This window comes from Felis catus, chromosome C2 (genome assembly GCF_018350175.1).
Source record: "Felis catus isolate Fca126 chromosome C2, F.catus_Fca126_mat1.0, whole genome shotgun sequence".
In the NCBI taxonomy this organism is placed as follows: domain Eukaryota; kingdom Metazoa; phylum Chordata; class Mammalia; order Carnivora; family Felidae; genus Felis; species Felis catus.
In genome coordinates this window covers 81,378,628-81,450,716 of record NC_058376.1, presented here as the reverse complement: position 1 = coordinate 81,450,716, position 72,089 = coordinate 81,378,628, and the positions used below count along the sequence as shown (strand labels likewise).

Here is a 72,089-nt window from a genome sequence, read left to right as displayed (position 1 = left end):
CATGTGATCTTTCTGAAGCCTCTACTGAGGTGTCATCTTTGTAAAGTATTTTCACTCTGGCTAGTTTAAAGTTGAACATTTCCTACCCTGTATGATATTCAGTAGTTATTAGCTCACAGCCTTGTCTTGTACATACAGTTTAATATTTGGCCAGATTCAAGAGGGTCCATATGTACATGTCTGGAGTAGCTTCTTGGTACTGCTCCTTTATCTTTGTTACTTTGCCCACAAATTCCAGATAACTAAGTAGCCTCAGCCTCTGCTTCCTATCTTGTTAAATCAAGGAGAATTCTGTGTTCTCTTTAGGTTAGCCTTCCTTAAACCACCATTCAGAAATTGACTCCAGACAGAAAGTCAGGGACTATGAGGCTCACCTCATTTTTTCCCCTCTCTCAAGGATCATGGTACTATATTACCTATTATGTAACATCTGAAAACAAGTTATTTCATGTATTTTATCCACTTTTATTACTATAGTGGGAAGACTGGTTGAATATCAATTTCTCTCATGGCTAAAACCATAAGATTTTGCCTCTTGGCTGAATTTATATTCTTGATTTGGGGAGGTGATAGAAATGTTCTAAGTTACGATTTTAGTGGTTGATACATAACCATATACTTGTCAGAACACATTGACCCTTTGGTACACAATTGTGTACGAAAAATTGGTAAACTTTATTGTATGTAAATTATACCTCAATAGCGCTCATAAAAAGGCTAAATAAAGACTTTTGAGATCAAGTGATATTTTAGATTTTTCAGGCACACAAATAAGTGTAGAGAATAGTATAGGAAATGCTCTTATGGTTATCACTCAGATTACAAAATAAGATAATACAGATAGAACCAGAAGCCCCCTGTGTATACCTCCCTCCCTTGCAGAGTTAACCACTATGCTGAACTCTGTGTTTATTATCCTAATGCTTGTTTTTATCATCTTACTACATGGATATGTATCATCTTACTTTATATGTGTATATCTTGAAAACTATCTTGTTTTTCCTACTTTTAAATTTGACATAAATGTTTCATCCATCTAGCTATTTTTAAATGCTATGATAATAAATAGGCATATGCACAAACATAATTATACTTTTATAACTTCTAGCCTTAGGTCTGAAGTTTATGCTTGGGTCTGAAATACACAAAGTTTACCAGACTATACATTTTGAAACAACTGCCATTCTTTAGGAGAGAAAGCCAAGGAAATCACTACCATTTATTCCTCTGCCCAGAGTGGGGAGAAAAAAATTAGTGAACACTCACTCTTGGCAAGTGGCATGAAAGGCAATTTGCAATCCTGGCCATGTTCCAACAGCTGTAGTAAAGACTCATGCGCCCAGGGGTGACAAGGGGTTGGCTGCTCCCATTGCCCTGAGTCAGCAGGCCTGCTGGTGCCTGGTGTCAGCAGTTTCCGGTCAGAGAGTGACTTGCTGGACACCCTCCTACTTTCTGCTAAATGGAAGTAAGTGTCTCAGAAACTTTGATTCCAGCCCGCAGATCCAGGCTGGACCATTAACTCTGTAAATACTATTAATCCCTTAATAAGGGTCAGAAGTATCTGTAATTCCCTCCCCAAGTGACTCTATTTTATGAGGTCTAGCCCCCATGCACTACCCATTCTCCAAGGCACAGGCTCAAAAGGCATCTCCTTCCTCATACCAGGTCTGATTCCCCTAATTCAGAATGATGGCTGCTACTTTCAGCTTTTATCTGTCCCTCTTTTATCATTTTCTACATGTGCCGTATTTCTTTCAGTACCTGTCTTGTTTCCTCTTTTAAAGCCGGACACCTACATATGCCAGTTTCTCTTTGTATCCTATCCATTCACTTGCCTCTGCCTCTTACCCTCACTCTCAGTGCCTAGTAAAAGATCTAATAACACAGTACCTGGTTATTGAGTAAATGAATGATTGACTGTAACAGATACTCCTATTTTGTTTCAGTTTATCATACCAAACTTAAAACAACAGAAACCCTTTGCTCACAAAACGACTCTGTTTACAGCATAACATTTGTATTCTCTAGTTTAATCTATAATTCCACACTTTTGGTTCATGTAACTCCTCAAGAGAAGCCAATCACTGCAATCACCAGCAAGACCACAGCTCCTAAACACAGCCAGATCCTCCAGAATAAGTTTTATTTTCTCATAACCTTTGCTTATTCTAAGTAGAGTTTCATTTTCTTTTTCATTGTTCTTTCTAGCTATAACAAGCCCCTCCTTTGTCCATTTCTTGATTTCCCAACAGGTCAGTTTTGATCACTAGCAGGGTGGTTAAATTTCCTGAAATGCCACACAGCTGAGCCAAAAATTCTCAACAGAAACAAGAGGGACATCAAACAGAAGAGCCTGTTTTCAAAGTTCCCAGACCACATGAAATTTGGAAGCATTAAATAACCTCTTTGTCGGTTAAGGAAAATTTTAATCAGGGAAAGTGATGAAAAGCATGTCTACATTAGCACACATGCACACATTACCACACATACACATGCACTCACTTTTGCATATTTACTTTTCTTTTTGCTTCAAGCCAAACACAATACATTTCTTTATCATTTGCTGGAATCTGTTTCTTCAGTTGGAATGTGTGGAATTCCCATTAATAAGTAAATAAGGGAGGAAGAGCATTGACTTGTTTATAATTTATTTTATGAAAGGTATTTTTGTTAAAATATTTTAAAAACCATATTTAATAAATAAAAATTCAGGAAACTCTATCCCTTTCTTCCTCTCTCAGTTCTTGTTCTCAGAGACAGCCACCCACACCCATTTTGCCTTTTTGTTCTAGTATTTCTTCTAGTATCTACCTCTATTTCTAAATATTATGCTTATATTGTTGTTTCTTACTTTCTCAGTTTTAGACATTATCCATTTCTTGTTACAGAAGTTGAGATCTTAGTACCCTTTGCTTGTACGTCCATCCTTTTCTTCTTCCCCATCCTCTCAGTATGCAGGCATATCACAATTTTCAGTATATTAATATGCAGTATTTACCTTACTATAATGATGTCAGTATTGTTCACCTCTGAGTCAAGTACTGTAATATATTGTGAATGGCTTTTATATTGTCCTGTTTTTTTTTTCCAGCTTTACTGAGGCGTAACTGCCAAACGTTGTATGTGTTTAAGATGCACTATGTGATGTTATATGTATTCATTGTAAAATGATTACCACAGTCAAGCTAATTTAGTATATTCAGCACCTCATAAAGTTTACCTATCTTTTGTGTGATGAAAACAACTGAGATTTATCCTCTTAGAAAATTTCAAGTATATAGTACATTAATATTAACTATAGTCATCATGCTCTACGTTAGGTCTCCAGAACTTTTTAAAAAAATTTTTTTTAACGTTTATTTATTTTTGAGACAGAGACAGAGCATGAACGGGGGAGGGGCAGAGAGAGAGGGAGACACAGAATCTGAAGCAGGCTCCAGGCTCCGAGCCATCAGCCCAGAGCCCGACGCGGGGCTCGAACTCACGGTCCGCGAGATCATGACCTGAGTTGAAGTCAGACATTTAACTGACTGAGCCACCCAGGCGCCCCTCCAGAACTTTTTTTAAATTTAATTTTATTTATTTTGAGAGAGAGAGAGAGCACTAGCAGGGGAAGGGCAGAGAAAAAGAGAGAGAATCTCAAGCAGGCTCCATGCTGTCAGTGCAGAGCCCGGTGTGGGACTTCCTCTCACAAACCATGAGATCATTGACCTGAACTAAAATTGAGAGTTGGATGCTTAAGTGACTGAGCCACCCAGGCAATGCTCCAGAACTTATTAATCTTGTAAGTGAATGTTTGTACCCTTTGATCACCATCTCCCCTTTCCCCCATCCCCAGCCCCTGGTAACCACCATTCCACTCTCCATTACTACATTACTATGAGCTTAACATTTTAAGATTCCACACAGGAATGATACCATGCGGTATGTCTTTTTGTGTCTAGCTTATTTCATTTAGCATAATGTCATTCAGGTTCGTCCATGTTGTCACAAATGGCAGGATTTCCTTCTTTCTCAAGGCCGAATCATATTCCATTATGGGATGCCTGGGTGGCTCAGTTGGTGAAGCATCTGACTCTTAAATTTTTTTTTTTTCAACGTTTATTTATTTTTGGGACAGAGAGAGACAGAGCATGAACGGGGGAGGGGCAGAGAGAGAGGGAGACACAGAATCGGAAACAGGCTCCAGGCTCTGAGCCATCAGCCCAGAGCCCGACGCGGGGCTCGAACTCACGGACCGCGAGATCGTGACCTGGCTGAAGTCGGACGCTTAACCGACTGCGCCACCCAGGCGCCCCGATGAAGCATCTGACTCTTGATCTCATCTCAGGGTCATTCATGAGTTCAAGTTGTTCCACATTGGGCTCCATGCTGGGTATGAGGCCTACTTAATATATCTGCCCCTTCCCTGCTGGTTCTTTCTCTCTCAAACTAAATAAATATACTTAAATATTTTAAATATATGTGTGTGTGTGTGTGTGTGTGTACATGTATACACCACGTTTTAAAAAATCTTTCATGTGTTGGACATTTAGATTATTTCTGTATTTTGGCTACTATTAATAATGTTTCAGTGAACATGGAAGCGCAGATATCTCTTTGAGATAGTGATTTCATGTCCTTTGGATATATACCCAAAGATAGCATTGCTGGATCAGATGGTAGTTCTGTTTTTACTTGTTTTGAGAAACTTTTATACTGTTTTCCATAGTGGCTGCACCAATTTACATTATTAACAGCAGTGTACAAGTGTTCCCTTTTCTCAACATCCTCACCAAAACTTGTTATTTCTGGACTTTTCCATAACAGCTCTCCTGACAGAAGAGAGGTGATATCTCATTGTGATTTGCATGCTGCTGCTGCTTAGTGTGATGTTAAGTATGTTTTCATATACATATTGACCATTTAAACATCATCTTTGGAAAAAACACCTTTTCAGATCTTTTGCCCATTTTTTAATTGGGTTATTTGACTTTTTTGCAATTAAGTTGTATAAGTTCTTTATATATTTTGATTATTAACCCCTTATTGGATATATAGTTTGCAAATATTTTAACCTATTCTGTAGATTGTCTTTTCATTTTGTTGATTGTTTCCTTTGCTATGCATAAACTTTTTAGTTTGATGTCTTCCCACTTGTTGATTTTTGCTTTTGTTGCTTGTGCTTTTGGTGTCAAATCGAAAAATCGTTGCCAAGACCAATGTCATAAATCCTTCCACCCCCCACCCCCAGCAGTGATATGGTCTCAGGTCTTATGTTTAATTAAGCCTTTAATTCATTTTGAGTTGGTTTTGGTGTATGGTGTAAACTGAGGGTCCAATTTCATTTTTCTGCATGTGCATATCCAGTTTTCCCAGCACCATTTTTTGAAGAGACCATTCTTTCTCCGTTGTGCATTCTTGGCACTATTCTTAGTTGACTTGGTATTGTTGTGTATTCTTGGCACCAAGATTAGTTGACTGTATATGTGTGGGCTTATTTCTGGACTTTTTGTTCTGTTCCATTGGCACATATTTCTGGTTTTATACCAGTACCATATTGTTTTGGTTACTGTCATTTTGTAATATGTTTTAAATCAAGAAGTATGATGCTTCCAGCTTTGTTCTTGGTCAAGATTGTTTTAGCTATTTGGGATCCTTTGTGGTTTCATATGAAGCTTAGGTTTTGTTTTTTCTATTTCAATAGAAAATGCCATTAGAATCTTGGTGTAGAAATTGCTTGAAATCTGTCGACCACTTGGTAGTAATTTGGGTAGTATGGACATTTTAACAATATTAATTCTTTTGATCCATGAACACATGATATCTTTACATTTGTGTCTTTTTCAATTTCTTTCATCACTGTGTTACAGTTTTCAGTATACAAAGCATTCACATCCCGGGGCACCTGGGTGGCGCAGTCGGTTAAGCGTCCGACTTCAGCCAGGTCACGATCTCGCGGTCCGTGAGTTCGAGCCCCGCGTCGGGCTCTGGGCTGATGGCTCAGAGCCTGGAGCCTGTTTCCGATTCTGTGTCTCCCTCTCTCTCTGTCCCTCCCCCGTTCATGCTCTGTCTCTCTCTGTCCCAAAAATAAATAAACGTTGAAAAAAAAAAAAAACAAAACCAAAAACAAAGCATTCACATCCCTGGATAAACTTGTTTTTTTAATGTTTTTTATTAAATATAATTTATTGTCAAATTGGTTTCCATGCAACACCCAGTGCTCATCCCAACAGGTGCCCTCCTCAATGCCCATCACCCACTTTCCCCTCTCCCCCACCCCCATCAACCCTCAGTTCTCAGCATTTAAGAGTCTCTTATGGTTTGCCAAACTTGTGTTTTTTTAATGTTTATTTATTTTTGAGAGAGACAGAGAGACAGAGTGTGAGCAGGAGAGGGACAGAGAGAGGGAGACACAGAATCCAAAGAAATCTCTAGGCTCCAAGCTGTCAGCACAGAGTCCCACATGGGGCTTGAACTCACAAACTGTGAGATTATGATCTGAGCCTAAGTCAGATGCTTAACCGGCTGAGCCACCCAGGCACCCCATGGATAAACTTGTTTTCAAGGATTTATTGATTTTGATGCTATTATGAATAGGATGCTTTTCTTTTCTTTCTTTCTTTCTTTTTTTTTTTTTTTGTTTTACATACTTCCTTATTAGTGGATAGAAACACAACAGAGTTTTGTATGTTGATTTTATATCCTGCAACTTTACTGAATTCATTTATTAGTTGTAACACATTTTTGGTGAAGTCTTGAGAATTTTCTGTAGAATGCCACATCACCTGCAAACATTAGATGGTATACTTCTTCCTTTCTGATTTGGACACATTTATTTCTTTTTCTTGCCTAATTTTTTTGGTTAGGATGTCTAGTATATTAAATAGGAACAGAGAGAGTGGGTACCCTTGTCTTGCATTTTTGCATCTATTGAAATGATCATGATTTCTTTTGCTAGGTTTTCAAATGTGACTTTATTTTTTTTAATTTTTTTTTAATGTTTATTTATTTTTGAGAAAATGTGAGAGACAGAGTGCAAGCAGTGGAGGGGCAGACAGAGGGAGACACAGAATCCGAACTGGGCTCCAGGCTCTGAGCTATCAGCCCAGAGCCCGACGCGAGGCTCAAACTCACAAACCATGAGATCATAACCTGAGCCAAAGTCGGACACTCAACCAACTGAGCCACTCAGGTGCCCCCAAATTGTGACTTTAAAAAAATTAAGATATAATTGACACATAATATTGTGTGAATTTAAGATGTACAATGCATTCATTTGATACATTTATATATTGCAATGTGATAACCACCATAGCATTAGCTAATCCCTTTATCATGTCACATAATTATTTCTTTTTTGTGGTGAGAAGAATTAAGATCTGCTCTCTTAGAAACTTTGAAGTTTATGATACAGTATTGCTATCTATAATCACTATGCTATACATTAGCTCTCCAGAACTTATTTATCCAATAGTTGCAAGTTTGTACCCTTAAACAATATATCCCCAAGTTTCCCCACCCTTCAACCCTGGTAACCACTGGTCTACTGTTTGTTTTTAGGAGTTTAGCTCTTTTAGATTCTACATGTAAATGATACTATGCAATATTTGTATTTCTCTGATTTATCTCACTTAGCATAGTGTTTTCAAGTTTCATCCATGTTGTTGCAAATGGCAGGATGTCCTTCTTTTTCATGGCTGAATAACATTCCATTGTATATTTTTACGTGATATTCTGTTTATCATTCATCTGTTGACACAAGCTTAGGTTGTTTCCATATGTTGCACATTGTGAATACTGTTTTAATATACATGGGAGTGCATATATCGCTTTAATATCCTGTTTTGTTTCCTTTGAGTATATACCCAGAAGTAGGATTGCTGGATCAGGTGGTAGTTCTATTTTTAATTTTTTGAGAAAACTCCGTATTGTTTTCCATAGTGGCTAAACCAATTTACATTCCCACCAATAGTAAATGAGGGTTCCCTTTTCTCCACATCCTTGCCAGAATTTCTTATCTGTTATCTTCTTGATGATAACCATTCCAACAGATAAGAGATGATCTCTCACTGTGGTTTGCATTTCCCTGATGAATACTTGAGCATCTTTTCATGTATAGTTGGCCTTTTAGATGTCTTCCTTTTGGGAAAATGTCTATTAATCCCCCCGTCTATTTTAAAATTAGATTTTTTTGTTTGTTATTGAGTTATAGGAGTTCTTTCTATATTTTGGATGTTATCCCCTTATCACATAGGTGGTTTCCACATATCTTCCCCTACCACAATGTGCCTTTTCATTTTTTTATTGTTTCCTTTGCTGTGCAGAAGCTTTTTACTTTGATGTAGTCCCATTTGTTGATTTTTGCTTTTGTTGCTTGTGCTTTTAGAGTACTATCCAAAAAATTATTGCCCAGACTAGTGTTTTCTTCTAGGAATTTCATGGTATCAGGTCTTATAGTTAAGTCTTTATTTTGAGTTAATTTGTTTCAGTGGTGTAAGATTGAGTTCCAATCTTTCCAAGTTTTTGAATGTTAGCTATCCTGTTTTACCAGCATCATTTGTTGGAGAAGCTATTCTTTCCCCAATGGGTGTTCTTGTCAAATATCAACGAACCATATATGCTGGGGTTTATTCTGAGATCAAGACATGAGCTGAGATCAAGAGTTGAATGTTTAACCAACTGAGCCAACCAAGCGCCCCTAATTACTGTAGCTTTGTAGCATATTTTGAAATCAAGAAGTATGATACCCTCCACTTTGTTCTTCTTTCTTATTGTTGCTTTGGCTATTTAAGTCTTTTATGGTTCCATACAAATTTGAGGATTGTTTTTTATATTTCTGTGAAAAATGCCATTGGAATTTTGGCAGAGATTGTGTTGAATCTATAGTTAGCTTCAGATAGTATATTTTTTTTTATTTTTTTTTAAATTTTTTTTCAACGTTTTTATTTATTTTTGGGACAGAGAGAGACAGAGCATGAACGGGGGAGGGGCAGAGAGAGAGAGGGAGACACAGAATCGGAAACAGGCTCCAGGCTCTGAGCCATCAGCCCAGAGCCCGACGCGGGGCTCGAACTCACAGACCGCGAGATCGTGACCTGGCTGAAGTCGGACGCTTAACCGACTGCGCCACCCAGGCGCCCCTCAGATAGTATATTTTATCAGTGTTAATTTTTCCAATTTGTGAACATGGGACATTTTTTCATTTATTTGTATCTTCTTCAGTTTCTTTCCTCAAGGTCTTGTAGTTTTCATTGTACTCATCTTTCAATTATTTGGTTAAATGTATTCCCAAGTATTTTATTTTCTTTTTGATGCTATTATGAATGAGACAGTTTTCCTATTTCTTTTCCAGATAGTTTATTGTTATTGTTAGTGTATAGAAATACAACTGATATTTATATGTTGATTTTATATCCTGCAACTTCACTGAATTCCTTGATTACTTCCAGTAGTTTTTTGGTTGAGTCTTTGGGATTTTTTAAAATTTGTTTGTTTGTTTGTTTGTTTGTTTGTTTAAGTAATCTCTACACCTAATGTGGGGCTTGAACTCATGACTCTGAGACCCAACTGAGCCAGCCAGGGACCCCTAGGATTTCTATACATAAAATCGTGTCATCTACAAATAACAACACTTTTATGTTTTTGGTTTTTATTTAAATACCTTTTATTTCTTTTATTTGCCTAACTGTTCTGGCTAGGACTAACAATATGATGTTGAGTACAAGTGATGACAGTGGGCATCTTTGTTTTGTTCCTGATCTTAGAAGGGAAACTTTCAATTTTTCATTTTTAGTGTAATATTAACTGTAGATTTGTTGTATGTGGCCTTTATTATGCTGAAGTATATTCCTTTTATACCCAATTTGTTGATTTTTTTATCATGAAAAGATGTTTCATCAAATGCCTTTTCTGCATTTATTGGATAGTTTTATGATTGTTTAAAATGTTTATTTTTGAGAGAGAAAGAGAGAGACAGAGAGCGTGAGCAGGGGAGGGGCAGAGAGAGAGGGAGACAGAGAATCCAAAGCAGGCTCCAGGCTCTGAGCTGTCAACACAGAGCCCCAAGCAGGGCTCGAACTCGCAAACTGCAAGATCATGACCTGAGCCAAAGTCTGATGCCTAACTCACTGAGCCAGCCAGACACACCTGATAATCATATGATTTTTATCATTCATCCTATTACTTTGGTGTATCATATTTATTGATGTGCATATGTTGAGCCATTTTTGCATCCCAGGGATAAATCTCATTTCATCATAGTGTATAATCATTTCAGTGTATTGTTGAATTCTGTTTGCTAATATTTTGTTGAGAATTTTTGCATCTCTATTCATTAGGAATACTTCCTGTAGAAAATTTCCTTTTCTTCTAGTGTCCTTATCTGGCTTTGCTGTTAAAGTAATTGTGGCTTCATGAAGTCAGTTTGGCAGTGTTTCCTCCTCTTCAGTTTTTTGGAGGGGTTTGAGAAAGATTAACTGTAATTCTTGAAATGTTTGTTATAATTCACCAGCGAAACCATATGTTCCTGGGCTTTTCTTTTGGGGGGAGGTTTTTGTTTCCTGATCCAGTCTCTTTATTCATTATTGGTCTGTTCAGGTTTTCTATTTATTCATGGTTCAGTCTTGGTAGGTTGTATGTTTCTAGGAATGTATTCATTTCTTCTAGGCTATCCAATTTGTTGGCCTAGTAGTTTCTTATCCTTTGGATTTATGTGGTATCAGTTGTAGTGTCTCATCTTTCATTTCTGATTTCATTTATTTAAGTCTTCACTCTCTTTTTTTTTTTTTCCCTTAGTCTAGGTAAAGGTTTGCCAATTTTATCTTTTCCAAAAGCCATCCTCTTGGTTTTATCAATCTTTTCTATTGTTGTCGTGGTCCCTATTTCGTTTATTTCTGCTCTGGCCTTTGTTATTTCCTTCCTTTGGCTTACTTTGGGTTAGTTTGTTCTTCTTTTCTAATTCTTTGAGATGTAAAGTTACATTATATATTTGAGATGTTTCTTCTTTCTTAATGTAGGTGTTTATTGCTAAAAATTCCATCTTAGAACTAATTTTTCTGCATCCCATATCCCATTTTGATATATTGTGTTTCCATTTTTGTTTTGAGATATTTTTAATTTTTTTGTGATTTCTTATTTGACCCTGGGCTGTTCAGGAGTGTGCTGTTTAATTTCTGCTTAAAAAAAATTATTTTAGAGAGATAGTGTGTGAGTGGGGGAGAGGGGCAGAGGGAGAGAATTTTTTTTTAATTTAGATTAAAGTTACTTAATATACAGTGTAGTTTGGTTTCAGAAGTAGAATTTAGTGATTCATCACTTACATATAATACCCAGTGCTACCCAACAAGTGCCCTCCTTAATAGCCATCACTCATGTAACCCATTCCCCAGCCCACCTCCCTCTATCAACGCTGTTTGTTCTCTATTTTTAACAGCCTCTTATGGTTTGCCTCCCTCTGTGTTTTTACCTTATTTTATTTCTCCTTCCCTTCCCCTATGTTCATCTGTTTTGTTTCTTAAATTCCACATATGAGTGAAATCATATGATACTTGTCTTTCTCTGATTGAATTATTTCACTTAGCATAATATACTCTAGTTCCATTCAGGTTGTTACAAATGGCAAGATTTCACTCTTATTAATCACCCAGTAATATTCCATTGTGTGTGTGTGCGTGTGTGTGTGTGTGTGTGTGTGTGTGTGTGTGTGTATATATATATATATTCCATTGTGTGTGTGTGTGTGTGTGTGTGTGTGTGTATATATATCTCACGTCTTTTTTTTTTTAATTTTTTTTTCAATGTTTATTTTTTTGGGGACAGAGAGAGAGAGACAGAGCATGAACAGGGGAGGGGCAGAGAGAGAGGGAGACACAGAATCGGAAACAGGCTCCAGGCTCTGAGCCATCAGCCCAGAGCCTGACGCGGGGCTCGAACTCACGGACCGCGAGATCGTGACCTGGCTGAAGTCGGACGCTCAACCGACTGCGCCACCCAGGCGCCCCTACCACATCTTCTTTATCCATTCATCAGTCAATGGACATTTGAGCTCTTCTCATAATTTGACTGTTGTTGATAGTGCTGCTATAAATGTTGGGGTACATGTGCTCCTTAAAATCAGCATTTTGGTATTCTCTAAAGAACTCTCTAAAAAATACCTAGTAGTGCAATTGCTGAGTTATAGGGTAGTTCTACTTTTAACCTTTTGAGGAACCTCCATACTGTTTTCCAGAGTGGCTGTACCAGTTTGCATTCTCCCCAACAGAGCAAAAGTGTTCCCCTTTCTTCACATCCTCCCAGCATCTGTTGCTTCCTGAGTTGTTAATTCTAGCCATTTTGGCAGGTATAGGTGGTAGAGAGAGAATCTTAAGCAGGCTCCATGCTCAGCATGGAGCCCCGTGCGGGGCTCATTTCCCCGACCCTGGGATCATGACCTGAGCTAAAATCAAGAGTCAGATGCTCAACCAACTGAGCCACTCAGGGGACCCTAATTTTTACATATTTTTAAAATGTCCACTTTTCCTCCAGTTACTGATTTTTAGTTTCATATCAGTTGTGTTTAGAAAGACACTTGATATGCATTTAAGTCTTTTAAAATTCGTCAAGACTTGGGGTGCCTGGCTAGCTCAGTTAGTAGAACATGCAACTCTTGAATCTCAGCATTGTAAGTTTGAGCCCCACACTGAGTGTAGAGATTACTTAAAATCTTTAGGGGTGCCTGGGTTGCTGAGTCAGTTGAGCATCCAACTCTTGGTTTCAGCTCAGGTCATGATCTCACAGTTCATGAGTTCAACCCCTGCGTTGGGCTCAGTGCTGCTGGTATGAAGCCTGCTTGGGATTCTTTCTGTCTCCCTCTCTCTGCCCCTTCCCTGCTCTCCCCCTCTTTTCTCAAAATAAACAAATAGACTTAAAATAAAAATAATAAAATCTGTAAATAAATTAATAAATAAGTAAGCAAAATTTGTCAGGATGTGTTTTGTGTCCAGGGGGCCTAGGTGACTCAGTCAGTTAAGCATCTGACTCTTGATTTCAGCCTACATCATGATCTCATGGTTTCATGAGTTTGAGCTGCACATAGGCTCTGCACTGACAGTGCTGAGCCTGCTTGAGATTCTCCCACTGTCTCTGCCCCTCCCCCATTTGCGCTCGCGCTCTCTCTCTCTCTCTCTCTCTCTCTCAAAATAAATAAACTTAAAAAAAAAGATTTGTTTTGTTTCCTAGCATATGATCTGTACTGGAGAATATTTCATGTGTACTTTAGAGGAATATATATTCTGGGGCACCTGGTGGCTCCGTTGGTTAAGTGTCCAACTTCAGCCCCAGTCATGATGTCACAGTTTGTGAGTTTGAGCCCTGTGCAGGACTCTGTGCTGACAGCTCAGAGCCTGGAGCCTGCTTCAGATTCTGTGTCTCCCTCTCTCTCTCTCTCTGCCCCTCCCCCACTTGTATTCCGTATCTCTCTCTCAAAAATAAACATTAAAAAAAAGGAAGAATATATATTCTGGTGCTATTGCATGGAATGTTCTGTTATATTCATTTGGTTTAAAGTATGGTTCAAGTCCAATGTTTCTTTATTGATTTTCTGTCTGGATGATCTATGCATTGTTAAACATAGATAATTGAACTCCCCTACTATTATTGTATTTATTCTCCCTTCAATTCTATTAATATGTCCTTAATTTAGGTGCTCCGATGTTAGGTGCATATATATGCAATTGTTACATCCTCTTGATGAATGGGTGAATGGCTTTCTTATCTCTTGCAAATTTTGGTTTTTATCATGAAGGTGAAAATCATTTTATCTTTTCATTTTCTAAGGTCTTCGTGTGCATATAATTAAACTTCCTCCAACTATTTGGGAAAATAACAAATCTGTTAAAACTCAATATTTTTCTGAATGTAAAAAACATAATTTCATTTTTCCTATAGAGACTTCTCTCCAATGTAGACTTGGGCATCTCTAGACAGGGCACAACTGTCATACTGGGCTTCCCTTGGCTGCTTTTCTGGCTGGGATTCTCAGTCTCTTGGATCCTATTCCTTCTGCTTTCCTGAGTTATGCCTAATTTTGCCGAAGTACACCTTCTAGGAGAATCCTTAAAAATCCTGTAGGAAAAATGTATTTTTTAAAGAAGGAAAGTCTTTGCATGCTTGAATATATTTTTATTCAATTCTCATATTTAAGTTTGAGTATAGAATTTTAGGTTGAAAATAATTTTTCCTCAGAATAGTAAAGGTATTTCTTCACTCTTTTCTAGCATCCAGTGTCACTTTTGCAAAGACCCATGTTATTCTGATTCTGTTATCTGGTTGTTTGGGGTTTTTTGGCTTTTCAATTATTTTTAAATAATCTCTACACCCAACATGGGTCAAACTCAAGACCCCATGATCAAAAGTCACATGCTCTGGCGGGGGGGGGGGGGGCGGGCAAACCATAAGAGACTTTTAAATACAGAGAACAAACTGAGGGTGGAAAGGAGTGGGCAAAATTGGTGATGGGCAATGAGGAGGGCACTTGTTGGGATGAGCACTGGGTGTTTTATGTAAGAGATGAATCATGGGAACCTACTCCCAAAGCCAAGAACACACCGTATACACTGTATGTTAGCTAACTTGTCAATAAATTATTAAAAAAAAAAAATCACGTGCTCTACCAGTTAAGCAGTGAGGCACCCCTGTTATCTGGTTCGTTGAATGAGACCTGTGTTTTCTCTATTTCTGTCTCTATCCCTTCCCCCTCTGCTTCTCTCCTTCCATCTCCTGCCTCACTCCAAGCTTTTTATGATATTTTCTTTAGTATTCTTTAACTTTCATGACATGGATTTGTATGTGGGGTACTTAGCAGACATTTTCAATATAGAGAAGTATCTGTACTCAATCTTAAGCAATTTTCTCCCCTCCATATTCTTTGGTCTTTCTTTCTGCAAATTCTATTTTTCCCCATCTCCTAGAATGCTCTTAATTTCTTTTGCTCATACTTTCTACCTTTTGGTTTTTGTATTATACTTTCTGGGGATTTTCTTCGTCTTTACCTTTCACCCTTTTATTGAACTGTTTACTATTCCACCTGTCATGTTTTTTATATAATTTTTTTAAATTTTATTTATTTTGAGAGACAGAGAAAGAGTGCATGTGTGAGCAGGGGAGGGGCAGAGAGGGAGAGAGAGAGAGAGAGAGAGAGAGAGAGAGAGAGAATCCCAAGCAGACTCCACACTGCCAGTGCTGAGCCTGACGTGAGGTTCAAGTCCACAAACCGTGAGATGGTGACCTGAGCTGAAATCTAGAGCTGGATGCTCAACCAGCTGAGCTACCCAGGTGCCCCCAACCCATCATGTTTTTAATTTTGAAGAGTTTTGTCTTGTTGTCTAATTGTTCTTGGTTTTAGGTATAATATTCTTATTCATATATGTAATACTTTAATACAACATTAACATGTTAAAGATAATTTTAAAATATTTTCTTCCGTCCCCTGTGTGGTTCATCTTTTATGTAAATCCTCGCTTTTAGTTTAAATTTTTTCTTCTTAATGTTTGTTTATATTTGAGAGAGAGAGACAGAGTGTGAGTGGGGGAGGGTCAGAGAGAAAGGGAGACACAGAATCCAAAGCAGGCTCCAGATGCTGGAGCCCCTCCAGGTGCCCCTGATGCGGGGCTCAAACTCACAAACCGTGAGATCATGACCTGAGCTAAAGTCAGACGCTTACCAGACTGAGCCACCCAGGTGCCCCTAGTTTAACTTCTTAATTGAGTTATAACTTACTGAAATGTATATAGAATTTGATTATACAGCTTGACGAATTTTGCGTATGAATACACTCCTGTAATGATACCCAGATCAAGATATAGAATATTCTAGTAACACAAAATCCTCCCTCATGATTCTTCCCAGGCAATATAACCCCCTAAGAAGTAATCACTCTTTTGATTTCTATCAACAACAGTTTGTTTTATTTGTTCTGGAACCTCTTCATATCAAAAGAATCATCCAGTATGTGCTCTTCTGTGTCTGGGTTATTTCATTCAACAACATTAAGCCTGTTTGAATCATCCACATAATCAATGTAGTAGTTGTTAATTTTTTTATTGCTGTATAGCATTCCAAGTATTCCATTGTATAACCAGTATGGTTTATTTTTGTATAACTATATTAGTTTATTTATTAACTCTTGAAAGGCTTTTGAGTTGTTTCCAGTTTGGGTCTATTATGAATAAATCTACTATGAATATTCCTGTACATTTTTTTAAAAGTAGGTTTAATGCCCAGTGTAGCGCCCAATGTGGACCCTAACCTCACAACCCTGAGATCAAGATCTGAGCTGAGATCAAGAGTCAGATGCTTCACCAACTGAGCCACCCAGGCATCCCTCTTGTACATGTTTATTATAGATGTAAGCATACAGTTCTCAGAGGTATATGTTCAGGAGTGAAATTCTTAGGTCATCAGGTTTAAAAATATTTAGCTTTAAAATACATTGCCAAATAGTTTTTCAAAGTGGCTGTACCAATGTAAACTTCTGCCTGCAATATATGAAAGTTCCAGTTGTTCTACATACTCATCAACACTTGTTAATGTCAACTTAAAAATGTTAGGAATTCTAGGGGCGCCTGGGTGACTCAGTCAGTTAAGCATCTGACTTCAGCTCAGGTCATGATCTCGCAGTTTGTGAGTTTGAGCCCCACGTCAAGCTCTGTGCTGACAGCTCAGAGCCTGGAGCCTGCTTCAGATTCTGCATCTCCCTTTCTCTGCCCCTCCCCCGCTCATGCTCTGTCTCTCTCTCTCTCTCTCTCAAATATAAATAACCATTAAAAAAATTTTTTTTTAAAGTTAGGAATTCTTGTGAGTATATAGTAATATTTCATTGAAGCTTTAATATGAATTTCCCTGCTAAGCTTATTAGCTATTTGCATATCTTTTTTTGTTACATGAAATTTCTGTTCAAGGTTTTGTCCATTTTTTAGAAAATTGTGTTGTATATTATCTATTCTGAGTAATAAATTGCCTCAAGACATACTGGCTTAAAACCCCAGTGAACATTTATTATCTTGGTTTCTGTGGGTCAGGAATTCTGGAGTAGCTTAGATGGATGCTTCTGGCTAGGGTTTCTTAGAAGTTGCGGTCAAGAGGTTAACTAGGACTGGGCACCTAGGTGGCACAGCCAGTTGAGCATCCAACTTCGGCTCAGGTCATGATCTCATGGTTCATGAGTTTGAGCCCTACATTGGGCTCACTGCTGTCGGTGCAGAGCCCACTTCAGATCCTCTGTCCCCCTCTCTCTTTGCCCCTCCCCCACTCATGCGCTCGCTGTCTCTCTCTCTCTCTCTCAAAAATAAACATTTTTTAAAAAGCCAAAGAGGTTAACTAGGGCTGCAGTCATCTCCAGGCTTGAGTAGGTATGGAGGATCCACTTCCAAGATGGCTTACTTACATGGCTGGCAAGTTGGTGCTGGCGGTTGGCAGGAGACCACAGTTCCTTGGCATGTGGACTCTTCATGGCATGGCTTGAATTTTCTCACAACATTGTTGCTGACCTTGCCCAGAGCAAGTGACCCAGGTGAGAGCAAGGCAGAAGCTTCCATGTCTTTTTTGACCTATCATTTGAGGCTACATTTTGTCATGTCTGTAACACTCCTGCTTGCAGCATTCTTTCTAGTTCAATATGGAAGAGGACAAACTAAACAAGGGTGTTTTGCTTCCTGATGCAAAGACCAAAGGGAACTGTTTGGGGAGCTGGCTTCCACAGGTTGTCTGCCCTTTCTACATATTCTGGTTAGAAGTTCTCTATCAGATGTGGCAACTCGTCACAGTGACTTGCCTTTTCACTCTCTTAATACTGCCTTTTGGTGACTAGAATTTAACAGTTTTATTAAGATAAAATCTGTCCACTTAAACTGCAATTCAATACCTTTAGTATATTCACAAAGTTATACAGCCATCACCACAATCAGTTTTAGAATTTTTTTCATCATCCTCAAAGGACACCTATTACCAGATTCCTTCTGCAAACTCCCAGCCCTAGACAACCACTGATCTGCTTTTTCTGTATATAAAATTGCCTGTCCTGCATATTTCATGTAAATTAAATCGTACAACATATGTTCTTTTTTTGACTGGCTTATTTCACTTAGCAAAATGTATAGTAAGTTTATACATATGTAGCATATGATAGTATTTTATTCTTTTTTATTGTCAAAAATATTCTGTTATATGAACAATAATATCACATTTATCCATTCAAGAGTTGAAGGGTCATTTGGGTTGTTGGATAGTGCTACTATCAACATTCATGTATAAGTTTTTGTATAAATCTATGTTTTCAGTTACCTTGGGTAAATAGACGTGGAATTGTTGGGTTTTGTATAACTCTATCTTTTTGTTTTAAGACCTTATTTTTTAAATGTTTATTTATATACTTTGAGAAAGAGATAGAGAGATCATAAATGGGGCAGGGGCAGAGAGGGAGAAGGAGAATCCCAAGCAGGCTCCACGCTGTCAGCCCAGAGCCTGATGCAGGGCTTGAACACACAAATCATAAGATCATGCATGACCTGAGCTGAAATCAAGAGTGGAATGCTCAACCTACTGAGCCATCCAGGTGCCCCAAGACCTTCTTCTTCTTCTTCTTTTTTTTTTTTTAAGAGCAGTTTTAGGTTCACAGCAAAATCGAGAGGAAAGTACCAAGATTTCCTGTATACACGATGTCTTCACACATGCATAGCCTCTCCCATTATTAACATCCCTTACCTACCAGAGTAGTATATTTGTTACAATTGATAAATCTATATTGAGACATTATTATCACCCAAAGTCCTTAGTTTACATTAGGGTTCACTGGTGGTGTTATACACTCTGTACGTTTAGAAAAATGTATAAAGTCATGTATTCATTATCTGTCATATAGCATACTTCCTCTGTCCTAAAACTCCTCTGTACTCAGCCTATTCATCCCTCTCCCCCATCCCCAAATCCTGACAATCACTGACATTTTTACTGTCTCCACAGTTTACCTTTCCCAGAATGTCATATAGTTGACATAGTGCAGTATCTAGCCTTTTCAAATTGGCTTCTTTCACTTAGAAATATCCATTTAAGTTTCTTTCATATCTTTTCAAGGCTTGATACCTTGGCTATTTTAGTGCTAAGTAATATTCCATTTTCTGCATGTACCCTGGTTTATCCATTCACCCAATGAGGAACGTCTTGGTTGATTCTAAGTTTTGGCAATTATGAATAAAGCTGCCATAAACATCTGTGTGCAGGCTTTTGTATGGACATAAGTTTTCACCTTCTTTGGATAAAGACCAAGGATTGTGATTGCTAGATCATATGGTAAGAATATGTCTACTTTTCTAAGAAGCTGCCAAACTGTTTTACAAAGTGGCTGTTCCATTTTTCATTATCACCAGCAGTGAAGGATACTTGCTGTTGCTTCACATTCTCATCAGTTTTTGATATTGTCAGTGTTCTGGATTTTGCACAGTCTAGTAGGTAATCTCATTTTTGTTTCGATTTGCATATCCTGATGACATATGATGTGGAAATCTTTTCATATGCCTTTTTTTCATACACCCACTTACCTGCTGTTTATCTCTTTGGTGAAAGTGTCTGCTGAAGTCTTTGGCTCATGTTTTAATTGGGTTGTTAATTTTTGTATTGCTGAGTTTTACTAGTTCTTTGCAGGGGTACTTGGCTGGTTCAGTCAGCTGAGCGTCTGACTCTTGGTTCCGGGTCAGGTCATGATCTCATGGTTCTTGAGTGTGAGCCCTGCATTGGGCTCTGCGCTGACAGCGCTGGGCTTGCTAGGACTTTCCCTCTCCCTCTCCTTGCCCTTGCTCTCTCTCTCTCTCTCTAAAAATAAATAAATAATTTTTAAAAAGGAGTTCTTTGTATACTTTGAATAGCAGTCCTTTATCATATGTCTTTTACAAATATTTTCTCCCAGTCTGTAGCTTGTCTTCTCATTCTCTTGACATTGTCTTTAATCAAGTAGAAGCTTTTAAATATAATGAAATCTACCTTATCAGTTTTGTCATGGATTGCTCCTGGGGTGTTAATTCTAAATAATCATCACCATATCTAAGATCATCTAGATTTTCTCCTATGTTATCTTCTAGGGTTTTATAGTTTTGTATTCTATTTTTATTTTTTTATTTTATTTTTTAAATTTACATCCAAAGTAGTTAGCATATAGTGCAACAATGATTTCAGGAGTAGATTCCTTAATGCCCTTTACCCATGTAGCCTGTCCCCTTTCCCACAATCCCTCCAGTAACCTTGTTTGTTCTCCATATTTAAGAGTCTTTTATGTTTTGTCCCCCACCCTGTTTTACTTCCCTTATGTTCATCTGTTCTGTGTCTTAAAGTCCTCATACGAGTGAAGTCATGATATTTGTCTTTCTCTGACTAATTTCGCTTAGCATAATACCCTCTAGTTCCATCCACATAGTTGCAAATGGCAAGATTTCATTCTTTTTGATTGCCAAGTAATACTCCATTGTGTGTGTGTGTATCTATATCTATGTCTATATCTCTCTATATATATCTATATCATGTATCTATATATATATATGGATATATATGGATATTTATATATTTTATCCATTCATCCATCAATGGACATTTGGGCTCTTTCTATATTTTGGCTATTGTTGATAGTGCTGCTATAAACATTGGGGTGCATGTGTCCCTTCGAAATAGCATACCTGTATCCCTTGGATAAATAAGTAGTAGTGCAATTGCTGGGTTGTAGGGTAGATCTATTTTTAATTTTTTGAGGAAACTCCATACTGTTTTCCAGAGTGGCTGCACCAGCTTGCATTCCCACCAACAATGCTAAAGAGATCCTCTTTCTCCGCATCCTCGCCAACATCTGTTGCTGCCTGAGTTGTTAATGTTAGCCATTCTGACAGGTGTGAGGTGGTATCTCATTGTGGTTTTGATTTGTGTTTCCGATGATGAGTGATGAGCATTTTTTCATGTGTCGGTTGGCCATCTGAATGTCTTCTTTGGAGAAGTGTCTATTCATGTCTTTTGCCCATTTCTTCACTGAATTATTTGTTTTTTTGGGTGTTGTTTGATAAGTTCTTTATAGATTTTGGATACTAACCCTTTATCTGATACGTCATTTGCAAATATCTTCTCCCATTATGTTGGTTGCCTTCTAATTTTGCTGATTGTTTCCTTCACTGTGCAGAAGATTTTTATTTTGATGAGGTTCCAATAGTTCATTTTTGCTTTTGTTTCCCTTGCCTCTGGAGACATGTTGAGTAAGAAGTTGCTGCGGCCAAGGTCAAAGAGGTTTTTGCCTGCTTTCTCCTCAAGGATTTTGATGGCTTCCTGTCTTATATTTAGGTCTTTCATCCATTTTGAGTTAATTTTTGTGTATGGTGTAAGAAAGAGATCCAGGTTCATTCTTCTCCATGTCGCTGTCCAGTTTTCCCAGCACCACTTGCTGAAGAGACTGTCTTATTCCATTGGATATTCTTTCCTGCTTTGTCAAAGATTAGTTGGCCATATGTTTGTGGGTCCATTTCTGGGTTCTCTATTCTGTTCCATTGTTCTGAGTGTCTGTTCTTGTGCCAGTATCATACTGTCTTAATGATTACAGCTTTGTAGTATAGCTTGAAGTCTGGGATTGTGATGCCACCTGCTTTGGTTTTCTTTTTCAGGATTGCTTAGGCTATTCCGGATCTTTTCTGGTTCCATACAAATTTTAGGATTATTTGTTCTAGCTCTTTGAAGAATGCTGGTGTTATTTTAATAGGGATTGCATTGAATATGTTGATTGCTTTGGGTAGTATCGACATTTTAACAATATTTGTTCTTATCCAGGAGCATGGAATCTTTTTCCATTTTTTGGTGTCTTCAATTTCTTTCATAAACTTTCTGTAGTTTTCAGTGTATAGATTTTTCACGTCTTTGGTGAGATTAACTCCCAGGTGTTTTATGGTTTTTGGTGCAATTGTAAATGGCATCGATTCTTTGATTTCTCTTTCTGTTGCTTCATTGTTGGTGTATAGGAATGCAACCGATTTCTGTGCATTGATTTTATATCCTACAACTTTGTTGAATTCATGAATCAGTTCTAGCAGTTTTTTGGTGGAATCTTTAGGGTTTTCCATATAGAGTATCATGTCATCTGTGAAGAGTGAAAGTTTGACATCCTCCTGGACTATTTGGATGCCTTTTATTTCTTTGTGTTGTCTGATTGCTGAGGCTAAGACTTCCAATACTATGTCGAATAACAGTGGCGAGAGTGGACATCCCTGTCTTGTTCCTGACCTTAGGGGGAAAGCTCTCAGTTTTTCCCTATTGAGGATGATATTGGCGTTGGGTCTTTCGTATATGGTTTTTATGATCTCAAGGTATGATCCGTCTATCCCTATGTTCTTGAGCGTTTTTATCAAGAAAGGATGCTGTATTTTGTCAAATGCTTTCTCTGCAACTATTTTTTTTTTTTAACGTTTATTTATTTTTGGGACAGAGAGAGACAGACCATGAACGGGGGAGGGGCAGAGAGAGAGGGAGACACAGAATCGGAAACAGGCTCCAGGCTCTGAGCCATCAGCCCAGAGCCTGACGCGGGGCTCGAACTCACGGACTGCGAGATCGTGACCTGGCTGAAGTCGGAGGCTTAACCAACTGCGCCACCCAGGTGACCCTCTCTGCAACTATTGAGAGGATCATTTGGTTCTTGTCCTTTTATTGATGTGATGAATCACACTGATTGTTTTGCGGATATTGAACCAGCCTTGCGTCTCAGGTATAAATCCCTCTTGGTCGTGGTGAATAATTTTTTTAATGTATTGTTGGCTAATATCTTGTTGAGGATTTTTGCATCCATGTTCATCAGGGAAATTTGTCTATAGTTCTCTTTTTTAGTGGGGTCTCTGGTTTTGGAATCAAGGTAATGCTGGCTTCATAGAAAGAGTTTGGAAGTTTTCCTTCCATTTCTATTTTTTGGAACAGCTTCAAGAGACTAGGTGTTAACTCTTCCTTAAATGTTTGGTAGAATTCCCCTGGAAAGTCATCTGACCCTGGATTCTTGTTTTTTGGGAGATTTTTTTTTTAAGGTTTTCTTTTAATGCTTATTTATTTTTTTTATTTTATTTTTATTTTTTTTTTATATTTTATTTATTTTTATTTTTTTATATGAAATTTATTGACAAATTGGTTTCCATACAACACCCAGTGCTCATCCCAAAAGGTGCCCTCCTCAATACCCATCACCCACCCTCTCCTCCCTCCCACCCCCCATCAACCCTCAGTTTGTTCTCAGTTTTTAACAGTCTCTTATGCTTTGGCTCTCTCCCACTCTAACCTCTTTTTTTTTTTTTTTCCTTCCCCTCCCCCATGGGTTCCTGTTAAGTTTCTCAGGATCCACATAAGAGTGAAACCATATGGTATCTGTCTTTCTCTGTATGGCTTATTTCACTTAGCATCACACTCTCCAGTTCCATCCATGTTGCTACAAAAGGCCATATTTCATTTTTTCTCATTGCCACGTAATATTCCATTGTGTATATAAACCACAATTTCTTTATCCATTCATCAGTTGATGGACATTTAGGCTCTTTCCATAATTTGGCTATTGTTGAGAATGCTGCTATGAACATTGGGGTACAAGTGGCCCTATGCATCAGTACTCCTGTATCCCTTGGATAAATTCCTAGCAGTGCTATTGCTAGGTCATAGGGTAGGTCTATTTTTAATTTTCTGAGGAACCTCCACACTGCTTTCCAGAGCGGCTGCACCAATTTGCATTCCCACCAACACAGTGCAAGAGGGTTCCCGTTTCTCCACATCCTCTCCAGCGTCTATAGTCTCCTGATTTGTTCATTTTGACCACTCTGACTGGCGTGAGGTGATACCTGAGTGTGGTTTTGATTTGTATTTCCCTGATAAGGAGCGACGCTGAACATCTTTTCATGTGCCTGTTGGCCATCCGGGTGTCTTCTTTAGAGAAGTGTCTATTCATGTTTTCTGCCCATTTCTTCACTGGGTTATTTGTTTTTCGGGTGTGGAGTTTGGGAGATTTTTTATTACTAATTCGATTTCCTTACTGGTTATGCGTCTGTTCAAATCTATTTCTTCCTGTTTTGGTTTTGGTAGTGTATGTTTCTAGGAATTTGTCCATTTCTTCCAGATTGCCCATTTTGTTGGCATATAATTGCTCATAATATTCTCTTATTATTGTTTTTATTTCTACTATATTAGTTGTCATCTCTCCTCTTTCATTCTTGACTTTATTTATTTGGGTCCTTTCCTTTTTCTTTTTGATCAAACTGGCTAGTGGTTTATCAACTTTGTTAATTCTTTCAAAGAACCAGCTTCTGGTTTCATTGATCTGTTCTACTGTTTTTTTTGGTTTCAATAGGATTAATTTCGGCTCTAATCTTTGTTATTTCCTGTCTTCTGCTGGTTTGGGGTTTTATTTGCTGTTCTTTTTCCAGCTCTTTAAGGCGTAAGGTTAGGTTGTGTATCTGACATCTTTCTTCTTTAGGAAGGCCTGGATTGCTATATAATTTACTCTTATGAGCGCCTTTGCTGCATCCCAGAGGTTTTGGATTGTGGTGTTATCATTTTCATTGGCTTCCATATACTTTTTAATTTCCTCTTTAACTTCTTGGTTAGCCCATTCATTCTTTAGTAGGATGTTCTTCAGTCTCCAAGTATTTGTTACCTTTCCAAATTTTTTCCTGCGGTTGATTTCGAGTTTCATAGTGTTGCGGTCTGAAAAAATATGCACGATATGATCTCGATCTTTTTGTATTTGTTGAGGGCTGATTTGTGTCCCAGTATGTGATCTTTTCTGAAGAACATTCCATGTGCACAGGAGAAGAATGTATAATCCACTGCTTTAGGATGAAATGTTCTGAATATATCTGTTAGGTCCGTCTGGTCCAGTGTGTCATCCAAAGTCATTATTTCCTTATTGATTTTGTTTAGATGATCTGTCCATTGCTGTAAGTGGGGTGTTGAAGTCCCCTACTCTTACGGTATTATTATCAATGAGTTTCTTTTATTGAGTTATATATTTGGGTGCTTCCACAATTTGAGCATAAGTATTTACAATTGTTAAGTTTTCTTGGTGGATAGACCCCTCAATTGTGATAGAATGCCCTTCTGCATCTCTTAATACAGTCTTTATTAAAGTCTAGATTGTCTGATATAAGTATGGCTACTCCGGCTTTCTTTTGTTGACCATTAGCATGATAGATGGTTCTCCATCCCCTTACTTTCAATCTGAAAGTGTCTTTAGGTCTAAAGTGGGTCTTTTGTAAACAGCATATAGATAGATCTTATTTTCTTATCCATTCTGTTACCCTATGTCTTTTGATTGGAGCACTGAGTCCATTGACGTTTACAGTGAGTACTGAAAGATATGAATTTATTGCCATTATGTTGCTTGTAGAGTTGAAGTTTCTGGTGGTGTTTTCTGGTCCTTTCTAGTCTTTGTTGCTTTTGGTATGTATGTATGTATGTATGTATGTATGTATGTATGTATGTGTATGTATGTATGTATGTTTTCATCTTTTCTCCCTTCAGAGAGTCTCCCTTAAAATTTCTTGCAGGCCTGGTTTAGTGGTCACAAACTCCTTTAAGTTTTGTTTGTCTGGGAAACTTTTTTTATCTCTCCATTTTGAATGACAGCCTTGCTGGATAAAGAATTGTTGGCTGCATATTTTTCTGATTCAGCACATTGAATATATCCTGCCACTCCTTTCTGTCCTGCCAAGTTTCTGTGGATAGGTCTGCTGCAAATCTGATCTGTCTTCCCTTGTAGGTTAAGGACTTTTTCCCCTGTTGCTTTCATGATTCTCTCCTTGCCTGAGTATTTTGTGAATTTGACTACAATATGCCTTGTTGATGGTCGGGTTTTGTTGAATCTAATGGGAGTCCTCTGTGCTTCCTGGATTTTGATGTCTGTGTCTTTCCCCAGGTTAGGAAAGTTTTCTGCTATGATTTGCTCACATAACCCTTCTACCCCTATTTCTCTCTTTTCCTCTTCTGGGACCCCTAAGATTCTGATGTTGTTCCTTTTTAATGAGTCACTGATTTCTCTAATTCTTAAATCGTGCTCTTTTGCCTTCATCTCCCTCTTTTTTTTCTACTTCATTATTCTCTATGTTTGTCCTCTATATCGCTGATTCTCTGTTCTGCCTCATCCATCCTTGCCGTTGCGGCATCCATTCATGTTTGCAGCTCAGTTATAGCATTTTTTATTTCATCCTGACTAGTTTTTACTTCTTTTATCTCCACCGACTTGAGCATTTCTTAAGCTCAGAGATTCTTTCCTCAGCTATGTCCTATGAATAAGTTCATTAAAGAAATTCATTTCTGTTGGTGTTTTTGATCTCTAGCATTTTTTCCTTAAAAAAAAATTTTTTTTTTTTAATTTTTAAAAATTTACATCCAAGTGCAATAATGACTTCAGGAGTAGAATCCAGTGACTCAGCCCCTACATATAACACCCAGTGCTCATCCCAACAAGTGTCTCCCTTAATGCCCCTTGCCCATTTAGCCCATCCCCCACCCACAACCCCTCCAGCAACCCTCACTTTGTTCTCTATATTTAAGAGTCTCATGTTTTGTCCCACTTCCTGTTTTTATATTATTTTTGCTTGCTTTCCCTTATGTATGTTTTTTATCTTAAACTCCACATATGAGTGAAGTCATATATTTGTCTTTTCCTGACTAATTTCACTTAGCAGAATACTCTAGTTCCATCCATGTTGTTACAAATGGCAAGATTTCATTCCTTTTGATTGCCTAGTAATACTCCATTGTGTATATATACCACATCTTTATTCATTCATCTGTGAATGGACATTTCAGTCTTTTCTATAATTTGGCTATTTAATGCCAATAACGCTGCTATAAACATTGGGGTGCATGTGCACCTTTGAAACAGCACAGCTATATCCTTTGGATTAATACCTAGTAGTGCAATTGCTGGGTAATAGGGCAGTTGTTTTTTGAGGAACCTCCATACTGTTTTCCAGAGTGACTGCACCAGTTTGCATTCTCACCAGCAGTGCAAAGGGGTTCCTCTTTCTTTGCATCCTTGTTAACTTCTGTTGTTGCCTGAGTTAATTTTAGCCATTCTGACTGGTGTGAGGTTGTATCTCACTGTTTTTTAAAATAATTTTAACTTTTAAATTTTTTTTTAATTTTTTTTAAATTTACACCTAAATTAGGCGCCTGGGTGGCGCAGTCGGTTAAGCGTCCGACTTCAGCCAGGTCACAATCTCGCACTCCGTGAGTTCGAGCCCCGCGTCAGGCTCTGGGCTGATGGCTCAGAGCCTGGAGCCTGTTTCCGATTCTGTGTTTCCCTCTCTCTCTGCCCCTCCCCCGTTCATGCTCTGTCTCTCTCTGTCCCAAAAATAAATAAACATTGAAAAAAAATTAAAAAAAAAATTTACACCTAAATTAGCATAAAGTGCAGCAAAGATTTCAGGAGTAGATTCCTTTGTGCCCCTTACCCATTTAGCCCATCCCCCTCCTGTAACCCTGTTTGTTCTCCATATTTATGACTCTCTTCTGTTTTGTCCCCCTCCCTGTTTTTATATTATTTTTGTTTCCCTTCCCTTATGTTCATCTGTTTTGTTTCTTAAAGTCCTCATATGAGTGAAGTCACAAGATTTTTGTCTTTCTCTAATTTCACTTAGCATAATACCCTCCAGTTCCATCCACGTAGTTGCAAATGGCAAGATTTCATTCTTTTTGATTGCCGAGTAATACTGCAATATACACACACACACACACACACACACAGACACACACACACACACCACATCCTCTTTATCCATTCATCCATTGATGGACATTTGGGCTCTTTCCATACTTTGGCTATTCTTGATAGTGATGCTATAAACATGGGGGTGCATGTGTCCCTTCGAAACAGCACACCTGTATCCCTAGGATAAATGCCTAGTAGTGCAACTGCTGGGTCGTAGGGTAGTTCTATTTTGTTTTTTGAGGAACTTCCATACTGTTTTCCAGAGTGGCTGCACCAACTTGCATTAACATCACTGTGGTTTTGATTTGTATTTCCCTGATGAGTGATGTTGAGCATCTTTTATGTGTCTGTTAGCCATCTGGATGTCTTTTTGGAAAAGTGTCTGTTCATGTCCTATGCCCATTTCTTTACTGGATTATGTTTTTTTTGGGTGTTGAGTTTGCTAAGTTCTTTATTTTTGGATACTAGCCCTTTATCTGATACGTGATTTGCAAATATCTTCTCCCATTCTGTCATTTGCCTTTTAGTTTTGTTGTTTCCTTTGCTGTTCAGAAGCTTTGAGTCTTGATGAGGTCGCAATAGTTGTTTTGCTTGTTTCCTTTGCCTTGCCTATCTTGTGTTTAGGTCTTTCATCCATTTTGAGTTTATTTTTGTGTATGGTATAAGAAAGTGCTCCAGGTTCGATCTTCTGCATGTCGCTGTCCAGTTTTCCCAACACCATTTGCTGAAAAGACTGTCTTTATTCCATTACATATTCTTTTCTGCTTTGAAAGATTAGTTGGCCATACATCTGTCGGTCCAGTTCTGGGTTCTCTATTCTGTTCCATCGATCTAAGTGTCTGTTTTTGTGCCAGTACCATACTGTCTTGATGATTACAGCTTTGTATTACAGCTTGAAGTACAGGATTGTGATGCCTCCAGCTTTGGTTTTCTTTTTCAGGCTTGCTTTAGCTATTTGGGGTCTTTCCTGGTTCCATACAGATTTTAGGATTGTTTGTTCTGGCTCTGTGAAGAATCTAGCATTTCTTTTTGATTCTTAGAAGTTCCGTCTCTCTTTACATTGCCTATCTCTTCCTATATGCGATCTATTTTGCCCATTATAGCTCTTAGTATATTAATCATAATTGTTTTAGTTCAATCTGTTCATTCTACATACCTGCCATATCTGAATCTGGTTCTAATGCTTACTATCTCTTTAAACTGTGCATTTGGCCTTGTAATTTTTCCTTGATAGACATGATGTACTGGGTAAAAGGATTGCTGTAGGCCTTTAGTAATGTGGTGGTAAGATGCGGGTGGAGGAAAAGTGGTCTCTAGTCCTGTGACCAGGTTTCAGTCTTTTAGCATGTCTGTGCCTCTGCACCATAAGTTTCACAAATGCTTGTGTCCCCATTCCCCACAAGCCTCTCCCCCACTACCTGAGACCCTTTAGGGTGGGCTAGGATGGTTAGAGGGGGCTGGAGTTGGGTTATTTCCCTTACCCAGGTCATTACGCTCTGATAAAACCCCAGCAGGTTAAGGTCTGGTTAGTTTTTCCTGGGGGCAAACCTTGTTAAGAAGTACCGAATGCTCTGGCAAACTTCATAGTGGCTTCTTTTCCCCTCCCCACTGACAGAAGCACAAAGGGACTTCTAACATTCACTGTGAAAAAACTAGTTGAGCCTTTGGAGGCAAAAGTCAACAGAACTGTGAGGATTCCCCTATGGTCCAGTCCCCTTAAGAGGTTTTGAATCTTAGACTTTGTTTGCATCAAGCCTCCAGCAATCCAGCACTTACAGTCTAGGGTTTCCTACCCTGACACTGGCTCTTTTGGAGATTTCTACTTGTGGGCTTCTCCATCTAAGTTGTGATTCTCTGTATCTGCTTGCCTGTTCTCAATTTTGGGAGCAGTGGTTTGCCCTGTGACCTTACCTCTTAAGGGATCTAAAACAGGCTAATTTTTCAGTTTGTTCAGCTTTTTACTTGTTAGGATGGAGTGGTGGCTTCCAAGCTCCTGTATACCTGGTCTGGAAACCCCAAGTCCTTTGATAACTTTTCATTCAAATAACACACACACTAAAGCAGAGAATTTTCATAATAACACAAACACTGTTGCAATTCTCTTTATATTATTTAATGAGATGAGGTTCTTTGGTGGAGGGAGAAGATAGCATTTGATTATGAGTCCATTAACATTTTGGATTTAATAGAAAATATATCCACTACATTGAGATAATAATTTAAACAAGATAATCCTTGGGGTGCCTGGGTGGCTGAGTCAGTTGAGCAGCCAACTCTTGATTTTGGCTCAGGCCATGCTCCCAAGGTCCTGGGATTGAGCCCTGCATGGGGCTCTCTGCAGGGAGCATGGTGCCTGCTTTTAAGATTCTCTGTCACTCTGCCCATCTCCCCTGCTAGTGTTGTAAAAAACAAGTAAACATAATCAAGAAGACCATAGGCCTTTACTGCTTGGGAAAATTAAGTTAATTGCAAAGGCCAAGCAGGTGGTAAGCAAAATAAGCATTAGGAAGTAATAGTTTCAAGCCGAAGTACCATTGTGAGGCACCCAGTTCCAAGAGGTCTCCATCTTACCTCATTTTTCTCTCCTCTTCCCAAGTGGCTTGGCTCCATGTTACTAGAACTGAGGAAGTTTCGGCTTCTAGTATTCAAAAGACAGTTGCAAGATGAGGTTGGAGACCTGGTTGGTTAGGTGGTTGGCTAAATAATGTTCTTGCAGGCTTCTAAGAGTTTGGATTTATGTCTAAATGCAACAGGAAGCCATTAAAGGATTTTCTTTCATTATTTTTTTCCTTTTTACATCAGACAGGCAATGTACTGAGTTCATAACAAGGTTTGAGAGAGGAGCATGTCTCAAAGTAAAGGAGTGTTATGATGTGATTTACATTTATATTTTAAGATCTTCACTGCTAAGTGAAGAATGGATTAGATTAGAAGGGCCAGGAGTGAAGACTAGAGATGGCTACCAATTAGGTGTCACAATGGAGTATTATCAGTGAAAATTCTTGGCTGTAAAAAATAGAAAATGATGCCAGTTGAATTAAGCAGAAAAGGTTATATATATATATATATATATATATATATTTAAATAAGACCATTTGGTAGTTTGTGGACTCCGCAGGGAGAGGGGAGAACCAGTCTTGGAAGGAAGTTTAACAGCCAAAGTTAGACCACTTAGTTAAGTGTGGTCATCACCACTGCAAAACCCTGGTCACTACAGCTTGCCCCACTGCTGACAGACAAGCAGTCTGGCTATTAAAGCTAGAAGCACCTCACCCCCAGCTTCACTCCTCCTCCTCCTCCTCCCTACCTCTGTGAGGAACTCCTACCCACTTGAATAGATTTTCTAGTGTCCCTACTTCTTGGGGCTATTGGTTACTGATTTGAAATTTGGATACATCTGATTGACCAAGCCTAGGTCACACACATAGGCTTTAGAATCAAGAGGCTGGGGTAAAGAGTATCTAGGATTTTCTCCATCTTTGGTGTTAGGTAGGCCTCCAGCAAAACTCACTGGGGAGTATCTGACAGGTCTGCACACTAGGAAGGTGAGAAAATGACATTCAGTACCAGCAGTGGGAAACCTGGTACTGATTTTACTGACCCTTCTCTGTGTCTATGCTCTTTGCCATGTAATCTGTGATCTCCCCAACTAACTACAGGTAGTGTATTTCCTCACCGTGTTTTTTTTTTTTCCCCTTGGCCACGTGACTTGCTTTTACCTATGGAATGTTAATAGACAAGCAGAAGCTTGAAATGTACTTGGGCAATTGAGTGTTTCTGCCACCATGATAAAAGAACATGTGCTGGCCTGACCACTCTTCCAAGGAGGCTGAGACATGGAGAGCAGACCCACACACCTGCAGTGTGAAGTCAACTGGTCTGCCAGTACAGTCTAGGTTAAGACACTACCTGTCCTGCAGATGCGAGCCTAGTTGACATCAGCAGCTAAATACTTACTGTATGCCTCTGAGTTTTTATGAGTTGACCAATTTCCCTTGGAAGTATCTGGAGGAGCTCTATAAGGTTGAAAAGGTTGCCAAATAAAAAAGCTTTAATTATGGGAACAAGAAATGTTAGTGATTGTGGGTTAAGAGACCTGTCTGTACTAAAGTCTGCTGAGTGACGATTCAGCCTCCATATGTATGGATGGTTTTCAAAATTCTCTTCATTTATATGGTTCAATGGCTTATAAAGCACTTTTGCAAACATGATCATTAACCCCCGAGTACTGTGGTCATTTGACCAAAGTCTTGCCCAGGGCCCCTCCACTAGGATTTCAATAGCACCCCAAGTCTATCTAACAGTTCTTCCATTTTATAATGAAAATCACCTCTACATATGCTGGTCCTTCCAAATGGAGAGCTCATTTTATTCATTACACATTGCTTGGCACTCTATAGTTGAGCTTTTGTGAACATCTCACTCTTCCAGTGAACACCTAATGTTTCCCCATGCCATCACAAGTAAAAGCCAAATTTTCCTCATTGTCTACAAAAATCATTGATATGGTTCTTTGCTTATCCACGTGATCTTATTCCTTTTTTTATCCACACTGGCCTCCCTGGTGTTAGATTTGAACAAGCCAAGGAACTTACTAGTCCACCAATATTCCTTCCCCAAACATCCATGACTTTCATCTCTCTACTCAAATGTCACATTAAATGTGGTCTTCCCTGACCTTTATAAAATTGAACACATAAACTGAATATAAGGTTAAAAAAGATGGCACCTGTGATCACTGCTTAGGGCTCTAAACTCATTCTAGCCCAACAATCGTTTTCCTACGAAACGCCAAGATTTAGGGTGTAATTCCATCATCACATCTCATAGTGGGGAATTAAGCAGTAACGAATGGAATGAATAATGGAAGACCCTTGTGCTAGATGTCACTTGTCCTTGGAGGCAGTGAAAGAATTAAAAAGGCACAAAGGACTCTTTTCCTCTCCAAGTTATTCACATTGGAGCCGAGTTGGATTATTATCGGCAAGACAGGCTCTTGGAAGTGATGTTTAGCCTACATGAATAGATACTCAAATTTGGTAATTTGATAAAGCATTTGCTTTATTACTAAACCCTCCTATTCTGCTACTGCCAAGCAAGCAGTCACCCACAAACTGCTTTAGACCAACACAGTCGAGATACACACCACTCTTAGTTCTCACCGGGAAAACTGCTGTTCATCAGAGTCACCTGAGTGGGTCTTGAATATTAGTCTGATTCTGGTATAGAAGTGAGGGAGCCACCTCTACAAACCAGGCTCAGTAGGATGGGGAGGTGATGGGTACCTGTGGGCTAAAATTAGTTATCAGCAAGCTTTTCTTAGAAGAGCTCAGTAATTATTTGTAAATTTTGTGGGTCATGTAGTCTGTCACAAATACTTGATGCTGCTATTAAAACAGGAAGGCAGTCCTATATGATGCGTAAATGAATGGTCAACGCTGTAAAAACTAGAAATGGGACATTGGCCGGATTTAGTCCAGAGGTGGTGTAGCTTGCCTACCTTTAGGAATTCAAAAACTGTTAAGATGCACGCATAGGAAGATTGCTTCAAAAACGTTCACTATAATAATAAAACCTTTTTAAATTTCAGGTACAAAGTGCCTAATTAGCATGCGTGTTTACAACCACCACTTAACATGCTCATGTCTCCACACTGGCGGAATTGAGTAAGTGACAGAAAATCATGTCTGCATTCTCTATTTCCAGAGCAACTACTCCTCTGCAATCCTGAGACAGGTATGACTCTTATTATGCCATCCTAAATGGCTTCCATTTGGCCTTTATCCCAAAGAGGATCCCTCCTAGTAAATCCCCACAAAACCAAACAGAATCCTATTCCTCACCTAGCTGCAAGCCCCAGTTTTGACTTTTGATCACAATAGTGTCTATCCTTGGTTCCCAAGTAGTTTAACTGCAAACCAGTATCCAATATTTCTGGTAAGTTTGTTTTTCCAGTACAGTGTACAAAAGATTGTACAAACCCTTGGCCAAACTGAGAAGGTTCATATGCACAGGTGGTTATTTCAGATTTCTGGCCTCTTCTTCAAAGAGTTTAGTGTCTTACCTAAGACCTCAGTCTGTTGTCTGAAGCAAAACTGCTAGTGTGCATACTCTTATAGCAAACAATCTCTGTAAAATTTGTCAAATCCTGATACTGTAAATAAAATCCTGGGTGAAAATTTTTTTCCAATTCACTGTTTCTCCCCTTGAGCCTTTGCAGAGTTGAAATACTCAGCAGGAAATGAAGGTTGAGAATTGTTAGTTTAATCCTGAAGCATACTCAAAAAAGTTTTTTAATGTTTATTTTGAGAGAGATAGAACGTGAGCGGGGGAAGGGCAGAGACCGTGAGGGAGACACAGAATCCAAAGCAGGCTCCAGGCTTAGAAATGTCAGCACAGAGCCTGATGCAGGGCTTGAACTCACAAATGGCAAGATCCTGACCTGGGCCAAAGTTGGGAGGCTTAATTGAGAAGCCCAGGCACCCCCGAGGCATACTTTCCTTATGTAAGGGAATCAACTTAACATTTTGGAGGGCTTGGAGGTTCTCAAAGGCCTCCAAATAAACACAACAAAACCCAAAAACTTATGCCAATTGTTGGGATCTTACTTACTTCCTGAGTAATGTTTGCTTTCACAAGACCCTAGCAGGATTATGAACTTTAACTGTTTTAATTCAGCAGTCCTCCAAATTGACTTTACATTTGGTTTCAATCATCTCAGGCCTACAGCTGTAAACAATATATTATTAGTACTGGCATATAAAAACCTGGGTTATTTTTGCTTAAAGGCAAGAATTTCAAGACACTGACTTATCCTATCCCTAAATTATCCAATGTCTCTCCTATGGTTCTAGATTTGGTCTTTAAATTGGAGTATGGCAACAGTTAACCCAAAGGACTGACCAGAGGACCACCATCACAGCACATGATGAACAGATGTGTTTTGTATCCCAGAATACAAAAGGAGTCTCCACTCTAGCCCATCAAACCTGGTAAGTTCTAAATTTTCAAGTTCTGCTGCCTGCTGGTAGCAATTATTATAGTCAAAATGCTTCCAGATCCAAAGGTCCAACTGATCACTAGGTTTAAAAAAACACCTTATTGGCAGGATAATGGGTGGTTTAGATGAATTAATTGCAAGGCAACACCTTCCGGGGTGCATCAATTAAGCCTGGTTGCATTCCAAAGTTGCTCTAGACCTGGGGCTAGACAGCTGGGAAATCTATTTCTTACCCCACATTCTGTAACAAGAGGTAAGAGTACAAGACTTAAGAGTTTGAGTAGGGCAGCTCAGTCAGTGAGCCCTGCACTAGATACCCACTATTCTCACACCGTTTTGGTGCTGGCCTACCTACCCTTCCACCTAGGAAGACAGCTGAAGTGGTACTATGCATGTTCCTTCATATACATTCTATCACTACAAAACTATATAATCCAACCCTTTCTGGACCACATTCTACATCTCAGGGACCAACTGTTAGTCTAAAACTGGTTGAGAATAGATTTGAAACAATGTAGGAGGTACAAAGTCAGTGCCAGATGCTTATGAGAAACACAAGCATGAAGGGTGCTTTGGTGGCTCAGTTGGTAGCATCCGACTTCAGCTCAGGGTCATGATCTCGTGGGGTTCGTGAGTTTAAGCCCCACACTGGGCTCTGTGCTGTCAGCTCGGAGGCTGGAGCTTGCTTCAGATTTTGTGTCTCCCTCTCTCTCTGCCCCTTCCCTACTCACACACTGTCCTCTCTCTCAAAAAAAACAAAAAACCCACCGACAAAAACCCCACAAACATGCAGGAGTAATATTCTATGCATTTGACAGTTTCCAAAGTATGAGAGAGGCATGCAGGTGTGACAGCACCCTGTGTAACAAATTAAGGCCTGCGAATACTGCCTGTGCACATTAGCTATAGTTTTTAAGCAGGCTCCATGCCCAACATGGAGCTTGAACTTACAACCCTGAGATTGAGTCACATGTTCTACCAACTGAGCCAGCCAGGCACGCTTATCACCATTACCAGTATCTTGAATCATCTGGTTACCCCAGCTGGCAGCAGAATGGCATCATGACTGAGTACAGACTGAGGATTGCAATCTGCCCACATTCAGTTCTTGGCATTGCCATTTTAATAGCTGTTAAGTTCTACCTGATGACTGCTACAGACTAAAGGAACTGATATATGTAAAGTGCTTTACAAAGTACCTGGGACATACTAATTTCAATAAATTACCTGTAACAATTTCCCTTGAATTTGTCACCCTCAGGGTAATAAGTATGGAGACTAGACTAATATAAACACCATCCAAATGAAGATGACCACTCATGTACCTACTCCCCTCTTAAACTGGTTTCCCAGGAAATGTACAGCTATTAAAAAAAAAAAAAAAACCAAAAAAATCAAAAAAACAGTGAAGAATACATTTTAGCCCAAGGGATACTGTACAAGGGACTAAAAATTATTCTTTAAAAAAACCCTCTATAAGTAACAAGGTTAAAATCTTTTCTGTAAACTGAGTTGTACCAGCCTTTTACTCTTTTCATTTGCATTTATTTAAACACAGTTCTCAAAACATTTGAGTGAAATTGGACTTCCTTTGGTAAGCAAAGGACCTGAAAATAATATTTAAAAAATGAACAGGCAGTCTTCAGTTCATCCACAACACAGGTGTAGTGTTCCCTTCTCTTTTCCAGAACTCTGAAGCACTCAGTTTTTTCCATAGTCTAAAAGCTAGAAGAACAAGAGTACATTTGTGGTGGAATGTATTGTCACTTGCTGATAACTAGTTGAAATACCATTATCCCCTTGTAACAGCTTTAAGAAATAGCCTTTTAAAGGCATACATTATGTACCTCTTTTCTTATTCCCTGCTTTATATAATACAGATTACATAAAGGCTGACAAATCCACATTTATATAAGCATTAAGCATTTGCTGTATTGAAAGTTCCTTAGTTCTAATACTAGCAGTACAGGGTTACAGAGCATAATTTTTAACACTTAGTTGCAGGTATATTAAGTATAGTATGTTTCATGGATTGGAGGAAAATGGGTATTTTTGTCTTGAAATTTGCTACTGACAACCTAATCTGAACAGTTCTGCTAAGCATTAATGTTAGAAAGAAAAGTAAAAACCAAACTTTATTGTTGCTTTTTACCATATGGTAGCATTTTACACACAGGCTTCGATCTTCAGAATACCCTGGATTCAGTAGAAAAACCTTTTAAATGAAGTTTTGTACAATAGAAACTTCTCAGCAGTCAAAATTTAGACTGTAAAAAAATACATGCAAAACATACTTTTCTGAAAACACTTAACTTTGAACAAAGCACCGAACTACACAAATGCAGAATGAAAACAGCATTTCAACTCCACCAAAAGTAGTCATCATAAAAGGTGTAAAAGTCACCTAACTTCACTAGGCACTGTTCACTTTTTAAACAGGAGACAATAAAAATATTGTCCACAAACAATATCCCAACTCTAGGGTAAATTTCAGAAAGTCTTCAACTTCATGCTTTAATAGCGACCTAGAAAGAAATAATAGTGTTTCAGTAATGAAGTACATTTTTCAAACATATTTTAATGTTGAGACTTTTAGACTATTCTAACATTAGAAAATTCTATGCACCAGATTCTCTACAGGGAAACTAGAGAAAGACCCCTTTCACACAAGGGTTACATTAGAAATCAAAGAACAAATGTTAAATAGAAATAGCTGGAAGTCTAACTCAAGAGCTAAGGTTTTAAAGTCACTCAAATTTTCCTCACTATACAAAACTTGCAAGCACTCCTAGAAAGAAAAGCTACAAATGGTGACCAGAATATATGTTTATATTTTAATTAGTAACAAGAATGAGAGATTCCAAGGATTGTTTGCGTATACTTTCTTGAACCCTCACACAACTGAGGGGCAGTACAGACTATAAATACAGATAAAACTACTTGAATTAACCCATTATCTGCTGCGGTTTGATAAACAAAAAATCAAGTTAAATACTTACGAGGTGAGTATGATCGAGACCTAGAACGTGATCTGTATCCTCCACGACTATAGTAAGGAGAAGGTGACCGCCTTCTGTAAACAAATGTCAAGACCGTCTAAGACTCACTCCACAAAGACTAGATGACATATACAACTTTCCACAGTCATGGTATTTCAAAGTCCGTTTTAGTCCTGATTAATAAAACCACTATTCCTAACCACACCATCAAGAACCAACACCCAAATAAATTTTACTAGTACTTCAAAGTGGTTTTGTTTTGTCAAAGACAGAGTGACTTGAATATTCACTTGCTTATCCTGAGATGGTCATTAAAAGCTAACAAAACCTCAACAGTACAAGAAGATACAGTAATAAAGAGATGAAAGATACTATGGACCCTTGTAAGTGACCTTAATTTAAGCTCTCAATAAGGTACAAAAAGGTACCACTGAGTTCATTACCTTGTGTAAGCCTAATTCACATCTGTAAACACACACATGGAGTCATATACACAGTCACTGGTTTCAGTTACAGTATTTTTGTATTTCATACAATCTAATTTGTGTGACGCAACTTATAATTAACCATCAAAATACTTGTAACTAAATCTTTTATGTGAGCCATCTTACTGTTGTGTAGATTTAAAATCCTCTCCTGCCATACCTGTAAATCTGATCCCTGTCTTGAGCAGCTCTCCATCCTCCTCCTCCTCCACCTCCTCCTCTGTGAAGGCAGAAAAGTAACACAGTCATTTTTTAAGTTTTAAAAACAATGTATTACTAATGTAGTAAAGTTAGAACTCCCACAGAGAAGTGAAAGGTAGTTTTCTGGAAGTAATTAAGGGGCTACATTTGCCACCCTTTTAACAAACTAACATAGAGCTCTCTCTGGTGGCTAAACTGAATATCGGAACAAACAACATTTCTAAAGTAAATGCTCATCTGAATAAAAAATCAAACCTAAGACCTTAATCTTCCCATCCTCTGCAATCAATCTCTTAAAGTCCCATATAATTGGGCGCCTAGGTGGCCGAGTCAGTTAAGCGTTGGACTTTGGCTCAGGTGATGACCTCATTTTGTGGGTTCAAGCCCCGTGTCTGGTACTGCACTGACAATGTGGAGCATGCTTGAGACTCTCTCTGCCCCTCCTTGCCTTGCGCTCTCTCTCAAAATAAACTAAAAATATGTTCTTTCCAAAAGAGATTTTGCCAGGGATAAAATGCCGGACAATTGCACGCTTTAGGACTCACTTCCACATTCAACTTCTTTAAATATTCCAAACAGCATACCAAAAAAAAAAAAAAAAAGACACTTACATCTCAATACCACACCCCAAAATAAGGTTAAGGAATCATGGTTAACTGTTGTGGTCAATACTTATTGCACAATTTCCATTTTCACAAGCAATACAGGGTCTAAATTACCTGGTGCTGCTAAACCGAAGAATTTTACTTCATTTTTATCCTCAAAAGTATTCTCAGTATGATAGGTATTTCCCTAACCCCCTAAAAAAAGTCACCAATATTTAATAATAAACTCCAGGGGGGTTCCTGTGTGGTTCAGTCAGTTATGCATGTGATTCCCTGATCTTAGCTCAGGTTGGGATCTCACCGTTCCTGGGATCAAGCCCCACACTGGACTCTGGGCTGACAGTGCAGAGCCTGCTTGGGATTGTCTTTCTGCCTCTCCTCTCCTTGTGCTCACTCACTCTCAAACTTAAAAACAAAACCCACCACCACCTATCTAGGGGTGCCTGGGTGGCTCAGTCAGTTAAGCATCTTGGTTTCCACTAAGGTCATCCTGATCTCACAGTTTTTGAGTTTGAGCTCTGCGTCAGGCTCCACACTATCAGAGAATCCCTCCTCTACCTCTCCCCAGTTTGTGCAGGCTCTCTCAAAATAAATAAAACTTACACACACACACCAACCATTGTTACACTATTGTCCTTCAGTAGTTACTTCTTTGGATTCTTCTAAGACTTAGTTTTCCCTGTCTCCCTAGTGCATCACACATTATAGACACCAAAAAAAAAAAACAAACAAAAAACAAGAAAAAACAAAAACAAAAACCCAAAGAAAAAAACCACTTTCTAAAGCAGTAACTTTAAAAAAAATGTAGCATATGGGGGCGCCTGGGTGGCTCAGTCGGTTAAAGCGTCCAACTTCGGCTCAGGTCATGATCTTACGGTTTGTGAATTCCAGCCCCGCATCGGGCTCTGTGCTGACAGCTCAGAGCCTGGAGCCTGCTTCGGATTCTGTGTTTCCCTCTCTCTCTGCCCCTCCCCTGTTCATGCTCTGTCTCGGTCTCAAAAATAAAACATTAAAAAAAATTTTTAAAAAAAATGTAGCATATGGAACTTGTCTTAAAAACAGAACAAGTACACCAAAGTGGAAAATCTAAACTATGGTCTAAAATTTTGATTCTATTGTCATGTTCAAACCAGGGATTTCTGTTGGTTTACAACTTGACGTTTAAAAAGAAATATACGTGTTAAGTTAAATTAACAAGACACGTAACCTTAAAATCTAGTTTAAACTCTAGTCCTAGATTTCTTAGTATAAAAAGTGATTTTATCAAAGACTAAAATTTACATATAGTGCTGCCTTAAACTATGTTGCAACTGATTCAGGAGAGAGACTACGTATTTCCTTCAAAATTTTAACAACTTAAACCTCGTATTGTGGTAAACTTACCTGTATGATCTGCTATAGTAGTCTCGGTCATCATAGCCTCGATCGTATCCTCGGTCATAGTAATCCCGACGGCGTGAACTTCCACTATGAATAAATGATATAGCTTCATAAAATACCATGTGGTCTTATCTTCGTACATATGACTTTTATTGTTTAAACTGTTCAGACAATAGCAGCAGCATGGCTTATTTAGGTCTTGTGAGCCACACAGCTGAGCTCTAAAGACATAACTGGGCAAATGCTTCGAGTTATAACCTCTTTACTCTCGTCTATTGGGCAAAAATGAAGGTATCTATTCATTCCCTAATTATTAATTCACGGACAGGCCTTTTCTAACAGAGAAGTTAACTAAGCAAGTAGCATTATTCCTGTTTAAATTTTCACGGATATTGGATAAACACTGTCCTTTCTCTGCCCTTACAATATACATAAATGTATTTTTAAAATCTTTTGATTAAGGAATACACATTCTGCTAACTTGCTTCCAACTAAAAGTCATTTGCTAATAAAGCCCATATATTTCCCTAGAGGAAGGGAAAGTAAAATCATTATTTGGAGAATGTGATTTGAGGGGGAAATTTAAAATAAATAAAAGGGGGGTGGGGGGGAGACCAACACAGATTTTTGTCAATTTAAACACCGAGGAGGACAAGAGAGAAGCAGCCTATCATAGTCCAATGCATAAACTGAAGTCCCCTGTTTTCCACTGTTTAATAAAGCTAAAAAATGCACTTGAGTAGGATTTGTTCCATACCTGACTTTACATAGAATACTTAAGATTTCCTTATGGGAAAAATGGTCTAATCAAGAACATTAATTACCAAGCAAAGCCAGATATATGGCATTTCTGTATGATATGGTGGGACGTCCTCTCTCAGTCTGCAGCACAAACACAATGTTCCCTCTGAATATGTTCTATTGAATACACTTTTAGCTAGTTAAAACAAAACACACAAGATGGGGTGCCTGGGTGACTCAGTTAAGCATATGCTGATTTTTGGCTCAGGTCATGATTTCACCATTTGTGGGGCAGGCTCTGTGCTGACAGCATGGAGGCTGCTTGGGATTCTCTCTCCCCCCACTCTCTCAAGATATAAACTTAAAAACACAGGGAAAATGATTTATACTGTGTCAGGACTGGATGAAATGCCAAAGATTCCCCCCAGTACATGTAGTTGTTAGAGGAAACGAACTCAGCTATCAATCTTAAACTTACTAGGTAGGTCTTCCCATGTAAATTCCTGGTGTTGGGGTATGTGGTCTTTTTGTTATAGAGAAATCAACTCTGATCCTACGTCCATCAAGCTCCATTCCATTGGCACGCTCCTTTGCCTTCGAAAGATATATTGAAAGTTATTATATACACCCTGGACAAAGCCACAAACTGTCCAATAACAGTAAGATATACTTTTATGAATACTTAGAAATAAGATTTATAAAGAACTATAAATATACCCTATTTACAATGTAAAAGCAAAAATTATCCTTATTCAAGTTCATTGGTAGTTGGAAGTTAACAACAGGACTTATTTTACAAGGATACAGGTAAATTTTTACTTACTTCCTTGGCATCATCTACATTTTCAAAATACACAAAGGCAAATCCTCTTGACCGTCTAGACTGCTGGTCATATACAATAGACACATCTGCAATGGGGCCATATTTCGAGAACACTTCTCTTAGATCTCTTTCTGTAGTGTACAAGCTCAATCCAAACACTCCAAGACAACAGTTGGGATCAGGATTTGCCTAGAAATGGAAAGATGAATTTTAAACTTTAAAATTTATAAACCGAAGCTAAGAAATGTCACCAACAGTGAAAGTAGGGAATAAGTAATTGAAATAACTAGTATATTATAGCAATAGCCACAAGCATTAAGAATGGGCAGAAAAAGACTCCAAAAACAACTTCAACCTCAGAATTAAACAAGGGGGGACGGGAACAGTGACTTCTACTTGTGAATACCAGACTGGCAGTTTTGTGAAGGAATATTAAAGGGCAAGTAGCCCAAGGAAGTCACCTAAGATTTATTCTACACATAAGAATAATTAAAATAGCATTATCTCTATAAGCCAGAGGAAAAAACGTCAGGGAAGATAAGCCTTAGTACCCGAAATAAACTCACCTAAAATTAAATGAAATACCCAAGAGTGTTTTGATGAGGTGAGTTACACTGTCCCAATATTTTGCTTACATGTGACTGACAGCCCTAACATAGAAAATACCTTTTAAAAAGACATTACTCAGAACACAAGGAGACCTCTAAGGAACTCATGTGTTCACTGCTAAAAGTCCAGTGTCAACTATAATCAGTTCTGATTTCAAAACAGAAGAGACAAAGTCCACTGCTTTAACAACAATTTTGTCATCTTACCCGATTCCCAACATGACGCCTGCGAGTAGACATGGGAGAGTGACTGTGGCTATGCCGTCTTCGATAATCTCGACTATAAGACCTGCTACGGGATCGTCTATGGGAGCGGGACCGAGATCTTGATCTTGTGTAATGCCTTCGTGAGCTTCTTCTGGATCTAGACCTGTTAAGACAAAGGTTTCAAGAGTATAACTAATTAGCTGACAATAAGATACAGTTTCCAATTCTTCTAATAATCTATTCTAGGGTTAAAGTCCAAAAGGCGAAACATAATCCAGACATGTGATCAAGATTTTTCTGCTGTATCTACAGTCATCTCCACTCTACTAGGAAGAGCTCCAAAACCACTACTTGCTCTCTTCCATTTCTTAAAATAATTAAGATAAAGGAGATCAAAATTACATACTCAAGATCAATTAACATACTCAAAAAAACCCTTGATAATCATAAAACATGCAGCACTTCACACTAGCTTAATTTGTGCCCACCTCCCCCCTCAGAATACCACCCTATTTTTTTTCAGCTTCTCCCACTTATGCCCACCATTCACTTAAGATAAAATCACCATCACCGTAAGTTTTCTCCAGCAGTGTTTTAAAACCAATCAATTGCTCCTAACTGGAGTGATCATATGAACTGTCATCTAAACCAGACAGGACACATTATAAGAGAGAAAAGAGGTGCAGTTAATTATGCCTGACAATAGGCATAAACTGGGGCTGTCCTGGGCAAACAAGGATGTATAGCCTACTCTTGACCAACATTAAAAAAAAAAAAAAGTGCGCTGTGTTAAGGTATTATTTTTTTTATACACATGTATATAATATTAGACTACACCTACTTATCAAGAATTAGTTATGAAAGCCAATGTCCTGCAGTCTGTCATACTTAAACTCCTAGTGAATCCTCACAATTCTCAAGAACTAGTATTACTAACTTGCCTTTTAAAGATAAGGAAGCTAAGGTGGAAAAAGGTTAAGTAATCTGCCCAAGCCAGAAAAAATAGAGGTAAGATTTGAACCCTAACGCCAAAAGCCCAGGTTCTTAACCACTTAGTCTTCTATCCCAGAACTTATGATTAAGTTCATTACTAGTACCAATATTAAATAAGCCAACAAATGATCCAACCCTCTCTATCTTCCTAATTTACAAAGCACACACCAATTTCAAAGCTAAGAGTAACAGAAGAAAATCCCAAGACAGTCTTTCTTACCTAGATTCAGATCTGGACCTGGACTTTGATCTGGAACGCCTGGAATCTTCCTTGGAGCGAGACCTTGCAGGGGTATGCCTTGCAGATTTCCCAGATCCATGAGCACTTCCACTTCTGGAAGCAGAACGGGATTCCTACACGTAGATGTCAAAAGTTTAATTTGTATACTTTCTGGGCAACTTTAAAAACAAATAAGCTGCTGTGAGATAAATGGTGAGGGAAAGCAATCCCCTTCCAAGATAAGAAAACATAGGTAAGGGCAGGAACTGAATATACCTCATATATTTACATTGCTCCAACTGACATAAGCCAATTTATTTGAACTTCCACCTTTCCTGGAGCAGGGATAAGAATTAACTGACCCCACTCTCCTCAGAAAGGGGTGCCAAAGCCAAGCAGTTAAGGGAACTGTCCAAGGATTGTGTTTTGGGATTGTTACTCCATAAAGACTAGGGTAAGAAAGAATCTTATTAACTATGACACCTATATCTTATACCTATTTTCAATCAAGTTGCCATCAATAAAACAAAACCCTATGAAAATCATAAAACTTACTTTAAAATGCTTTTGATTTTTTTCAGAAGACCTCACTTCTCAAGTTATATTTATTGAGTGGGAAAAGAGGCAAGGACGATCAGTTTCAAGTCCTAGCAAAAGGTAGAAACCTAGTAGAAAGGACCAGCTTGAAGGATACTAGACCCTAATTCCACCTAACCATGGTAGGATGCCCTTAAGAAGCTCAAATAAAGCAACCAGATGGAGCCACAGCAGAAAAGGCAGTGAACTGTGCAGAAGGAAGAGTAGACAGTGCCAGAGATCTAGAGCCTCCTCAGCTAAATGGAGATGAACCATGGCAAACTGATGGGGATTAGGGAGTAAGTAGCTAGGAAAGTTAACAGATTAAATCAGGGGCTCCTATCTAGGCTAAGGAAGGGAGAGTTCAGAATTGTATGTGAAAAAACCAAAGTCTAAGTAAGTACATACTGTATAGCCATAGTATTCCCAATCAAAACTAGACTAGCTGATAGTTAAGTGACACAGTAAGGAAGATCTCTAAAGAAACCAGCAAAGAGAATGGATAAAAAGGGTTGACTAGCTCATCAATGAGCAAAAGCACAGCCAACTTATCAGTATAAAAAGCATACATTTAAAGTAACTGAACCAAGGAGATGTTCTGCCAACGCACCAAAACAGACAAAAAAACCCAGTGGATTCAGGAGAGAGAACAAAGCCACTCAGTCTGATAGCTAACTAAGGTATCAGCAGCTAGTAAGACAACCCTCATTTTAGGTTATCCAATTTAATGCAAATTAAAAGGCATAAAGTCTGGTGAGTCTTTCCACCCAAGACAGAGCAGAAATGGCCAGATTCAAGAGGACCCAACATTACTATAGGGGTAATCATCTATGTCAAAGCTACTGGATAAAAATGATCACAGGAGACCTCCCTGTGTGGTAGACTTTCAGAATATTCTGGCCATTCTTGAAAGGATAGAATAGGATTATTTTAAATTACAGTTCATCAAACCTTTTTGGAATATAGAACATATTCCACATATGTGGTCTACAGCATAATGGGAAAAAATTTATATGCAATACAGAAGAAACTGAGTTTGAAGTTTAGAACAGGAAAGAGAGTAACTCTGCCAGTAAAAGGAGTTCTGGTCATTAGGCCTGAAACAACTCTAGAAACTTCCCCAGTAAGATTTTAGTCATTATAAAACATGGAAGGGACATGGAATGTGACAGCCTCCTCTCCTTCCCCTGGAGTGACTATAAAGAGATTCAAGGAAAAAGAGGATACTGTTATTAATGAGAACAGCTGCCTTTAACAAGGAATGGTTAAAGGGTGCACTGCATCTTAGGGGACCCCAATTAATCTCTTGGGGTTCTCCGGCAGAGAGACATTTAATACTCTGCACAGAGACATTTAAAAGCACACTCCACCTCCCTCCTCTTCTTGGACAAAGTTCTCAAAAATAATGGTGTGGTTTCTGACATCTTTACCACAGGCAAAAACTAACCTAGAAGCAAAGAGATAAATTGAGACCCCCTAAATTAACTGTCTTTGTTTATCTCAATGCTAGAAAAATTACTTCATGGAATGATTATATAGCTTTTAGTGGAAACCAAAAGAAAACAATTTACCCTGGAAAGGAGAGCAGAGTGCTCAAATAACTCACAGTAACAGTTAAAAGATTATCAATCAAGTAGTTAAATCCATCAGCCTAGGAATCAAAATACAAAGGAAAAAAGGGTAGAAAGTCAAGATCTCTTAAGCCTCTGGCTTCATTAAGCAGAAAAGCCTTATTCTAACCTGCATTACCAGTCGTCCACTCAAGAGAAGAGACAGCACTTTTAGCCTAGGTCATAAGCCTTATGAAGCTTCTCATGAATTTCTAGTAATCTCTAGGGTCAAAGATACAGTATTTACGAAATTATGAGCTTTTTCTCTCAACCTCTAAAATTAACTATCTGCAGACATATTTTGTAAGCAATCGTTTCTTAGACCAGGAATAGGGGAAACACCAGCCAGAATGCAAAAATTTCCCCTTCTACACATTTGGTTAGGCTAACACCTAAATAATGCCTCCTCCTCCCTTCCTGGTCAGGAATATTTCTTAAAGAATTTAAACCCCTTTATGGTTATGTTAGCCATTAGCTATTTTGGAAATACACATTCAAGGAAATTTAGCTCGAGGAAAAAAAAAAAATGAGACCTAAAATTATTAGCCAAATCTAAAAACAAAGTTAACTTTAAACCTTAATCCACAGGCAAATCTGCAAAGCCAGCTGGGAAAACCTCCACACAAGGAAAATTTGAAATCCACTCTTAGGGCTAAAAAGTTTTAAGTGTCAGCACATTAAAACCGTACCAAAAACATTTCTCTGGACATCAATACCTCAAGAAAAAGGATCATGAACTTACAATTAGCATAAATAACAAAGCCAAAAAATTCCCTGAATTTCTGCTCAGGGAATCATTTCTAAAGACTGGATCTTAAGTCATATTCTAATATACAACTTAAAGGGAACATGTCACAAAAACTAACTCAGCCTTTCAACAAAATACCTTTTTCTGCATCTTCCTATTCTGAGCATGACAGTATCTTAGAAAAACCTTTTGAAAGAGATGAAGGAAACCAAAAGATCTGGAACCATCAAATCATTAGGTTTCTCCTGTATTAGAAACTGGATGCAGTAAATTAGATTTTGAACAGTGGCTCTTAGAGGTATACAGTAAACCTACACAGCATTTAAAAATACAAGTCCCTAAACTAGAGCTTATTCTAATAACTCTGGAGTTCATCTTCCACATTTGTTAAAAGCACCATACATGTTTATAATGCTAACTCTCATTGATTTACTCAATTTCAGAAATTTTAGGCTTCCTACCTACTGATTTTTCTTGGTGAAAGTATCTTCGTGGAACCTTGTTTCTCTAGTTTTCTCTGCTCCACCTGCCCCAGGACAAGAGGCCTGTCTCCCTCTTACTTCCCCAATAGGCAGAGCAGGGCTGAGAGGAGGCACTGTCAGACTCAAAGATGCCTTGGTCAAGGGGGGGAGGGGTGGGGTGGGAAGAGAAGAAAACCCTGAATGGATGCAATGGTCTATGGGCATCAGCGTTTATTTTTGCCATACATCTATCCAAGCTTAGACCATATAATCAAATTCCAAAGTGCTTTCTTTCCATTTAGAGGATTAATAGGTTTTTCCTCTTTTAGACCCCAAGGGCCTTTCAGGAATTCATGGACTTGAACAGAAAGTATCAATTCACCTCTTTTTTTACCTCAGCTCTCTACCTAATCTGTAAGTAATTCAGAGCACAAAATTAACGTTATTAGTTTATACGTGGCAAAATTTACAAACTAGTAATTGGGGCAAAGCAAATGCTGGAAACTACTATGAATTGAGAATAATTTTCTTCTCCTTGCAAGGCAGAAATAATTATAAAAAGCACAAATTTCATATTGACAACTGGCCCTAAAATGCTAGAAGATAGATCCTTTTAGATATGTAATTTAAACCACTTTTTCCAAGAGCTAGAAGACCTGACAGCTCTGTTTTTTTAGGTTGTCTTCATTTTAGGAAGAAGTGATACCCTTGGCTTTCCCAACAGAGAACAACTACTGGTTAGCTACCACTGGGTATTATTTTGACAGTTCACTTGTCCCATCCAACAGAAAGTAACATTTCGCTAACCATCATATTCTTTTATTCAACTAAAACAAAACACGCGGAAGGGGAAAGGACAGACCTTTAGGGTTTATTTTTCACAGTAAGTGGTCGGAGTGAGGAACCAAAACTAAGTTACTTTATAATCTATACCTCTCACGTCACTGTAACAGTTAAATTTTAACAGCAGCAAATGAGAAAAAGGGAATAGAGCAGTTTTCTGAACAACTACCACTATTGCCACTTTGAGTTAGAGATCCTGTTCACTTATGTGACCCACCTCATTGTAAGGGAAGCTAATATATTTTCAGCAGTAATCCTAGTCATTCAACTGGAACAGGCATTAAACAGAAGAAAAGAATCATCCTTGTGAATTTAGAGCCTGCATCTTAAAGTTAGGGCCTAATTGGTCATAGGTTTCCCCTATGCCATCTAGAAAGAATTTTCATAAATGCCAAAAGGAACTATCCTCTTCACTGGTTTGCTTCTATAACCATCCTGGTGACATTCTTTGGGAAAACTACGACAAACTTAGAAAACATTCTACTATATATTGCTCAGTACTAAAAGATAGGGGTCAATGAATCTTAAGAGTCCATGGAGGTGGCACAGACCACCAATACCAACTCTGGAGGTACTCACTCATGGCCCAGGACCAGCAGCATTATACAAAAAAATCTAGAGAGACAACATGAAGCCAACTGTTACCCATGCTGGAGAGCTCATTCCTGCCTCATATTTGACTACAAAGGGTTATTTTTTAAAATTGCATTTCAATCATTTGACTAAGAAGTTAAAATTAGAATTACCTAATTTAAACGTTTCCCCTGGAAGGCACTTCTTTGCCCTGTATATATTTTCTTCTATTAAACAAATAATGCATGCATGTTTAGCAAAATATACAGGGACACATAAACAGACTAGTAATTACTTAGCGTAGTGCTTTCTGATTCCAGATTACTTCTTATCTTAACTTCATTTTTATTTCTTTTCTTCATTCTTCCGTTTCAAATTCTGACTTCTTTCATCTTCCCCACTTCACACAAATTGCTCAATATTCTACAAGTGGGACTTCTGGTCTGATAATTAGCATGCATTCTTTCTTTTATTTTTTCAAATTTCAGCTTCACTTATTCCTGAGCTTCAAATACTCATTTATAAAACTTGTCAAATGACGACTTCCGCATTTTCCTTCTTCAACATTAACCTTAATAGAAAAAGAACAGGATGAAGAATATTTTAAAACTCCAGGATAAAATCCAGTGCCAAAACTGAAACTAGAAAAAAAAAATCCCTCTTTTTGGATTAAAAAAAAAACAAAAACAAAAAAACCCTAGAATATGCAGCTCAAAAAACTGAAACTAGCTTCCTGTTGGTTCTAAAATATACTAGGTAACCAACCTCATTCTCATTGTCTACTTCAAATAGATTTATCATGCTTAAGTTGAATGCGAAGTGCGCAACTGAACATTTGCTGTTCATCTAACATTTAAGAACTTTAATTACATTTCACACTTCTTATTGTATTCATCAAGAAAATGTTAAGTGTCAAAAGCACAACTCTAGTCAAAAAGTGACACATTAATACAAAAGTGCAAGAAAGGAAAGCACGGACAATTCATTTGTACAATGATGACAAAGCTCAGGGCTGGACAGGTTTACAAATTGTGACTTGTCTAGATAATAGATAAGGTAAAGATACGTAATGTCACACATTTTTGTATTGCATATTTAAAGAGCTCCGTAGAAGACAATGTCAGGGAATCAGAAAATTTGGACTAAAGTGCTCAAAACCCACCCCTAGAAAGCTGCTCTAGTGAAATTTTAAATATGAATGGTCCGACTACTAAATTTAGCACTAGAACCATAAAAAGACAAAATCAGATCAACCAACTACTATATCCAAGTAGTTATGAAAGAAAGCAAACGAACTTGAATCCAACAGTGAGGTTTTCAAAGAATTTTTTGTAAATTCCCCCTCAATGAACAAACGTATTAAAATCTTATGCAGTCCAAAGGAGAAATCCTACTTTTTAAGGTGGCAATATTGGGAAAAAATAATAGCTCACCTCCTAAAATTATTAAAAAACAAAACAAAACCCAAAAACCAAAACTCAATCATCACTTAACAGATCAATAAAATGTAATAGTGTCTGTTCAACACCCTAAACAAAATAAATACTGCCTCACAAAACATTCTAGTTCTCCGTTATCCTGTACCTCACCTGTACCTCACTTGTCAACAATTTACTAGTTTATTTTCTTTGGGGGTGATTGAGGCTAAAGCTTCCTTTAAAAAAAAAAAAGAGAGAGAAAACAAAGTCTTTATAACTTATGTGGGCATGAAGACAACCATGGCTATAGTGGCAAGTGTTGTGATGCCTTTCCTGAGAAAGTAAGCATAATTTTCAGTCTCGTTTTTTTGTCACTGAAAGTCAATTATTGTTTAACCCAGGAAAAATTTTAAATAGCTTTTTAAGGGAATCACAGTAATTGATTTCCTTTTAATATCCATCACTAAAATGTAATGGGATATGTTTGCTGGCAGCACAAAGGTAATCGTGGAATCAGAATGCCCAAGCAGGTTTCCTCTTGGGGCCTCCTAAAGATAACGTATCGAAACAGGGCTTTAGATGCACGAAATACTGGGATGGAGGCCAAAGCTCTATGTATTGGAACTTTTCAATATGGATGCCTTCCTGCTTTTATATTCTATTACCTCTTCCAAACCATCTTCCTCCTTTCATATTCAAAGACCAAAAAACATGTTGCTAGATAATGTAAATATTAGGTTTATTTTAACTCAACTACTGAGCTCAAGTGGCCACTTTAATAAAACCAGACGACCAACTACTGGGCTTAATGTTATTGCCCATTTGGTGAAGAAATAAGCAGAAACTTCCATCATCAACATAATTTTTTGTTAGAACGACTCTAGGGACTAGAACTGAATTCAAATAACATTAAAAACATGTACAAATTCAGTAGGTTGCTAACAAGGTAATATTTAAAAAATTGGGATGAGACAAAGAAAAATTGGTTGATCCTGCTATATAAAGGTTAATGCTCATACTAATGGACTGTTTTTATTTTTCTATAAGCTCTACCAGAAGGTTGGGTGGAGAAAAATACCCCAAAGACAGAATATTTTCTGGAAGGGGGGAAAAAAAAATCTGACTTACCTATATCAGTTTTAAGCCCATCTCTTGCATCAATAATATTGACTCTAAGAAGGGGCTCATGCATTCTGCAGTATTGGGCAGTCTGTATTAATCAAAGTAGCAATCTGAAAATAACCTCCACACCCAATCCAAAAAGATTTTTGAGAATTTAGAAACTCAAGTTTGCTATTCTAGTGAACTTTTTTTGGCTTGCTTAAAAACAAGACTAAATGAAAACAAGATCTAAAATTCGATGTAACCCATAACCCAAAAAACTAAACTGGATAAAACACTTAAAATTCCTAAACACTAATCACTATCCCTTCTAGAAAAAATTAAATACAATTATGTATGAAAACTGAACATAACACAGAATGCGAAGGCTCTAAAAATACTTCTCTTGGGCAAAATGTTAATATTTATCAATTAGGTTCTGGGCTTCGTTGGAGATAAAGGGGAAAGGTGAATGCTATTAATTAACATCTCACCATCTGAATTCCTCTTTAAAAAAAACCGTAGTACTTACCTTGTTATCACTTGTAATTTCAGTTTGAAAATGCCACCTTCTAGTTCCAAACAACATTAAAACATTCTTAGTTAAAACCCAGAAAAATATTCTTCAACCTGGTTTTTTCAAGAGACTCATACCTAACCAGACTCACAGTGAAACAATGCAAACTATTTCCTTTCACTTGACATTAATTCAATCCTTTATTAAAGGAATGTGGTGCAATGGCTGCAATTCTTTAGAAAGAAATAGATTCAGATGGTTCAGTTTTTGGAAATCAGAATTCAGAGTTAGGGGCCAAAAACAAAGACTACAGAAAGACAACCCAAGATTAAGCAGAAGAGAAAAACTGCAGAAAGCTGAAAGGCAGTTTGATGGGATGGTATCCGGATACTACTCCTCTCCATAAAGAGTAAGACTAGATAATGTACCTACAGTGCAAACATTATTTCTACAATAACTATAGCCAATATTCTACCAGAATATGTTCTTGAACTGCTTGCTATTGTAATCTTGACAGCAAGGCAGAAATTAAAACCACCTGTTCATATAATAGTGTTTCCTTATTTAGTTTCTGGATTCTCTAAGTATAGACTTATTTGTAGAAACTAAAGAAATTACATTCATTAGAAAGGCAGAGCATTAAACCAGTGTCAAGACCAAACACACAAACATCGCATACTCTAAATAGAATACTATGACCATTACCAGGCCTTAAAGATTACCCCCCTCAATATTGCTAGGCACCTACAAACTAGCCACCAACAACTCTTTTTATGTTCTTATTTGTCCATATTATGACATAACTGCTAAGACTTTTTGCAAAGGGGCTGACTGGTCAACCCTTTTCCCAAAAATATTTGCCAGCAACTTTTGGAAAGTACTGGAAGAGAAGTGAATATGGGAGATGAAAAGTATTTTATTTTGCACGGGTTTGCCTACATCAAATAAGTTAACTCTAGATAGAAACAGACTTTGAGTTAAATCGATCACATGAAAAAAATCTCACAATAAAGGTAAAAGCCACTCTGCTATAATAGTGTGACATGAACCACAAAAATTCTGCAACTTATCCTAACTATGCATTTAAAAGAAGATAAAAGGACACACTGAACAACAGTTCTGTTCGTATATTCGTTCACCCAAGAAGTAAAACCCTATGGGTGACCAGATGGAGGACAATTTATCACACCCCTACAGTCTGTTTAGGAAAGAAACTTCTGAAGTCTAAAGGACTGGGGGAAAAAAACTTCCAGAATTATGCTGGGGATATGGGAGTGTCTGGATTCTGGATAGCCAAATGAAGGGACAGGCTGGGGATGGGTGGGGTTCCAGCCAAACTAAAGAGATTTGTATTTTAAGTGATTACATTAACGATACAGATTAGGCTTGTTTTAATGATTTACATTAACAGTTTGAAATGTTTGAGGGCCTAGAGCTGAATTAATTTTTCAGGCTTCAGAGAAGCTATTCATACCAAACATGTCCAAGATTATTACCCTGAATGCAACTTTTTCACTGCTATCAGGCACTGTCAAAAGGTTTTTGTTTTTTTTTTTTTATAGCCAGTCAGACCTATTATATACATCATCATTTTTACAGCATTATATCTAATCTGTTCCATTAAGCTTCAGGGTTTTTGCTAGGCACTCTTTAGGAATCCAAACTTTTTTTTTAGGCCTATTCTAACCTCTTCAGTTTCCAATTCACCAATTGCAAAGCAATCTACACACAAAATAAATGCCAAACAAAACAACGTAGAGGTATGTCACAACTTGAAAGTTTAGAAACCTTTCCAGGATCCAAGACTCTTACATAAGAAATACATCAATTTCTAATATACAGCTTGAAATTATTTTGTAACTTTCCTTCCATAAGATTTTGGTGAATAAATCTACATAAACAAGATTATGGAAGAAAACAATGTTCAAAAATGTCAAATTATTTGGATGACAACCTCTCTTGAACGGTCTCAAGCCAGGAACCTACTTCCAACAATTGTTTCCTCCCATATGTAAAATATGCCCAAATATTATTTTGGGGCAAGTTTCGTCTTCACAAGCACATGATTACAAGTAACATTAAGGTATGTTCAACTGAGAGCTTTTCTCAGAAACCGGCCATTTTGCATCCTCTCAATAGTGCAAATAGTACCCAATAATTGTTCAGAAAACAAAAGACTTAATAAAGTCATCATTTGCTTTCCAGTCCAAATACAGTTCAACAGTGTAGTCAACCGGCAGAAATCAGAAATCACAGCTTTAACCATTTGTGCGCTCACTCCAAACTTTCTAACCATAAGAAAGCAAAGGTATAAAAATAATCGTATACGTTTTGGTAATGTTGGGATCAAAAGCCTTAGGGAAAAATGAAAAAAGCTAATATTCCTCTGAACAGGGGGTCAAGCCTGATTATCTCAGACCAAAATCAATCAGATTTAGCTCCCAAGTTAAACAGTAATTTCGACAATGTTCCAGGAGCTATGATAGAGGTTTCTAAAAATGCCTTTCAAATGAAAGGCCCCAAATCTTTTTATAAGAGTTTGCTAAGATACTTGAATAGATTTACCTGACGACTGTTACGGAGATCTTACGATGGCCCTAGAAGGAATGGAAAACCTACCAAACTGTAAAAGCACCCCCACGTATTCCTACCAAGTAAAAAATCAACTTCCTTCTTCAATAAAGTTCTCCACAACCTCGAATGTTAAGATTCTGGCAAGTTTTCTATTTTTGCATCATTGTTAGTACCCACAGCCTCGCAACCAGCTTTACATCACGTTTTTTAAGCCCGGAAACGGTCTTACTCCTCCAGTTAACATTCACCCAACTCCACGAGAGGTGGAGGCTTTAAAAAAAAAAAAAAGAAAAGAAAAAAAAGTGTACCAACAGAGTAGTGGTTCACAGATTTAGAATGCCTCAAAACAAAAGGAAATAACGGCGCCACAAGTTGCCCGCCAGTTCCTGCTACACAATCCCGTGAAAAATACCTACTCCATGAAAGAAGAAAATCTCAGCGGCCTCGGGGTCTAGTCTATTCGGATACCCCGATAATGACTTTTCGTTTGAAAGCACTTTCGGTATCAAAGATAAAACACCCCATTTAGGCCGAACACAAAGCGCGCGCGAAACCACCTCTACCGGGCCCAGAACTTGACTACCTCGATTAGTTTCCCCCACCGTAAGAGAGGTCCCAAGAACTTCCTAGATTCCATCACTTCGGGGTCCACAGACGATCCTTTCTTAACCTAAACGCCGGGCGAAAACCCTCTGAGTAGGTTGCCTCTCTTTCTCCCCCCCACACGGCCCACTGAGGCGCGGGCCCGCCTTGGACGCGCGGCTTCTCCGCCATTTTGTGCCTCTGGCAGCCCGCCCGGCCCGCCAGCCCAAGATGGCGGCAGCGAGCCTTCGCAGGAGAGCAACGGCGAAATGAGATACTGCTCCCCTCCCCCAACACCGAGGGGACGCAGCGGCCATTTTTAAGCTTTCCCCCTCTCGTAACAGAAAAAAACCGCCGTCTTGGGTAGGGAGCTACATAACCCCCCACGGCGGCCTCCTTCACGACTAAAGACACTCTCCGCAAGGGTTTTTTAGACCCAACTCCCTTCCTTCCCAGCCTCAGACTTCGGAGCCTAAATCGCCTCTGTCTCCAGGTCTGAGGCCGACGGGCCTGGAAGAGAAGCAACCTGGGACCACACAGCCGCCCCCTGCACCATCTCTACGTACCCGCTCGCCGTAATTCTGCTCGCCGCTGTCGCTCATGACTCCTAGCTGCTATCGCCGCTCGACGTGCTTCAATCGAAGCTGCCAACCTCTTGCGCCTTCTATATAGAGGCTCCGCCGCAGCCTCGTAGAACGCACAAGTTCCCGAGCCGCTGAGTACCGAAGCGCTCCGCACCGCCTCCGCACGGGCTCTAAGTCTGCCGGACGTGACGCGGCGCTCCTTAACCCGGCCCCTCCCCCTTTCAGAACGCGCGCTTTCTTGGCTCCGCCCCTCCGCGCTCTGGCTCCTCTTTCTAGCGTGCCGCGTCCGGAACCGGACGTGACGTAAGTCCCGCACCTCGCGCGGCCCTACCCCTATCTTTGGGTCTCAATGAGGCGGGAAAGTGAGCGCGCTGGATGGTCTGACCGAGAGGTGGTCGCCAAGGGGCGCAGTGGCACCAGCCACGCCTCAATGTTCTGGAACCTACCAGGGAAACTGTCGTGGCGGTGGGAGGGAGGAGATGCCCTCCTTTTCGCCCATCCTTGAGTCCTTTCTTCTGCTTTATGAGTTTTTGTCTTTTATTCTGCCTTCCTTTGGTTGGAGAGGGTGGATATCCATATGCTAGGTTCCTTGCTTTACTTTGCATTTATTTGGCTTCAATTGTAGATGTTTTCTTCCTGAGTAAACTTTCATTTGAGCACCTATTAAATGCCAAAGAACTTTATCAGATCTTGATGTGATGAAATCAGGCACGATCTCTATTCTGCAGAAGTTAGCGGTCTAGTGAGGGAGAACCGTTAAACACGTTTGTAAACTATGATTTTAAGTGCTAGAAGCATGTACTGCTATAATGATGTAACAGGAAGGAAGATTAATTCTGCTACTCCCCAACAGGATGATCTACAGTTGATTCTTTTTTTTTTTTTAACGTTTTTTTTATTTTTATTTTTGGGACAGTGAGAGACAGAGCATGAACGGGGGAGGGGCAGAGAGAGAGGGAGACACAGAATCGGAAACAGGCTCCAGGCTCTGAGCCATCAGCCCAGAGCCCGACGCGGGGCTCGAACTCCCGGACCGCGAGATCGTGACCTGGCTGAAGTCGGACGCTTAACCGACTGCGCCACCCAGGCGCCCCTTTTTTTTTTTTTTTTTTTTAAAGTTTATTCGTCTTCGGGTGCTTGGGTGGCTCAATGGTTTAAGTGACTCTTGGATTCAGCTCAGGTCATGAGCTCATGTTTCATGAGTTCCAGCAGGCATTGAGCTCCATGCTGACAGTGCGGAGCCTGCTTGGGATTCTCTCTCTGCCCCTCCCCCACTTGCTCTCTGTGTCTCAAAATGAATAAACTTTAAAAGAAAACCCTAAGTTTATTTGTTTTGAGAGAGAGGGAGCAGAGGAGGGGCAGAGAGAGAGACAGAGAATCCCAAGCAGGCTCTGTGCTGCTAGTGAAGAGTCAGATGTGGGCCTTGAATTCTCAAACCATGAGACCATGACCTGAGCTGAGACCAAGAGACCTATGATTAACTGACTGAGCCACCCGGTGCTCAGCTAATTCCTACAGTTAATTCTTGAACAACATGGGTTTGAACTGCTCGGGTGCACTCATAACTGGGATTTTGTTTTTTAATTTTTTTAAATATTCTTTTTTGAGAGAAAGAGAGAGAGAGAGAGAGAGAGACAGAGCATGAACAGGGGAGGGGCAGAGAGAGAGAGAGAGAGAGAGAGAGAGAGAGAGAATCCAGAGCAGGCTCCAGTCTCTGAGCTGTCAGCACAGAGCCCTAAGCAGGGCTGGAACCCGTGAACCATGAGATCATCACCTGAGCTATGGTCCAACACTTAACTGAGCCACCCAAGTGCATATAAATATAAATATAAACAGTACTGTACTGTCCAGACCTTACCCAGTGCACCTGTCATTTCCCCACCCATTAAAAAAGAAGTATGGTACCTGGATGGTGAGGCATTTTGATACCTGTAAGACCTGTGCACAATTCAAATGTTTTTTATTGTATTTACAGAACTGTGCAATCATCACCACAATTTTAGAACAGTTTCATCACCCCTGGAAAGAAAACCTGTACTCACTAATAGTCATTGCACATCTTCCTCTCCACCCTCCTCCTGCATCCCTCCCAGCTCTAAGGAATCTGAAATCTATTTTGTCTCTATACTTTTGTTTATTCTGGACATTTCATATAAATAGAACCATATAATATGAAGTCCTTTGTGACTGGCTTCCTTAACTTAGTGTAATGTTTTCAAGGTTCATCCATGTTGTAGCATATCAGTATTTCATTCCTTTTTATTAGTGAATAATATTTTATTATATAGACATAATCATGTTTTTTTATCCATTCATTTGATAGACTTTTGCACCCAAAAGTGCACTTTTCCACTTTTTAGCCATTGTGAATAGTAATAGCTGCTGCTATGAATATTCATGTACAAGTTTTGTCCGCACATAATTTTCAATTATTTGGGGAATACACCTAGGGGTGGAATTGCTAGGTTGTATGGTAACTCTGTGTTTAACTTTTTGAGCTACAACATGGATGAACCTTGAAAACATTACACTAAGTTAAGGAAGCCAGTCACAAAGGACTTCATATTATATGGTTCTATTTATATGAAGTGTCCAGAATAAGCAAAAAGTATAGAGACAAAATAGATTTCAGATTCCTTAGAGCTGGGAGGGATGCAGGAGGAGGGTGGAGAGGAAGATGCCATTTAATTCTAGCCACTCTAATGAGTGTGAAATGGTATCTCTTTATGGTTTTGATTCGCATTTCCCTAATAATGATGTTAAGCATCTTTTCATGTGTTTATCAATCATGTGTAGATCTTCTCTGGAGAAATGTCTATTCATATACCTTGCCCGTTTTTTTAGTTGGATTATTAATATTTTTATTATTGAGTTGTAAGAATTGGCAATTTGATTCTTGCTTGGTACAGCATCAGTATTTAAGGCACCTGAGACCCAGGGGTTTGGTGATGACTCAAGGTGACAATTGTCCTCTTTTTACATAATCTCCAGGGCCACCCTCATCTGCTTTCATAGTTTCAATTGGCGACCTACATGCTGATGGTTTCCGATTTTAAATTTACACCTTTGAACGCCCTCCTCAGTCTTGTGCTTAAATTCTTGTTGCCTGCTTGAATTTTTACCTGGATATTTCAGAAGCTTATAAAAATTACCATGCCCAAAACTAATCATTTTAATAATCTGTTCCTCCTCTGCCATCTAAATGTCCCTGCTAAAACTTTCTTCTCTCTTCCCCTCCTTATTTAGTTAACATAGTTTGTCAATTCTACTTCCTGTATAATTTAAAAAATTTTCTTTTCTTCTCCAGGTCCCTTGCCACCATTTATCAGGGCCTCATCAACTCAGTTAGCTAGAGAATTTGTTTTTTTTTTTTAATTTTTTAAAATGTTTATTTATTTTTAAGAGAGACAGAGACAGAGCGTGAGTAGGGGAGGGGCAGAGAGAGAGGGAGACACAGAATCTGAAACAGGCTCCAGGCTCTGAGCCGTCAGCACAGAGCCTGACGCGGGGCTCAAACTCACAGACTGTGAGATCATGATTTGAGCGGAAGTCAGACGCCCAACCAACTGAGCCACTCAAGTGCCCAGAGAATTTCTAATTATCTTAAAAGTGAGTTAGCGTTTGGGCATTTTCACAGCTTTAAACACTTTATTTCTAGTTCTAATAAGAGAAAAGAGTTACAAAAAGATTCCAACCATTACCTTGGAGCTGGAGTCATAGTTCACAAATGTGAAATGGTATACGGTGTACCTGAGAAGAAAATTCTGGTACATTTTCCCCCAATAATTATTTCAAATTTTGCAGATAGCCCTTGTGTTTTTGTGCAGTTATTAATTTCTAGTCATTTTATTGGCTAGCCTATACCATTTCTAAACTTCCTGTATCCTCCCTGGGAGGAAGAGGTTAAATTTCTTTCTCCCTTTTTTAACACCTAGATACTTGTCACTGTGATGTGACTTAAAAATTAGGTCAGGAGCAAAATGTTATAAGTGTTCATTGTACAATTCTCTTCACTATGTTTGAACATTTTCATAATAAAATGTTGAGGGAAAAAAGTAAGTCAGGTCATGGTAACCACATGTTCTGGAACTATCAATGGATTCTCTTAACTTCCAAAAACCTTAATACAAGTTGCAATTCTCTCAAGATCTGTTCCTTATCTGCCACTCTCCCCCTTGTTTGCTACGCTGTAGACACAGTTTCTCACACTCTTTGTATTCTCAATCTTAGACCTTTGAATGTCCTTCCTGGGACATTCAACAACAGCTCTTTCTCCCAACACTCACCTAAAGCTGGGCTCCTACTCAGATCTCAGACCTTGCCTTGCTTCCTGGTTTAGATTAGATTAGATCCCTTGTTTACATACCCTTATAAGCACCCCTCATATCATTCATAGCAGTTGCAATTAAACAATAATTATATAGTTACTTTTGTGATTTTGGCTTTTATATCTCTTCTTCATTCGACTAGATTCCTTGAGGACGAGGCCTATGCCTATATTATCCCCTGCTTTATACCTAGTACCAGCACTTGGCATGTAGTAAGCCTTTAGTAACCCTTGTTGAGTGAATGAAAGACAGCAAAGTGTGAATTTAGAAACGATTGGGAAGGCAACGAGTATCTTTTTAGGTCCCTGAGCATGGGACTGACTTACTGAAAGGGGGGAATATTGTCCTGGCAAAGACATTGAGGTCAGTCAATGGAGGGCTTATGTGCCATTCATGTCTATATCTCCAGCATCTAGTAAAGGGCCAGGCTGTTGAATGAGGGGCCCTGTGGGATGTGGTTCCTGTACTGCAAATACAAGGTGGAGAGGACTGGACTCCAGTGACAGAAAGAACAGAGAGGAAACAGTAAGTGAGTAGACTGAGACGGTAGACCTGACTGGTCTTGATGATGGGCATATGTGGATAAAAGACACAGAGATGGGGAAAATGACCATAAAAACTTTGTCTCGGTAGGAGAAGTACATGCAAGAGGAAATAATGTGCCTGCTTGGGGGTGCCCTCTTAACCGAGGCTTAATCTCATAGCATAGAGAAAAGCAAGAAGCTGCCCCCAAATTTGATGATTGTTTCTCCTTAGAGACTAGACCCTCTTCCTCGACATATTTTTTTGTTGTTGTTGATATTAAACTTCTGTCCTGGAATTCATGCATTCATTCTTTCTTTGGTTTATTGTTTTGTTTTTATTCGTTTAGTCATTCAGTAAACTAGAGAAGAAAGCAAGGGGCAGATCACACAGGACCTTGTATGCCTTTTTAAGGAGTTTAGATTTTATTTAGTAGGGAATAGGGAAGTATTGAAGTGTTAAAAGTGAGTTATATTGTCATGTTTAGGTTCTAGAAAAATGTTGGCGGTTTGGAGCATGGATTTGAGGAGTGATGTGGCCAAGAAAGACTGGAGTCTAGGGACAGATGAGGAACAAGATCTCTGTTGTCAGCTGTGCAGGGCATACCTAGCAAGGGTCTGTGAAAGCTGAGACCCAGGCAGTGTGCTTTGTACACCCAAACGAAGGCCCTACTTTTGCAAATTCACACAACATCATCATTTTGGCCAGTGGCAGCCAAGCCAGGAGACCAGTTTCTAGACTCTTCCAATGTTCCAGACGAGGAATAAAAAGAGTGAGCAAGTGAGTAAGCCTGAACCAAAGCGGTGGCAATGGTGTTAGAGAAGAATGAATGGACGTGCCTTCCTGTACTAGTTGCCCCAAATTCATCCTTCTTGCCTGCTCCCGTGAAAATAGATATGGGCCCTTTAAATATATATATATTCTTTTTGCCAGCTGGCACTGAAGCTTGGTCAGTATAAGGCATTACGCAGGTATTATAGGAGGAAAGGGTTTACTATGTTCTAGAGTGTTCCGCAGGCTCCTGCAGCACATGAAGCTTCCCTGGTGACCAGCTCCTACAGACCCTCAGCTCTCTTCAGCCCTGAATTTCTGCAGTGTGTTGGCAGCGTCTCCAGATCCCAGCTCCTGCAGTGCATGGCTTTAAGCGGCTCGTAGCAGCCAGCAGCTTCCTTTCAAGCACCCACTCCCACCCCTAAGCAGGTCTTGTAGCAGAGGCCTCTGGCTCCTGCAGCATTTGCAGCTTCTCCAGTGCCCTGCCTCCATAGTACGTAGCACACAGCAGCACCCAGAGGCTTCCAGAAGCTGGTGGCTTGCCCTGGCACCACGATCAGGTGGTTTTGTGGGTGAGACACTGTCCCCTGAGCAGCTTTCCCTGGCATCAGAGAGCCAATTTCTGAAAAACTCTAGAGGGCAAATTTCTGTTAAGTTCTGCCAGGATGGCACCTCAGCAACTTCTCTGACAACCAGTGAGCCACAGCTGTGCTCTCTATGAAACAGTCTGGACTTCAGCTCTTAAGGGAGAAGAGGGTCTTTTGAGGGGACTCTGACAGACCTAGGGGTAAGGCTTCGCCTTATATCTGCTGTTCCTATGTTCTTCAGAGATCCCTTTACTTCTTACTAGTTATTTTCTCATTGCCTCTATCCCCAGTTATAGTTAATAATTATTTATATTAAAAGTTTGAGATCAGAGTGAAATGGTGTCAGAAGATGTCATCCTGCTGGCTTTGTAGATGGAGGAAGGGGCCATAAGCCAAGGAATGTGAGTGGCCTCTAGAACTGGAAAAGAATCTTCCCGAACAAATAGAAAGTTCAAATAGGAAGTGGCTCCTGGAGAATTCAGTGCTGGGTAGACTGGCACAGTCAGGCTTGCTGCTTTCCTACCTCAAACCCCATGGTTTCAGGGCTCGGCGTGACTCAGGGGCACAAACTCTGGAAAGTCTGCCCTGGAGTGTGACTCAGGAATTCTTACTGGTCTCACTTGCATGTATCTGAAACTGGGAAGCTTAAAAAACCCAAAAGCTTTTATAATCAGAAAACATAAATGCCCTATAAAGAAGAAAAACACAGCATACAATTCCATGGGAAATATTTGAAATTGCCTTATTCTTGCGTCAGGAAGAAGGTCAGATGTAGCCAGATGGATATCATGGCTGTATTGCTGGACAAAGCCTGTCCTTCTAGGAAATGAACACCTACTAGAGAGTGCCTCTGGTCATTAAAAGTTGTTTGAGAACCACACACAAACAAAAAATTCCCTGTTCATGTTACCATGTGGTTTATATCTCCTCATTAGACCCTGACTGATTCAGAAGTGCTCCCAGGAGCGGTCCCCTAAAATTCTGCTGGGGCGTGGAAGTGAAGGCAAGAGAAAAGCTACACCAACTTCTAGGTTTAGCTTGGGTGACAAGGTGGAAGGACAATGGTGTCATTAGGAAGGAAAATAAGGTCAAGTGGGCAGAATGATGAGTTCAGTTTGAGACATGTAGAAAATGCGGTATTGCTGGGACATCCAAACAAAGATGCCCAGTGAGTGCTGGTTATAGCAACCTGGGACTCAGAGGAGATCTGGGTAGAATATACAGACTTGGAATTACCAGTATAGCGATGGTCACAGAAACCTTACATTGACTAAGCAAGATCCTTAAAGGAGTGATGTGGGGATGTCCTCAGAGAACTAATAGTAGATTAAATGACTCAACGCCTGTCTGTTGCTTAGAAACATGAATGTGCAAGTCAAAACTTGGAGACTTAGTTAAGGCAGATTTTCATGAACCAGTTTAGAACTGAGTGTTTCGTAATTACGAAACACTTACTGTGATGACTATGGCTGTATAATATAAATAACTGTGGTGAAGTAACCAATCACTTTGGAGTGTCCTGAGCACTAAAGAAAAACTCAGCTTAAAAAATAAAATAATTAGGGGCGCCTGGGTGGCGCAGTCGGTTAAGCGTCCGACTTCAGCCAGGTCACGATCTCGTGGTCCGTGAGTTCGAGCCCCGCGTCAGGCTCTGGGCTGATGGCTCAGAGCCTGGAGCCTGTTTCTGATTCTGTGTCTCCCTCTCTCTCTGCCCCTCCCCCGTTCATGCTCTGTCTCTCTCTGTCCCAAAAAAATAAATAAACGTTGAAAAAAAAATAAAATAAAATAATTAGAGACCTTCTCCATCTATCTAGAGAAATCTGGGAAAGAAATAAAGGTAGCAAAAATTAGAATACCAAAATAACAAAATTTAGAACTCAGGCATTTAACGTACAAAGAAAATGTTTGTATTAGAATTCTTTTTTTTTAATGTGTATTTTTTATTTTTGAGAGAGAGTAAGAGAGCACACGTGTGTGAGTAGTGGAGGGACAGAAGGAGAGGGAGAGAGAGAATCCCAAGCTCGAACTCATGAACCATGAGATCATGACCTGAGTGGAAGTTGGATGCTTAACTGACGGAACCATGCAGGCGCCTCTGTCTTAGAATTCTTATTATATAAACAATACAGGCTGAAGATTAAAAAAAAAAACCCTCAAATCATAAGTGTGCAATGTAAAAAGTGAAAATTCCGGTTTCCCCTTCCCCTTTCTTTCCCAGTTTCACTCCTCACTCTCTCCCACTTAAAAATTTAGCATATAAACATTTAGACCTTTGATAATTTTTTTTTTTTACAAAACACATGGAATCATGCTATCCATATTCTTTCAACATGATATTCTGCAACTTGCTTTTTTTCACTTAGCAATCTAAAATACACTGAATATTTTTCCATATTGGTAAATATAGATTTAGCTCATATTTTAAAAACAGTTGCATGGTATTCCATTGTAAATATATGCCATGATCTTTATACCATGCTCTTTTTATAAAGATGAGAAGCCAGCTGTTTATTTTTAGTTTTTATTTTTTTTTTATTTTATATATAGAGAAAGAGAGCACATAGGGAAGAGAGACAGAGGGAGAGAGAGAGAATCTTAAGTAGACTTCACACTCAGCATGGAGCCAGATGCGGGGCTCAGTTCCATAGCCACGAGATCATGACCTGGGGAGAAATCAAGGGCTGGATGGATGCTTAACCAACTGAGCCACCATGGGATCCTAAGAAGCCAGCTGTTTTAAAGAGCAAGAAACTTGGTTATGCATCCAATTTTTTATTTCAGCTCAGGTTGTGATCTCACATCGGTGAGACTGAGCCCCACATCCACATCAGGCTCTGCGCTGGCAGCACAGATCATACTTGGGATTCTCTCTCTCCCTCTGTCTCTGTCTTTCTTTCAAAATAAATAAATAAATAAATAAATAAACGTTAAGAAAAAGGTGGGAGGGGGGAGGCAAGAAAGCAGTGTTCCTAGGAAGGAATCAGCCAGGGCACAGAGGCATTGAGGTGAGAATGTTTGGCAGGTTCTAGGAGCCTAGAGACCAGACCATGGGACGTCAGTGAGTACGTCAGAGTACGAAGAGGGCTTGGTGCCCAGAGCAGATCTACCACATGAAGTAGAATCCTGTCTCCTTCATGACTGACTGAGAGACCCTGGACAAGTTTAACCTCTGTACTTCATTTGCTTCATCTATAAATTAGGAATTATAAGGATACCTACCTCACAGACTTGTTGTTAGGATTCCATGAGTTAGTAAATATAAAACATTTAGAACAACTGTCTAGTCCGTAAGTTAGCAAGTATTATGTAGGTCATAGAAAGGATGTCAGATGTTATTTATATGCAGTGTGGAACCCTGCAGGGGAATGGCTTGACTCAATTTTTATTTTTATAAGATCCCATTCCCTGTTGGGTGGAGAATGGGATAGAAGGGGGGGAAAACTAGACCAGTTAGGGAGCTGTCATGCTGGTCCAGGAGAGAGACCATTGTAATAGGGTGGTAACAAAGGAGATGGGAGAAATGGACAGATTTTCGATCTATTTTGGAGACAGAATTGAGTTGCCTTGGAGGGTATGGGGATAGGGATGTCAAGAAGGACTCAAGAAGGGTGGTGGTCCTCCAGACAAAGGAGGAAACCTGGGAGACAAGGAGTTTAAAGGGAGTGAAGAGAAGGGATAAGGGTTGAATTTTGAACTGAGTATGTTAGAGAGGCTATGAAACAGAGTGGAAGCCTGTCAAGTAGGCAGTTGCATATAGTACAAATTGGACACACATTAAAATCTTATAATACATCTGGTATTTATAAATCATATTTGTTTTCAATCAGGAATTTTTATGCAGCAAGTTGTAAGTAAACAACAAATTATGCACTGAATACTAAAATATCTTGTTGGCAGTTGGAACATTTTAATTGGATTCTTTTCTCTGATTATAAAAGTGATGTTACAGCTTGCACGTATACCTACTGGCTGTATAATATTCTACCGTATGGCTGTACTGTATATAATTTTTTGAACAACTTTCTATGTTTTTTCCCTAATTTTTCAACATTTCAAATAATTCTTCAGTGAATAGTTTTGTTAATAAATCTACATCTGAGTTTTGAATTTTTTTCTTTTGCTTGCTTAAGATAGAGTCCTAGGAGGAGAAATACTTTATCAACAAGTATGATCTTTTTTAGGACTTTTTTTTTTTTTGAATAGTACAGTATCATTGTCTATATTCATTTACTCTACATTAGATCCCTTTTCCAGGACTTTTGAAATGTAATGTCAACTTGCTTTCCAGAGTTGAATTACTTTACATTCCTAGTTCCAATCTACAAATGTTCACCATACCATTGCAACCCCAATGAAGAACTCTGTTAATCTAATAAGTGAAACAGGACATCTGGAAGCCATTTAATTTAATTTGCATTTCTTATAAACCAGTGATAGAAATTATCTCTGCTAATCTGTTGCTTTTTTTTTTTCACGTTTTATTTTTGAGCGAGTGCAAGTGGGGGAGGGGCAGAGAGTGGGGGGACAGAGTATCTAAAGCAGGCTCTGCACTGACAGCAGAGAGCCCCATGTGGGGCTTGAATTAATGAATTGTGAGATCATTACCAAAGTAGGACGCTCAACCCACTGGGCCACCCAGGTGCCCCTAATCTGTTGCTTTTACCACTGACTGATGGCTGTGGTTCTCCTGGCCTACAGTGCTTTCTCCGCCCCACCGTCCCTTTCACCTGGCTAATTCCTACCCAGTTCTTCCCTCCACCCTACCACGCCTCCCAGTGACTGACCTCCTCCTCCTTCTTGCTGCTAATATATGTCTATTTTCTTTGAAATATGTTCTCAGACTCAAGTTCCTCTCCTTCAGAGAACTTATTTCTGTTTGTAATTATATATTAGTGGAGGCAGTTTATCAATGCGTTGACTAAAATGCTAAGCTTTAAGAAGACAGGAATATTTTGCTCATTACTGAATCCCCACTCAATTAATAGTTATGGAATGAATGGAGAAAAAAATGAATAGGAAGTGAGAGGAGAGAGGTGCTATGATTGGCTAGCTTGGGTCATGTGCCCGTCCCTTTCCCGGGATGCAGCTCTGTTACTGGAAAAAGAAATAATGGAACAAACATGGTCAATAGGAAATCACTGTTAGCTCAGCAGCTATCTCCATGTGCGTGGACCACAAGAAATTCTAAATTTTCATGTAATCAGAGCTACACATTTTCTTTGTTAGGAATTTTTTTTAATTATATTTAAGCTGAGAAAATTCTTTCTCACCCTAAGATAAATGTACCCTTACATGTCCCTCTAGGTTTTTCTTCTCATGGTTTCTGTTAAACATTTGACAGCAGTTGTAGTTTTCTTATGAAAACACAGGAGGAGGGGCACCTGGGTGGTTCAGTCCATTAAGCGTTTGATCTTGATTTTGGCTCAGGTCATAATCTTATCCTTTGTGCTGACAGCACAGAGCCTGCTTGGGATTCTCTTTCTCTGCCCCTTCCCGCCCCTCTAAAAATAAATAAATAAACCTTAAAAAAATGAAAACATATGATGAAATATAGAAAACAGGGCGTGGCACGCAGGAAAAATTTTCTGAACAGAAGTGAGAGAGGGTTAAAACTCTCTTTGTCTTCTGATGTTTGTCTATTAGACAAATCTGATATGAGAGATTCTCTTTTGCTGATTTGCTGTGGAGAAGATGAGTGTCTTAATGTTAATAATGCCCTCATCAGAATATTTATAGGGCCAATACCATTAAAATTGAGCAGATAGATTTTTTTTTTAAATTTAACACAAATCTTCCCAGACCACATCAGCATGGCATGGTGAGAGGTCGAGTGATCAGTTACAACACACTATAAATCTCCAGCTAAATCTCTGGAACCTTCCCTTCCATCCCCAGTCACTCCTGATTTAGTCCAAGAAGGCCCTAAGAGGGTGTCTGTCACTTGCTTCCTCCTTGTGGCATTTCTCTACCACTCCTATCCAGGACCATGGGTATTCAGGGCTCTGATTTAGGCTGCATGGCTTGTCCCTCAGCATCTGATGGAGATTCTGGTGCTATAGCTCTTTCATTTGATATGATCCCTGTTATGGTCTTAAACTGGCTACCAGTGTACTGAGAAATTTTATTTATGAAGCCTTTCCTTGATCATAAATTATAAAGATATTCTATACTTTGTTCTATTTACTGTTTTCATTTATCACATTTAGGTTAAATTCCATGTAGAGTCTACTTTTGTGTATGGTGTGAGACATAGATCATTTTACTTTTGCCCATATAGGTACCTCCTGCTTCCCCAATACTGGGGGAAGCACATTAAATAATGTGTCCTTTCCTATGTGGTGCTTCCGTTGTAAATTAAGTTCCCATTTGTATACAGTTTTATCTTGGAGCTGCCATTGTCCCCCATCCAGGGTCAGCAGTATGGGTGGCTCTAAGCTATGGTGGCTGTGCTCAGGGACAGTAGCCCTTGTATCTTTGCCAGCTCTATAGCATCATTTTGAGGCATGTTCTGACCATTCAGCTTCTGAGTTTGTTCTCAGAGTTTCTGAAGAGTCTAAAATTCACTGATATCTTTTATTTTTATTTTTTATTAAATATAATTTATTGTCAAATTGGTTTCCATACAACACCCAGTGCTCATCCCAACAGGTGCCCTCCTCAATGCCCATGACTGATATCTTTTGCATAATTTCCATAATCAGTGTCTACAGTTTGCAGATGAGAGTCCTGACGAATAAAATCCTGAATATACTAACATGTTTTTATTAGATTTTATTCATCTTTATTTTTGTTCATCTTTATTTTACTCCTTAATAGCTGTCAAACTGGATGTAAAGAATTATCTCAACTATATAGAGAAGAAAATGAATAAAAGATATGGAACCAAATATGTCAAATGTGGCTCCCTCAAGGAAGGTAGTGATAGTTGGGGGAGAGTGTTCCTAACTTATACTTACTAGAATTATCCAAATCCTCTTCAGGGGAATGCATTATTTGATAAACAGGAAAAAAACATTAAAATCTGAGAAACAAAAACAAAAGCAAAGAGCTTCATCTAAACTTTCTCATGCTTAAAGTAGTCATGGGCTTGCAAAGCTTTTTCTTTTAGCAGGAGTATGTTTCGTAGCCAGTTCTGCAGTCCTAATTCCTGTCTAAACTAGCATACCATGCCTTTCATAAGTATTTCCCTTGCTTTTTCCCTTTAACCCGCTTCTCTCCAAGTGATAAGTAATTTTTTCCCTTTTGAAAAGTCCAGCAATTTAGCTTAAATTGACTGTAATATTGAGAAATTCTTGAACAGTTATCATGTCCTGCTTTTAAAAAACATATATTTTGTTTACTTTTGAGAGAGAGAGAGAGAGAGAGAGAGAGAGAGAGAGAGAGAGTAAGTGCAGGGGAGGGGCAGAGAGAGAGGGAGATACAGAATCGGAAGCAGGCTCCAGGCTCTGAGCCATCAGCACAGAGCCCGACGCGGGGCTCGAACTCACGGACCGCGAGATCGTGACCTGAGCCGAAGTCGGCCGCTTAACCGACTGAGCCACCCAGGTGCCCCTATCATGTCCTTCGTATATAGAAAGGGAGGCAGTGTATTTATTGAAAAGAGCGCGGGCTTTGCAGCTAGACAGAAAGAAGAACTGAATTCTAATCTTGGCTCTGCCAATCACTAGTTCTGTGGATTTAGACGAATCCCTGGAATGTCTTTGTAAACTCACTTTCCTCATCTGAAAAGTGAAGGCAGTAATACCTAAATGACAGGGCCAGTGTAAGGGGCAGATATTTTGTTAATACCTAACATAGTGACTGAGATGGAGTAGGTATACAATCTGTGACAGCACTGAATAAAGATGTCTACAGTCTCAGCTGTGTAGACTGCAAGTAGATACTTACCCAAGTTAGGCCAATCAGATTCTCTCCCCTGAGAATTTGTCCCCATTGTCAGGGGTGAGGACAGACAGACAGACAGACAGACACACACACACACGCGCGCGCGCGCGCGCACACACACACACACACACACACACACACACACACACACACATGCACACACACACTCGAGGCCAGTCTGGGAAATGCAGGACACCGAGGCTAGTCTGCTCCAAAGGGAACCTGTAGAATGAAGGATCCTAGGCCAGGCTCCTACACAAAGGGAATCAACTAGTTTATTTATTTTTTTTTAATTTTTTTTAACGTTTTATTTATTTTTGAGACAGAGAGAGACAGAGCATGAACGGGGGAGGGGCAGAGAGAGGGGGAGACACAGAATGGAAGCAGGCTCCAGGCTCTGAGCCATCAGCCCAGAGCCTGACGCGGGGCTCGAACTCACGGACCGCGAGATCGTGACCTGGCTGAAGTCGGACGCTTAACCGACTGCGCCACCCAGGCGCCCCGGGAATCAACCAGTTTAAAAGAAAATGACACAAACGTGTTTTTTACTAGAGAGCAGTGGCTGCCTTGTGTAAAATGTGAGAATTTAAGATGCTCTGGCATCCTATACTTGCTAAGGAGACTTGGCCTCACTTGCCTCACCCTAATCCTGGCCTTATTGGATCCTGTCTTTATTGAACGTTTTGATATATTTTCATCATGGATTTGGAAGATTTTTTTTATTTTTAAAAGTTATCTATCTTTGGGGCATGTAGATGGCTCAGTCTGTTGAGTGTCCAACTCTTGATTTCAGCTCAGGTTGTAATCTCATGGTTCATGGGATCGAGCCCCATGTTGGGCTCCACACTGAGCACGGAGCTTGCCTAAGATTCTCTCTTTCCCTCTCTGTCTGCCCCTTTCCTCACTTGTGCATTTTAAACATTAAAAAAAAAGTTTTTAATTAGAAAAAAATTTTTAAATTCCCCTAAGCTTCAATGTCCTCCTTTATCAAATGGGGGTTATAATAGTGTCTGCCATATATAGGTGTCATGAGGACTAAATGAAATCAAGCTGCTTAATCTATGCAGTACAGTCGGAAGAAATTAACTGTGTTTATCTCTCAACTGGTGTCTCACCATCAGGATAGTTTCTTCCCCACTACCTGCTCCCTACTGCAGTTCACCTTCCCCACTGCACTAAACGGATACGCACTCAAAGAGCAGCAATTGGCTTATCAAAAAGGAAAGTATGGAAATACGTCTGCCTGGGGGTGGAAAGGTATGAAGCACATTCCAATCCCAATGGAAAATATTGAACGGTTAGCCCAGTCTGGGGGCTCCATTTCCCCACTCCCCACCGCAGTTTCTCTGGAAGTCTGAGTGGCAGACTGGACTCTACCCTTTTCCTCAAGTCTTAATAACACCATCCAAGGAAACAGAAGCTTGAGGTTCTGGAGAGGGTGTCTTGACCAGGGTGAGGCAAGTGAGGTACTCACCTCGGTACAAAATTTAAGGGATTGCCAAAACTCCAGGATGAAGATATTTATCATTTTTTTTTATTTTTAGAGAGAAAGAGAGAGACAGAGAGAGAGCAAGCAGGGGAGGAACAGAGAGAGAAGGAGACACAGAATCCCACTTTACAAATGAGGACTTCAAAGCTCAGAAAAATTAAACAACTTGCCTAAAGTCATACAGTTTACAAATAAAGGATCAAGATACTTCAAAAAAAAAAAAAAAAAAAAAAAAGAATCCAAAGCAGGCTCCAGGCTCTGAGCTGTCAGCACAGAGCCTGATGTGGGGCTCAAACCCACGAACCTGTGAGATCATGACCTGAGTTAAAGTTGGATCTTAACCGACTGAGCCACGTAGGCGCCCCAATGCATAGAGGAATTTTGAAACTTGTCTAAGCTCACACAGTTAAGAAGGGGTAGAATTGGGTGTTAAACCTAGTCATAGTCCACAGCTTTAATCACGTTATGGAACCTTCTAGCTGACAGTTGACTGGGTTCAGTTAATTACACTTGCAAGTAAGAGACAAACATAGGCAAGAGAGTGTAGAGTTGAACATTAGGAACAGAGAACTCTGCCCATTCTCTTCACTGGGTGGACCAAAAACAAAAACCAAACCCAGGCTCCTTTCATCAAGGGAACCCTAAATAAATGCTTTGACATCAGCTCAGGATGCCTTCAAACCACAAGAAAAAGGCATCATTGACTACTCTCCATGAGAACATAGTCTTTTCTTTTTTTTTTTATTTTGAGAGAGAGAGAGACCGAGCAGGGGTGGGGCAGAGAAAGAGAGAGAGAGAGAGAGAGAGAGAGAAAATCCCAAGCAGGCTCCAAGCTGCCATCGCAGAGCCCAAACCTTGGAAGATGTGAGGTCATGACCTGAGCCAAAACCAAGAGTCTAATGCTTAACCAAATGAGCCACCCGGGTACCCCACACATAGTCTTC

General features: G+C 39.2%; 1 protein-coding gene across 3 annotated transcripts; it reads right to left on the bottom strand.

Annotated features, from left to right (window-relative positions):
* Window positions 1-36,818: 36,818 nt before the first annotated feature.
* Window positions 36,819-55,754, bottom strand: TRA2B (transformer 2 beta homolog). 3 transcript variants are annotated; one of them, XM_006936207.3, is made up of 9 exons: window positions 55,547-55,754; window positions 43,978-44,111; window positions 42,765-42,927; window positions 41,950-42,138; window positions 41,605-41,720; window positions 40,389-40,472; window positions 38,360-38,419; window positions 37,715-37,788; window positions 36,819-37,240 (listed from the first exon to the last, which is right to left on the bottom strand). In XM_006936207.3, the coding sequence occupies exons 1-9, from the start codon at window positions 55,580-55,582 to the stop codon at window positions 37,230-37,232; spliced, it is 867 nt and encodes a 288-aa protein (XP_006936269.1). In that variant the 5' UTR covers window positions 55,583-55,754; the 3' UTR covers window positions 36,819-37,229. The 3 variants fall into 3 exon arrangements, with proteins under 3 accessions (XP_006936269.1, XP_023116093.1, XP_019695574.1); XM_023260325.2 differs by having other exon boundaries at window positions 37,715-37,785; XM_019840015.2 differs by lacking the exon at window positions 43,978-44,111.
* Window positions 55,755-72,089: the final 16,335 nt, after the last annotated feature.

Coding starts and splice junctions, on each gene's coding strand:
- TRA2B (XM_006936207.3), bottom strand. CDS start 55,582: ATGAGCGACAGCGGCGAGCAGAATTACGGCGAGCGG. Junction 40,473..41,604: donor TACATGGGAAGACCTACCTA/GTAAGTTTAAGA, acceptor ATTTATTCATAG/TGGAAGTTCACGCCGTCGGG. Junction 38,420..40,388: donor TACTATAGCAGATCATACAG/GTAAGTTTACCA, acceptor CTGCCTTCACAG/AGGAGGAGGTGGAGGAGGAG.